Source organism: Apium graveolens, chromosome 8 (assembly GCF_009905375.1).
Source record: "Apium graveolens cultivar Ventura chromosome 8, ASM990537v1, whole genome shotgun sequence".
Classification (NCBI taxonomy): Eukaryota; Viridiplantae; Streptophyta; class Magnoliopsida; order Apiales; family Apiaceae; genus Apium; species Apium graveolens.
In genome coordinates, this window is record NC_133654.1 from 25,254,598 (window position 1) to 25,326,686 (window position 72,089).

At 34.7% G+C, this 72,089-nt stretch overlaps 3 protein-coding genes across 5 annotated transcripts; 2 read left to right on the top strand and 1 right to left on the bottom strand.

The window, feature by feature from the left end:
* The first annotated feature begins 23,505 nt into the window (after positions 1-23,505).
* Positions 23,506-38,072, top strand: LOC141677468 (uncharacterized). Its single transcript, XM_074483413.1, has 11 exons — positions 23,506-23,865; positions 24,814-24,910; positions 25,279-26,154; positions 26,239-26,342; positions 28,243-28,416; positions 28,516-29,695; positions 30,576-31,061; positions 31,142-31,470; positions 33,340-33,438; positions 33,541-33,666; positions 36,060-38,072. Exons 1-11 carry the CDS (start codon positions 23,767-23,769, stop codon positions 37,809-37,811), a joined length of 5,322 nt encoding a protein of 1,773 aa, XP_074339514.1. The 5' UTR covers positions 23,506-23,766; the 3' UTR covers positions 37,812-38,072.
* Positions 38,073-40,361: 2,289 nt separating this feature from the next.
* On the bottom strand, positions 40,362-42,272 carry LOC141678153 (putative pentatricopeptide repeat-containing protein At1g10330). The gene has a single exon (XM_074484403.1). It carries the CDS (start codon positions 42,126-42,128, stop codon positions 40,731-40,733), a length of 1,398 nt encoding a protein of 465 aa, XP_074340504.1. The 5' UTR covers positions 42,129-42,272; the 3' UTR covers positions 40,362-40,730.
* An 824-nt stretch (positions 42,273-43,096) lies between these two features.
* Positions 43,097-50,524, top strand: LOC141677067 (elongator complex protein 1). 3 transcript variants are annotated; one of them, XM_074482802.1, is made up of 6 exons: positions 43,097-43,356; positions 44,252-44,578; positions 44,915-47,952; positions 48,974-49,072; positions 49,192-49,510; positions 50,053-50,524. In XM_074482802.1, exons 1-5 carry the CDS (start codon positions 43,198-43,200, stop codon positions 49,505-49,507), a joined length of 3,939 nt encoding a protein of 1,312 aa, XP_074338903.1. In that variant the 5' UTR covers positions 43,097-43,197; the 3' UTR covers positions 49,508-49,510; positions 50,053-50,524. The 3 variants fall into 3 exon arrangements, with proteins under 3 accessions (XP_074338903.1, XP_074338906.1, XP_074338904.1); XM_074482805.1 differs by having other exon boundaries at positions 50,086-50,524; XM_074482803.1 differs by having other exon boundaries at positions 50,095-50,524.
* Positions 50,525-72,089: the final 21,565 nt, after the last annotated feature.

Genomic DNA, 72,089 nt, shown 5'->3' on the forward strand with positions numbered 1-72,089 from the left:
AGAAATTGCAGAGAATAACTTGAAGTTTTTGCAGAGAGAAAATGGTAAATGCTTGAAATTTTAAGAAAGCGTAAAGTAAAAATGAACAATCAGAAGGACTTATATGCTTTCTCAAATTAATAAACAAAAATATAAAATAAAGATTTATCAATAAATATGCGTTAGTGAATTTCAGCCGTTTAAGAATAAACTGTAAGTATTCTAAAAACTACCTTTAAGACCAATACATACAGATGTATGTATGAGTATCAACGGTTAAGAGAATAGAATCAACGGCTGTTAAACACCTGAATCGATTGATGTGACATTTCAACGGATAAGGCAAATTGTCATCCGTTGAAAGGTACTTCAGTTTTATCCGTTGACGGATAAAAATTCCAGAAATGTATTTGTCTTTCAACGGATAATGATTATCCGTTGATAGAGCAATTTTGACTTTCAACGGATAAGGAACATCCGTTGATGGAATAAACTATGTTAAAAGTCAAATTTGTTCTTAGCAACTAATATATTTCAGGCTTCAATTCAAATTGCAATAAAGACATGAATTTTAAGAGTAATTAAGCATACCTAGCTCACTTACCAATCTTGTGAATGTTGATTCATCAAGTGGCTTGGTAAATATGTCAGCAATTTGTTGTTCACTTGGAACAAAATGTAGTTCCACTGTACCATTCATGACATGCTCCCTAATGAAGTGGTACTTGATATCAATGTGCTTGGTCCTTGAGTGCTGCACAGGATTCTCTGTTATGGCTATGGCACTTGTGTTGTCACAAAAGATAGGAATTCTATCAACATGAAGTCCATAGTCAAGGAGTTGGTTCCTCATCCATAACACTTGAGAACAGCAACTTCCAGCAACAATGTATTCAGCCTCAGCTGTAGAAGTAGAGACTGAATTTTGCTTTTTGCTAAACCATGATACAAGCTTGTTTCCCAGGAATTGGCAGGAGCCTGTTGTACTTTTCCTATCTATTTTGCAACCTGCATAGTCTGCATCTGAATAACCAATTAGATCAAAGCCAGATTCTCTAGGATACCAAATACCTAAATTTGGTGTACCCTTGAGATATCTGAAAATCCTTTTGATAGCAATTAAGTGAGACTCCCTAGGATCAGCTTGGAATCTAGCACATAGACATGTAGCAAACATTATATCTGGTCTGCTAGCAGTTAAATATAAAAGTGAACCAACCATGCCTCTATAACTTGTAATATCCACAGACCTTTCAGTCTTATTTAATTCAAGTTTGGTGGCAGTGGCCATGGGAGTTTTTGCAGATGAACATTCCATTAAGTCAAACTTCTTTAAAAGATCATAAATATATTTAGTTTGACTAATGAAAATTCCATCACTAACTTGTTTAACTTGTAAACCAAGAAAATAGGTTAGTTCTCCCATTAGGCTCATTTCATAATTACTTTGCATTAGCTTAGCAAACTTTTTGCAAAGTTTATCATCTACAGAGCCAAATATTATGTCATCTACATAAATTTGAACAAGTATACTAGAGCCATTAACATCCCTAAAGAAGAGAGTTTTATCAACAGTACCTCTAGTGAAGTGATTCTCCAAAAGAAATTTTGATAAGGTTTCATACCAGGCTCTAGGTGCTTGCTTCAGTCCATAGAGTGCTTTCAACAGATAATACACATAGTCTGGAAAATTTGGATCTTCAAATCCTGGAGGTTGACTTACATAGACTTCTTCTTCTAATTTCCCATTTAGAAATGCACTCTTGACATCCATTTGATAGACTTTGAAATTGGCATGGGCTGCATGGGCTAGAAATATTCTGATGGCTTCAAGTCTTGCAACAGGAGCATATGTTTCATCAAAATCTATTCCCTCTTGCTGAGAATAGCCTTTAGCAACCAGTCTGGCTTTATTCCTTATGATAATGCCATTCTCATCCATCTTGTTTCTGAATACCCACTTTGTGTCAATAGGACTCTTGTTCTTTGGTTTGGGTACCAGCTTCCATACTTGGTTTCTCTCAAATTGGTTCAGCTCTTCCTGCATAGCTAAAATCCAATCTGGATCCAATAGAGCTTCTTCCACTTTCTTAGGTTCCTCCTGAGACAAAAAACTACTATACAGACATTCATCTTGAGTGGCTTTTCTTGTTTGCACTTTAGATGATGCATCACCAATGATCAGTTCAAAGGGATGATTCTTGGTCCATTTCCTTTGTGATGGAAGATGCTCTCTAGATGAGGTGGCCTCAGTATTGTCATGATGTGAGACAGAGTGTTGACTAGTTGAAACTCCCCCTGAGTTGTTGGTCCTTTGCAGGGAACTTGGAGTTCTATCAACTGATGATGTAAATCGATTATCCGTTGATGAACTATGATCAACGGATGCTTCATTTTGTACTTCAACGGATGATGCACTATGTCTGTCAACGGATACTGCATTGCCTCTATCAACGGATGCAGTATTTTGTGCATTATCCAAGGGCATGTTTTGAATCCCTTTTGAAGTGTCATCTCCATCAGTCTCCTCTTCACTATCATCACAATATATCTCAATGTTGTCAAATTTGAGTCTCTCATTATGTCCCTCATCTGTTAGTCCATCAATCTTTTTATCATCAAACACAACATGCACAGATTCCATAACAATGTTGGTTCTTAGATTGTAGACCCTATAAGATTTTCCAGCTGAGTAACCAACAAATATCCCTTCATCAGCCTTTGCATCAAACTTCCCTTTATGGTCAGATTGATTCCTCAGTATAAAGCATTTACATCCAAAGACATGAAGAAAGTTTAGAGTTGGTTTTCTTCTCTTGAACAACTGATAAGGAGTCATGCCTTTAGCTTGATTGATCAAAGAAATATTCTGAGTGAAGCAGGCACAATTAACAGCTTCAGCCCAGAAATATGTTGGTAACTTTGATTCTTCAAGCATTGTTCTGGCAGCTTCAATTAAAGATCTGTTCTTTCTTTCAACAACCCCATTTTGCTGAGGTGTTCTTGGAGCTGAGAACTCATGCATGATTCCATTTTCTTCACAGAACAGCCTTAATGTCAAATTCTTGAATTCAGTTCCATTGTCACTCCTGATATTTCTAACCTTCAAGTCAGGATGATTGTTGACTTGCCTGATGTGATTGATAATGATTTCATTTGCTTCATCCTTTGATCCAAGAAAATAGACCCATGAGAACTTTGAGAAATCATCTACAATCACTAAGCAATATCTTTTTCTTGCAATAGACAATACATTGACTGGTCCAAACAAATCCATATGTAGCAGCTGTAATGGTTCATCAATTGTTGTTTCAAGCTTCTTTTTGAATGATGCTTTCCTTTGTTTGCCTTTCTGACAAGCATCACACAAACCATCCCTTGAGAATTCAACTAGAGGGATTCCTCTAACTAAGTCCTTTTTGACTAGATCATTCATTGTCTTGAAATTCAAGTGAGATAGCTTCTTGTGCCATAGCCAACTTTCAACTGTGCTTGCTTTGCTGAAGAGACAAGTGATGGATTCTGCATCTGTAGAGTTGAAGTCAGCTATGTACACATTTCCTTTTCTAACTCCAGTTAGAACCACTTTGTTGTCTTTCTTACTAGTGACAACACAGGCTTCAGAATTGAAGGAAACTGTATTCCCTCTATCACATAGTTGACTGATGCTCAGTAAATTGTGCTTGAGACCATCAACTAATGCAACTTCATTAATGATGACATTCCTTGTTGAAATCAAGTCATATCCCATAGTAAACCCTTTGCTGTCATCTCCAAAGGTTATGCTAGGGCCAGCTCTCTCCTTGAACTCTGTGAGCAGGGAGAAATCTCCTGTCATGTGTCTTGAACAACCACTGTCCAAGTACCATAGATTTCTTCCATTTCCCTGCACACCATAAAATCAATCAATTTGATTTTGGTACCCAAGTTTCCTTGGGTCCATTCTTGTTAGCCTTTCTCCTAGACTTCATTCCTCCTGCATCTTTAGACTTAGGTAAGTTTGAGTCAACCTTGGTCTTAGATGTAGTTGGTTGAGGTGTAGGGTTAGTCACAGAATCATTTAGCACATTTGTAAAATTATTAGGCATTGATTGTGCAAACATGTTATTCCATATGGGCATATTGTATGGCATTTGAGGCATACTAAATGCAGCAAGATAAGGATTGTTAAAATATGGCATGTTTACAAAATGTGCATAAGGATTTTGTTGAGACATAACAGGCATAGCATGCAGAGGTGATGCAGACATATTAGGCATAGAAGAGGGTACATTTATGGGAGTCTTCTTAATGGATTTACAACTAGCAGATAGATGATTAACACTACTACAATGCACACAGCTTTTTCTAGGAGCATACCTATCAGGTGTGTAATTGTTGTGTTTATTAACTCCTACCTTCCCATTTCTGTTGGATTTTCTTTTAGATTCCTTTTTATCCTCAACCATCTTGAGCCTATTATTTAACTGTTCTAAGGTCATGTGCCCTACATTCACCTTACTGACATTTTTGGATGTGCTTGCTTCTTCTTTGACAAAGTTCTTTGAAGTTGAACCAAACTTTTTGTTGAGTTTCTTTAGATTCTCTCTTTTAGAAACATCTGCCTGTTTTGATTGAGGAACCTTCAACGGATGCTCCTTTTCTTCCTTCAACGGATAACTTTCATCATCCGTTGATTCCACATCCGTTGACAGCCCATCAATTAATTCCAGTTTCTTTTTATTTTTATCCCAGGCAGTTTCACAGAATGATTCAATTCCTTGGACCTTAGCAATTTGAGCACTTACATCCCTAGATGTCTTCCAGGCTTTAATCACCTCTTGCTCTTTCTCTAATTGATTGGAAAGTATTTCTACTTTCTTAACAGATTCAGCTAGTTCATTTTCAACAGATATACAATGCAACTTTGTTTTCTCTAGGTCAATCATCTTATCTTCTAACAAAGCATTTCTATTACTTAAAAACAGATTGTTCTCTCTAATCCTACTATTTTCTTTAGCAAGAGATTTAAGAGACACACGCAAATGATACAATTCAGTAGACATGTCATTAAAAGCATCATTGCACTCTTCTTTAGTAAGCTGTGTTAAGTCAGTAGTGATTACCTGATTGCTTGATGAACTAACTTCATTTTCTTCAGAATCAGCCATGAGAGCAAGGTTGACATACTCCACATCTTTATCCTCTTCATCTCCATTAGCTGCCCAGTCCCTTTCTTGAGTAATGAAAGCCCTCTCCTTTTGCTTGAGTAGATCAAAATATTTCTATTTGTAATCTACTTGTTCAAATTTCTTCTTTTCAGAAGTTGGCTTTCTGCACTCACCTGCAAAGTGTCCACTTATACCACAATTGAAACATTTGAACTTAGATTTGTCCACAGTGTTTTTGTGAGGTTTAGTGGCTCTAGTGTTTTTCTTGAATTTCATCTTTGCAAATCTTCTGGACAGAAATGCAAGATGCTCATCAATACCATCTGAGTCATCTTGGCTGGAGTTGTCTTCATTTTCAGCAACTTGCTCTTTCCCCTTGCTTGATTCCTGATTTCTTATACCATCTTTGGAATTTGATGTAGATCTCACAGTTTCTTGTCTGCATTTCCTCTCATCTTCAGCTACCAATGCAACTGAACTTCCTTTCTTTCTCCCCTTCTCCAATACCTCATCCTGTTCCAGCTCTAGTTCATAAGTCTTCAAGATTCCATACAATCTTTCAAGAGTGAAGTCCTTATAATCTTGAGAGTTTCTTAAGGAGACAGTCATGGGTTTCCATTCCTTTGGCAAGGATCTTAAAAATTTAAGATTTGAATCCTTCACCTGGTACACTCTTCCATACAGCTTCAGTCCATTCAACAGCTTTTGGAACCTATTGAATGTTTCATTTAAAGATTCATTTTCTTCAAAATGAAAGTATTCATACTGTTGAATGAGAAGCTGCATTTTGTTTTCTTTCACTTGTTCTGTACCTTCACACAGTAGTTGAACTGTGTCCCAAACCTCTTTGGCAGTTGTGCAATTTATCACATTATCAAACATATCCATGTTAAGACCATTAAACAAAATGTTCATAGCCTTCTTATCCTTGTGGACTTCTTCTGTGTCTTCCATTGTCCATTCTGCTCTAGGTTTTGGAATGGATTGACCAACAGCAACTGTGGCTGTAGCAACTGTTGCTACTTTGTGGGGAATGTGAGGACCATTCTCAATGCAGTTTACATAACCTTCATCTTGGGAGAGTAGATGAAGGTGCATTTTCACCTTCCAATGGTGATAACTGTCTTTGTCAAGAACTGGGATCTTTACTCCAATATCCTTCTTACTCATCTTTGTTAGATTCCAAGATCTTTAAACTCTTTGTATGTCAAGAGCCTGCTCTGATACCAATTGTTATTCCTAGTGGACTAACAATGAGATTTACAGAAGGGGGGTTGAATGTAAATCTCAAAACTTTTTCAAGTTTTGAGCAGTTTATGAAAGTTGTGTGTTCAAGAAGAACAAGTGTGTGAATTGCTTTAAGCTAATACAGACAGATATATATTCAAGCACAAATGTAAAGAACACAACAGACCTTAAAAACTTTTCTGGTGGATTTGTTGTTCCACCAGAGATGGTATTTTAGAAAATCTGTGATTAAACAATGTTGATCACAGCTGCATCCTAGTACAAACTAGATGAATTTTCTCTCAATATTTTTCTAAACAACTCTGGAAAATCTCTCATCTAATTACTAGCTTCTACTTGGTTTATATATTACCAAGTGTACAAGTGAAGAACAATATAAAATACAGTAATAAAATAAGATCTTCACTTGCTTCTTTTCCTGTTCACTCCAGTACTTTGTTGACTATTGCATCTTTGTACTAAAGAAGAACGGCTGCTTTTTCTGTTGTTCCTGAAATTCGGCTACCACATCTCAGTTGTCTCTATCAACCCATGTGCCTCTGTTTGTAGGTACAACTACCCCTTATCAACGGCTAATCATCAGAACATCCGTTGAAGCTTTTATCCGTTGATGCACTCATCCGTTGAAGGATGTTATCCGTTGAAGCTTTCATCCGTTGATGCACTCATCCGTTGAAGGATGTTATCCGTTGATGACTTTATCCGTTGAAGCTTTAGAGACATCCGTTGAAGCTTAGCTTCTCATCCGTTGAAGGTCTTTAAGTCATCCGTTGATACCACTTCACTTATACAAAATTACAAGGCATGAAGTATTTACAATTGGCCTTCCTATCTGCATATCATCTAGTAGTCAACATGACTCATAGTTTCTCTCAACTTCCAAGAATTACATTTTAAATACAGAGACTGAAATATGCTACAACACTAGACTTATTTCTAAGTAAAGCTACACCATCAACGAATAGCCAAAGTGGTCTTATCCGTTGAGGCTACAGACACTAAATTTCTACTTAAGTATTTTGTTAAACATATCATCAAACTAATGCACATACATTCCTAACAAGAAGTCTCAAAGTGACTTATCGAGATCTCTACAATGACCTATCGAGAAGTCATAATGAGACTTCTCGAGAAGTCATTCCAAGAAGTCAAGAAAATTACTTATCAAGAACTATATCGAGAAGTCTCAAAATCACTTATCGAGAAGTCAATTTGACTTATCGAGAGCTTAGTTCTCTATATACTTTTGTTGTTTTTGATTATGTCTTATGCCAACTTCACATATTGAGAATATAAATTAACAATTAAACAGTTTTCTTAGAATTTGAAAAATTCCAAGCTAAATTTTGAATTTTGACAAATAAATATACGGAGAATTATGAAATATTTATAAATCATATTTCAGTTAATTTTCAATTATATCAAATTAATTTCGATTCACTAGAAATAATTATGCTGCAACATATTAGCCGAGTTCTTGCCTTTAGAATGAAGAATTTAGCATTCCAATTTCACCAACAAGTCTAGTGAAAGTTGCTTCATCCAAAGGTTTAGTAAAAGTGTTAGCTAATTGTTTTTCTATTGGAACAAAAATAAGCTCAATAATACCATGTGCAACATGTTCTCTAATAAAATGGTACCTTACATCAATGTGCTTTGTTCTAGAATGATTTACTGGATTAGCAACAATAGATATAGCACTGATATTGTCATACATAATTGGAATTTTGTGTAACATTAGTCCATAATCCATTAGCTGATTTCTAATCCAAAGCACTTGGGTACAACAACTTCCAGCAACTATATATTCAGCCTCAGCTGTAGGGATGGCCATCGGGTCACTTCGGGGTCGAGGAGTGCTATCCCCGCCCTCGATCCCCGAACGAGAATTATTTTACTCCCCGATCCCCGCCCCAAACGTGAAATGGGGATCCCCACGGGTATTCGGGAAATTTCTTTATTTTTTTATTTAATAAAAATTAAATTTTAAATAATATTTTTGAATAAAAAATTATACAGTAAATCATATTATATAAATTTTCTTTAAATTTAGTATTAATTTTTAACTTTAATTTGAATTAATATTTATTTCTAGTATCAATAATAAACAAAAATAATATTATTATAATGAAATAATACCACGATAACTAAACTTAAATTATTTAGGAGATAAGAAATTGAAAATAAAAATATATTGTATATATTTCAATATTTATTTGAGGTATTTATATATATAATATTATTTTTATTTAAAATATGATTCGGGGTTGGGGATCGAGGCGGGGAGACACTAATACCCGATCCCGCCCCGATCCCCGAATTTTTCACACATATATCCCCAATCCCCGCCCCGTACCCGAAAAAATCCCCGATTCACCGCCCCGTTCGAGACGAGGATCAGATCGGGGTCGGGCGGGGCGGGGAAATGTCTATCCCTACTCGGCTGAGGAAGTTGACACAGATTGTTGTTTCTTTCTATACCATGATACAAGTCTTTGTCCAAGAAACTGACAGCTTCCACTAGTTCTCTTCCTATTAACCCTGTATCCATCAAAATCTGCATCCGTGTATCCAACTGCTTCAAATCCAGTTCCCTTAGGATACCATAATCCCAAGTTTGGTGTTCCCTTTAAGTATATGAAAATTTTCTTCACAACCATCAAATGTGATTCCTTTGGATTGGCTTGAAGGTATTTTTGTTGGATATCCACAATCAACAAAAGCCTTCGGAGTTTATAATCTGAGAACAAGAGTGATTATGAAATCTATTCATGTATCTTTTGATAACAAGAAGATTACAGGTCTAGAAGATAAGGATGATCATGAAGAATTGAGATTTGAAAATAAAGTACAATATGCTGAACAACTAAATCCCGATGAAATGGTAAACTCTGATAATGCAAATCTTGATATCATTCTAAACTCTGATGTGCCATTTACCAATGACAATAATACAAATACTAAAGCACATGATGAGGTGGAGCAACTTGATTCACATTAAGTGTTAAGTTCAAGTGATTCAAATCAAGAGATATCAGAAAATATTTTATCAAAGTATGATTCCTTAAATATTGATAACTCTAGAAGCACTGATTCATGGGAAGCATATGGAAATAATGATGGTACATATCAAAGTGAAAATAGAGACTTCATGAATCAAGGGGAGAATCTACATCAAGAAGTCAACTTTCTTCTGCAAGAAAATGGACTAAGTCACATAATCCTGACTTAATCATTGGAAATCCTGACAGTGGTTGAAAACCAGAAAAGCCACTCTGAATGAATGTCTCTACCATTTTTTTCTATCTCAAACTAAACCTAATAAAGTGGATGAAACTCTTCAAGATGTTGATTGGATCACAACAATGTAAGATGAGCTCAATGAAATTGAAAGGAACAAAGTTTGGACTTTAGTTCCAAGACCAAAAGATAAATCAGTAGTTGGTCCTAAGTGGGTTTTCAGAAACAAGACTGATAGTGAGGGCATTGTTATAATAAATAAAGTAAGATTGGTTGTAAAAGGTTATTCTAAAAGAGAAGGCATTGACTATGATGAGACTTTTGCTCCAGTTGCAAGACTCGAGGCCATCAGAATTTTTTTGTCCTATGATGCTCATATAAAATTCAAGGTGTTCCAGATGGATATAAAAAGTGCATGTATTAATGGTGCACTTGATGAGGAGGTTAATGTTGAACAACCTCCAAGGTTCATTGATCCAAAATATCCAAATCATGTCTACAAGTTGGATAAAGCACTCTACGGACTAAAGCAAGCTCCGAGAGCCTGGTATGAAACACTTGCACAATTTTTATTGGAAAGTGGTTTTAAAAGACTGATAAAACTTTATCTTATAAGTATCATGGTAATGACTTGTTGTTAGTTCATATTTATGTTGATGATATCATTTTTGGCTCTACTAATGATAAACTCTGTGAGAGGTTTCCCAAGTTGATGCAGTCTAGATATTAAATGAGTATGATGGGGAAATAAAGTTATTTTCTGGGATTACAAGTCAAGCAGACTGAAGAAGAGATCTTCATCAATCAAGCTAAATTTATCAGGAATTTACTTAAAGGATTTGGAATGCAAGATAGTTCAACTGTTACAACTCTCATGGTCACTGCAACCAATTTAGATTTTAATATTAGTTCATCAGTAGATATAACTAACTACAGAGGTATGATTGACCCACTTCTATATTTAACTGCTAGTATTATATATATATATATATATAATATTATGTATATATACATGTATATATTATCATAACCCGGTTCTAATATTGTATTAATTAAATTTTTACTTAACATTAGTATGATATATTGTATAATATAATACCATAAATTAATTAAGATTAATATGTAAATACTCTTAAATCATAATTTTTTAATATGTATATAATCAATTTTATCATATGTTTTGATATATACTCTTTTTTATTATTGTTGTGAACATATATTTTTATCATATTTCGTATCTATTGTTTAAGATAATATGAATTATACATTCAAAAAATAACTTTATAAAATATGTCAATTTTATTTAACGAATTCTAAAGTGACAAATCTTTGGTGATTAATGTAATATTATCATTTAACTTGATGCTATTTTTTATCCAACATATTACCAACAAAAAATTGTACAAATAAAAAATCTATAAAAAAACTCGAATAAAAACCGAAACCGATGAATGGTTAGCCGAAACTGAAAAATCGTTTTAAGCGGTTTGGTGGCGGTTAATAGCAATTAACCGAACCAAACCGCATGTATTGGTTTTGCTACGGTTAATGCTAAAAACCGCACCAAACCGCACCATGCACACCCCTAGCTAGTAGGCCTGACATCATGTATGCTACCTGTTTGTGTGCAAGGTTCCAAGATGATCAAGGGAATCACACCTATTAGCCGTGAAGAGAATTTTTAAATATCTCAAAGGCACCATGAACCTTGAATATGATATCCTAGAAAATAAGAGTTTAAGCTAATTGGATACTTAGATGTTAATTTTGCAGGATGCAAAATAGACAGGAAAAACACTTCAGGAAGCTGCTAATTTCTTGCTGGAAGATTAGTTTCTTGGTTTAGCAAGAAATAAAAGTCAAATCTCCACTTCAACTACAGAAGCTGAATACATAGCTGCAGGAAGCTGTTGTACACAAATTTTTTGGATGAAGAATCAATCATTGGATTATGTGTTAGAATATTCTAAATTTCCTATATATTGGATAATCAAAGTGCTGCAATGACAGGAAATCCAGTGCAACACTCAATGACAAAGCATATCAGCATAAAGTACCATTTTATAAGGGAACATGTAATGGAAGGTACAGTGGAATTGCACTTTGTGCCTACAAATCAGCAATTAGCAGATATATTCACCAAACCACTTTCTAAAGCTACATTTACAAGATTGGTGAACGAGTTATGAATGATCTCAGGATATTTCTCAAATAGTGATGAATAAATTATGTTTTGTAACAGGCATATTTAATCAGAGTTTGGTGTCTTTTTCTATGTATCGGTATTTCTTAAATTCTGATAACTGTGTTAGACACTAATGCCATATATTCATGCTATTTACCTTCTGAAATTTATATAGAGTGATAAATTTTGATAGATTACTCTCTACAGGAGTTGCATGAATAAACTCTGATGATATGATTAAGTATTGATATCAGTCAAATGTGTGTATTGTCTGATAAACTCTGACAGTAGTTGATTAAATACTGACAATGGTCAACCTCTAATTGATTATTAAATATTGGTGATTTTTGAATTTATTAAGAAAATATCTAAGTCAATATTTTAATTAAAAATGGTAACTTTGATTTAGTGGGTGATTTTATATAAATGATTAAAGTTATATAGTTGGTGGCGTGTATATAGGGAAATGTTTCATTAATTACAGCACATTACCTTGTATAACCATGCATGTCTTTACTATTCCTGATTATCTAATCAATGATTATTTTATGAGCTATAAAATTGTGCCACGTGTCCCACTAATGTGAACTGTTTGTACGTAAAAAGAGAACAGGGTTATACAAAAGCAATTTTTTATTTTAAAATTATCACTTTATCTTTTCACCAAACCCTTTTTACTCTCTTACTACTTCTTCTATCTCGACTATACTCTGACAACCTAATCAGTTTTTAAGCTTTTTCTCAAACTGTACACAATGACTTCTTAAGTTGCTACCAAGGCTTTCACTTACAATGGTGCCAAGTTTGTTCCAAATAACTATGCAGCAATTCTGGATAAGACAGGTGTTCAACCTGATTATCATATCTTTCAGGATTTGCTGACTACAAGTGAGGTAGGGTATGCTCTCACAAACCCTATTGTTGTTTCCGGAGACAATGTTCTTGCTCTGTGGAGAACATGTGTCTATGATGATGGTGGTGAAAGTGGTACTCCAAGTATCATTTTTGAAGACGATGGAAAGACCAAGGTTGTAACAACTCAAATAGTTAGGGACGCTCTTCATCTACCAACTCATCAGTCCTATACTACTTTCATTGGTGATGCTGAGATCAAACTTTTCTTAACTCTGATTGGTTATGACAAAGACTTGAAGAATCTTGGTCAATTGAAGCGACCGAGACTTCGAAAGGAATGAAATTTCTTCTTTGACTACATCACTAGGGTATTCAACAACAAGTGCATAAAATTTGAAGCACTTCCCATGATGTCACAACAGATTGGGTACTCTCTACTTCATACTATAATTTTGGTAGAGTAATTTGTTTTATAGGAGATAGATTAAAAGCTCATGCAAATATATTATATTATGCTAGATTCTGTCAGCTTATATTTAATCAATATTTTCCTGATGTTACCATACCTGCTAGTCAAGTTATTTCAATGTTTAAGCTCACACATGGGTTTTATCTGATTTAATTTCTAAAGATAAAGAGGGGACTGCTCTTGCATATCTAAGAATTCCAGTTTATGCTAGGGACTTGCTAATTGCAATGATCTTTGAGACCTATGCACAACAAAATGTGTAAAGAGCTAAACTACAAAAAATTACTGTTAGGAACCCACTATTGCTAACCCAAGCTCTGCAACCCAAAAAAACATCAAATACAAGCCCCCTCAAGTGTCTCTTAATAGGGATATGTTATAAAAACAAAAAAGGTAGCAAAGTCTGATTCCCCTCAATGATCAGGACTAAGGCCTTCTCAGAAACCACATGCAAAATCTACTGAAAAGAAAGGTGGAAAGCAGGACCTAATTTCTGAATTTCTTAAACCTTCTACCACTCCTAAAAGAAAATTTGTGGTTGTTATATCAAACTCTGCTGAAGAAAACAATGTTCCTCTTTCATTAAAATTTACAAACATCAAGTCTCAATCAGTAACAGCTGGTCAGGGTTCCTTTAAGAAGGCCAAGTTAATTAAAACCAGTGATCTACAAGGTACATATGCATCACAAAAACAGCCAAGAAGTCATAAGGGTGAGACAAATGTTAATGCTCCTGTCACAATTTCTGATTCACCTATCAAGCCCAAAAGAGAAGTGAGGGAGGTAACTAATCAAGAACACTTGTCCAAGAAACCCAATCTCACTCATGAACAGGTGGACAAATTGCTCAAAGATTGAAGAAATAATGCCAAATGTCAGCAAAAGAGAGGATAGCTAAATCCCTATTTGGATCAAGCACACAAGAACCTGCAACTCAAAGGGATGCAACAGCTATAAGTTGATTCATTCCCACAAGAACCTTCAACTCAAAGGGTTGAAAAAGACTTAGAAACTGATATTGGTACTGGTGAAAGTCTATTTGCATATGCCAATGAGCCAATAAAGTCTGATGTTGCACCACAATCTCCTATTGCAACACATGATGACTTTGTTATAAATCCTGAAACCATTTCAGATGAGAGCACACAAGAACCTACTACAACAAGTCAAAATATATCTTTAGTAGCAACTCTACTTATTTCTCCAAAGCTTCACAAAATCAAGCCTCTCAGGAGTGTAGCTTTTGATGCTGATATCACTGGAGTGGAAATGCTGGTTGATGAAGCTAGACATGTTCACAGTACAACAAGTATTGATGTAATTCTTGAAGTCCAACCTATATCTTCCATGCCACTGGATGCTCAATCTACAACTGCACAAGGTATAAATTCTGATTCTTTATTATCAGCATTTAATTTAAATACTGATATTCTATCAGAGTTTACTGTTACCTTAAATATTGATAGGATGACCATGAATAGTCCTTTATTTATGGATACCCTGTTCATGTGACCATATACAACTCTTCTTAGCCACCTCATATTTCTGTAGGATGAACTTTTTTGAGCTTTTTATGTGAGATTGTGAGAACAGATTTGGAGAAAAATAGAAATTTAGAGAGGCGGAATCATTACCTGGAAAAAGGAGAGGTAGTTGAGAGAAAAGATTTAGTTAATCCTAGTGAGCGGAATCTGACTCTCAAAAGTCAAGATATGAGTGGTGTGAGAAGTAGTAATACTACTTTAAAAGAACATAGAGATTTAAGTGGTTACTCATTTCCTTTTGCATGTGCTCAAAGTTTACCAAACACAGATGTTATCTTGCATTCTGTAGACCCTCAGAAACACTTTGTAGCATCAAGTGCAATTGCTGATACTTTTCCTGCAGGTATAAATCCTAACATTTTACTGCGGTCCATTCCTATCTACACTTCCTCCATCATGACAATCCCTGTTGTGATTGAGATAATTGAACAATAGATTCATGTTTTTCATTCATACACCTCTACAACCTCTGTTGTTGCTGTTGAAGAAGTTGCAGAACAGTCCACTCGTGAAGATCGAATTCCAGTGTTTAACACAATTCCTGAGTCTCCGACTCATTCTATTGGTATTAAGATTTTTGAATTAAATATTAATGTTTCTACACATATGTCTATAATTCCTGAAGGACTTGAAGTAAATGATGATGATATGAAAGTTTCTGAAGCGGTTAGTTCACATACATATCTAATTCCTGATACAATATTAAACTCTGATACTGAAGATAAAATAGCTCGGAAGTTAAATGAGCCAGTTGATGAAGATAAAGTCTCTATTCATCCGGAAGATGATGAGTCTGATGATGGGGATGATATTGATGTCTCTAAGATAAATGTAGCCGTAGATCTTGATGAAGATCTAGATGAAATAATCTTTCCTGGAGACATGCCAGAAAGAGAAAGAAAGAAGAGGTTGGCTGAGTTAGATGCTGCTAATACAAAAAAGTAATTGTATGAGGAATTGGTATCAAAATGGAAGGATCCCAATTACCCAATAATTATTAATCATGCTTTTCAGCATTTGGAGACAGCTGAAAGGCATATTCCAAATCCTGATGTGCTCACCCATCTCAAGGCTTCAGCTTTAATGGTCAAATTCATTCAGTCTACTCAGGATAAAGGTAACTCTCAAATGGATAGACTCAAGTATGCATTCATGGGGTCAAATTCAAATGAGTTCTTGATCTGCAAAAGCAACTAAAACCTCTACTGTCCATACAAGACAAATTAGAAGCCAATCAGTTAAGATTGGAAGCTACTCAAGCAAAAATATATGGTCAACTGGATGAGGTTCCGAAGTCTCTAGAACTGATAATCTCTCTATTACTTGGTGATGATGCCATAAAGGGGGAGATTATTTCAATATCTAAATGCAAGCTGCTCAAACAATTAAATACTGATGATAGAGATGATGCTCCTGATGGTGAGAATAACGGAGGCAAATCACATAGAAGTACTGGTGGAGATCTAATTGAATCTAGTGATTTCTCTAAAACCACTAGTCAATCTAGAATAGGTGGAGGTGGAGGAGATGGAAGAAGAAATGGAAAACAACAAGTCTCAAAGACTGTGCTTACAAAGGAACTGACTACAATTTTGACTACAACTACTGAAAAACAAAATCCGATAGTCACAAATGCTGATGAAGACCAAGCTAGTCTGGAGTTAGAAGATGGTGCTGAGGAAAGTCGGTTTCTACAAATATTGAAGTATAAAGGCAAACATACTACTCTTCATTACAAAGATCGAAAACTTTTAGCTTTTGATAGTGAAGTGGCAAGAAGAGTGTTTGAAAGAGAGTGTCCAGATGTTGATATTGAACAGATCCGTTAAAAGAAGATTTTAAACTGTTAAAAGCTGATACTACAAATACTGATGTTATTTCAACATTTGATGATGTTCCAAGGAGAGAAAGACCAAGAGGAGGAATTATGATCAAGGAAGTCAGCCAAACTGCAGATGTTGAAAGACCCGTTCTAAAGTCCCAAGCTATTTTAAATTCTGACAGGAGGTCTAAGGGGAAAGAGAAAGTTGATGAATCTTCAAAGCTTAAACTGGAAGACTCAAACTCTGATTCAGAAGTCTCAACCCCTGACAAAGCTCAAGTTGTAGATATTCCAATAAAAGCTGATGAAAATGTATAATTAACCTCTGACATTGCTCAAGTTAAAGAATTTGAAGCTCAACTAGTCTCAACCACTAATACTACTCATGTTGATGACATAACTACTCAAGGAACAAAAGTTGATCACTCCATTCCTGAAAAAGACTTAAATTCCAATTCAAATGGCTTAAAAGCTGATAATAGAGAACTGACTTTTGAAGAGACGAAATAGCTACTATGGGGCAGCAAGACACCAACATCAAAAAAAGATTCTTCTGATACCATGAACAAAATTCATAGTGGTAACTTACAAGCTAGAATGGCTGGCAAAAGAGGTGGTCTAGGTCTTCCAAATGCTGATAATTACACATGAAATGCTTTGATTCTTAGAGAGCCAGGAAATTTGAAAGGGATTGGTGAGAATGTGAAGTTTGAAGATTTACAGAAGATCATACCTGTTTAAATTGTGTTTGATTGGTTTGACACAAATTAATCAACAGAAAAGATGTTGTACTTCCTTGAGTCAAGCAAAAGGTTGAAGATTTCACAAGAACATATGAGGATAAATCTTGACAGGAGTTGGAATATATTGTAACTATGCTGAAAGTAATCAATTCTACAACTTCTAGGTGGTCTGCATATCCGAAGGACTTGGTATCTGGAAAGAAGAAAATAATGCTCATCAAATTCAAGTACATTCCAAAGTACATAAATGAAGATGGTTAGACTGTTGATGTGCCTACAGGAGGAGTTAGGGTAACTACTTCTATCGGGATAAAAGTTCTCACTTTTAATCGAAATGGTAAGAAGGTTGAATTTCTAGAGCTAGATGATTTATCTATCACTTGGCAGATCCAACATTCATGACCTTAGAGTAGCTATTTATCAGAATGATGAATCTATTGAAGAGCTAAAGAATGTCAAACTGATAATGGAGTTATATTTGAATGTGCTTGAAGAAAATATACTCAGAAAATTCTTTGATGATGATACTGGTTTTGCAAAAGTTCAATATTGAAGTTAAAGTCTGATACTGACAGTAAGACTATATATTTGTTAGTAGGGTTGTAATTCGAGCTAAGTCGAGCCGAGTTCGAGTTTTTTACAGTCGAGTTCGAGCTTTTTTTTATCGAGTCGAGTCGAGCCTGAAAATAATCGAGCCTGAATTGTGTGTTCGAGCTCGGCTCGGGTAATACACGAGCCGAGTTCGAGCAGTTCGCGAGTTTTCGAACTTAACGAGTTTTTTCACGAGTTTTCGAGTTTAACGAGTTTTCGACTTTATCGAGTTTTTTCATATATTTTCGAGTTATCGAGTCCTTATCGAGTTTATCGAGCCTACGAGTTTATCGAGTTTTTAACATGTTTTCGAGTTATCGGGTTCTTATCGAGTTACTCGAGTTTTATTTTTACCTTCGTAAAAATATTTTTTTTTGAAATTTTGACTTATAATTTTAAAAAAATAGTTTCACTATTAATAACAATAAATAAATGTTCAAAATAACATACATGTGTTCTGAGGTAAATCTAACAATATATTCAAATACATGTATAAGCTAGAAAACAAATAACAACACCCTTGTTAGTATAATTTTTCAAATAATCTATTCTATTAATATTGTTTAACTCTATCTTCATATTTCTTAAAAATGTACTTATTTTTCTATATTGTATATTGTATATCTTATATATATGATAAATAAAGAAAAATGATAATTTTATTATTGTCGGGACTCGGGGGAGAAAAATAATTTTATCTTTTTTAAAACAAAAGTACGCAATAGACATTAAATCATTAATAAATATCAATTATAAAAATAATAATTTTAATTCATAGCAATACATCATAATAACACATTTTTTGGTGTAGTTTATATAATAGTTGTATAATATACATATTAACTTATCACTAAATTATAAATTTAGATCTAATTAGTTGACATCTCAATTAGAATTTAGACTACTATCAAAAGTATGAATCGAATTTATAATTAAATATCAATATAGTAGTAATACATTATTACTATAAAGGACCGTTAAATTTTGAAATAAATGATAACTTTTGAGTCTAAAATAAAGGAATATTCTATAGATTCATGATTTAAACAAAAAAATAGAAACCTATATTGAATAGCTTATTTGATGTAAAATTCGTAACTGTCCTTTTTTATTTTAAAATAAAATCAAACGAAACTCGATAACAATTTTACTTGCTTCAACTCCAACTTGATTCTTTTTAGTTTTTTGTTTTACTCTTTCAAATTAATAAATTCTTATTTTTCTATAAAATATTAATTATTGATGCAATACAAATCTAATTCAGTTCAAAACAAAATTAGTTTTGAAACAAAATAAATGTTACATGAAATTTCCGGATTTATGTATCACTATTACAATGTTAAGTGTTAAGTTTATTAATCAAATATGGTAGAATCGTAATGAGGTTATGGAAGACATGATTATTATATTAAGGTTGACCAAAAAAACACCCTTGGGTAGAAAAAGGGACAATATATAGGAAGGCATCTGAACTTTGAAGCAACCGATTGAAAAAAATAAATGCAAACATTTTCAAACAAATAAAAGTATGGAAGGGGTCCCCTCAAATATACACAAAATGACAAAGGATTGCCAATATCAAAATATATATACATAACCAAAAAAAATTATCAATCATGTAAATAACAAATATAGAAAGACATAAGTCATATTAATAATATAAGTAAAATAAAATAACATTAATCATGTAAATAACAAATAAAAATAGCATCAAGTTATATTAATGGAAAAAAATAAAAATATAGAAAAACATAAGTAATATTAATAACATAAGTAATAACATATATAAAAAATAAAAATATTAATAAAATATAAAAAAATTAACCGAGTTCGAGTTCGAGTCGAGTCGAGTTCGAGTTCGAGTTTATCGAGTCGAGCTCGAGTCGAGTTCAAAAAAACTCGGCTCGACTCGAGTTTTTAATCGAGCCTAAATTCTTGTCCGAGCTCGAGCTCGATAACGAGTTCGAGTCGAGTCAAGCCGAGTTAATCGAGTCGAGTTCGAGTCGAGCTCAAAAAAGCTAGGCTCGAATTATAACCCTATTTGTTAGTATTTCTGCATTTAGATATTTTTGACATCATAAATTAGGAACTTGTACATAATTACTTAATGCACAAGTTGGGGGAGCTTGTTAGATATAACTGATGATATCGGTGTTTAGAACTATCAGAGTTTACTGACTAGAAGAGTCAAGAGATCATAGTTCATGAAGCCATCAGTATTTGACATATCAGAGTTTAATAGTAGCATATATCCCTCAGCATATGTCGAGATTTCCAAGAAGTAACTGATTCTATCTAGAAGACTTTGATTTACAGAGATATGCCGGTATACGAATTTACTTATTTGTAGCAATCAATAGTTGGATATGTATTAGAATTCCTTATTTATATATATGATATATCACATCAAATGATTGATTTTGTAACTGTGCAGTATATAAGCATAGACTAGTTTACCACTTTATGTGCCGTGCATTATTTTATTATACATATAACCTAGTAGCTCTCAAATATTTGTTCATTCTTTGAGAGAGTTTGTAATCAATTTAGATTCATTAAAATAAAAATTATTCTTCATTGTTGAGTTCTTATTTTGAATTGATTGTTATAACTGTATGCACCCCCCTCTACAGTTAAGTAAGTCCTAACATAAGTAAATTAATGATTAAATTAACGAAGTACTGTACCAACAAAATTTTCAATATTTCATCTACTATAATACTAGAACTTTACAGCCCGTGCGATTCACTAGTCTTCATTAATATTTTATAATTTTTTTATTATTTATAAGTATAATATTTTTTTTATAAAAGTGATAAAATACTAAAATTAATCAATATATTATTATAACCTTATTATGAGAATTTTAATTTGAATGCGCATGATTTTTAGTTAAAATTAAACAGTATATGATTGATGAGATTTGAAACATTAATCTTATTACTATGTTTATATATAATAACATAAATATTTACTACTGGCGAAATTTAAACTTTATAACTTGAGTAGTGTATAATTAATAATTAATAAATAATAATATAAAAATTTGTTGTTGATAAGACCCAGAAACTTGATGACATATCTAAACCGTACTCATCATTTATCATTTGATTAAGAAAATTTGATGATCATAATTGAAGATAACAAAACCAAACTATAATAAATGTACCAAATAATACCTTGCTCTTACAATGCATTTTGATATTTACCAGAAAAATACCGATGATAAATGAAAAAAAATGCATAGTCCAGTTTGATAAAGATTTAAAAATCAAGAACAAGTCTCATAAGAGCAACTCCATTAGAGGGTGCCAACTCATCTTTGATATGATACTCTTGGTTAACTTCTTAATGGAGTTATAAGGGATGCTAAGAGAAGTTGCCAACTTTTGGCACTCTCTTGACACCTCCTCTAAATGAAAAAATCTCAATATTTGCATTAAAAGTATAAATTGTTCATACTAGAGTAGAGCACGGTTCGGTTCAGGGCGATTATTTCCCGGAACCGAAACCGAAACCACAAATCCTCGGTCTTCAAAATTAAAAACCGAAACCGCAACCGAAACCCTCGATTCGGTTTCAGTTTAAAAAATCTCGGTTCAATTTCAGTCGGATCGGTTTCGGTTTTAGAACCACATCGCACAAAATTAATAAAACAAATATGACTACCAGCTGGTTGGCTGAAAACACTGAATTACTATCTGATAACCGCAATAAACAAGAAAAGGACAACCAATATGAAAACACGAGGTAACCAATATTACTATCTTCTGGAAAGCAGGTGATAGAGTCAAATTGGTGAAATTCATGCGTTTGGTTAGTTGTGCTTGGTTTAGCATCACCACTTTATCTCATTAGAATTCTTATTGTGGCAACGATCCAGGTTCAGTTAACATATATATTCGTCTGTCTTTGTTCTATGTTTTTCTACATGTATAAAATTTAGAATAATATTAATTAAGCACGTAAGAAACACTATATTTATGATTTAATTTATTGTTCAGGTGAAGCTGTTAATATATTATGTATGTTTATAATATATATGTATTAATTTTATAAATTTATATTATATATATATATATTTATTTCTTTTAATTATCGGATCAGTTTCGGGTATTTTGGTTCAGTTTCGGATCAGTTTCGGGTATTCTGGTTCAGTTTTAACGCTTCGATTTCAGTTTTTAATTTTTCAGTTTCAGTTCGGTTTTAACCGGATCGGGTTTCCTCGAATTTTAGCGGTTTCGTTTTTGGTTTCAAATTTTTTCAATTTTTTGCTCACACTTAGTTCTTACCCATTATATTACATATAGCTTTTTATATTATTTATTTGGGGACCATGTAGGCAACTTACATTAGGGGAGAGCGGGGGCCCGTTCGGCTCCGTTTTTGGTAAAACCGGAACCAGAACAAAAAATCTTTGATTTTTAAAATTGAAAACCGCAACTAAATCATCGGTTCATTTTCGATTTCAAAAATCTTGGTTCGGTTCGTAACGTTTCGGTTTCGGTTGTAAAACCGGATGAAATGAAAAAAAATCCACTTAAACTAAATAAATGTACTTAATTAAAAATGTATTTTTATGTTTTAATTTTACATACCGCAAACATTACAATATTCAAAATATTTTGTTCAAAGACAAAAGACAAGAAAAAAAATATAACCACAAGACTGTTAAATGAAAACATAAAGTGCAAACTTGATGCTCCAGGAAGCTCAAACTTAGTAGGAAGTAGAGTTTACAAAAGAAAAAACTACAATACAAGTTAAACTCAACCATGTTCTCATATCAAGATCAATTACTATTTATTAGTATAATAGACCACAACTTAACAATAATGTCTAACCTTGCTAGCCGGGAAAACAGGTTAAATGAAATGTAACAAGATACATATCATAAACATTAAAATAAGTTAAATAACTTAAAATTTCTGAAAATAACATAATTGGAGAAAAAACAAATGTAAATAGTTCATGTAAATTATATAAATCAATATTATTTATGTACTAATATTTATAATTAGTTCGGTTCAGTGTTTTCGATTCGGTGAGAACCTATAACCGAAACGAAACCTTTTAATTCGGTTAAGTTTTTTATTTTTCGATTTCAGTTTCAGATCAGTTTTACTCTGCTCGATTTATGTCTGTTTTGTCCGGTTTCAGTTTAATTTCGATTTTTTTTTGATTTTTTTTCTCACCCCCGTCTCACATGGGGTGTCAACCATTGGATTTAAAAGGTGTTAAATGTGATATAAATGAAGAATTTATATTATTTTCTGGGACCATCTAGGCAACTCATAGGATGCCAATTATTAGACCTAAAGAATGCTAAATGTGATATAAATGAAGAAATAAATAAAATATTATTATTTACAATGAATTGGATATATTGAAATTTTGGAGATGCTTTAAAAGAGAGAGTATTTGGGAACCAGTACGTATGAAGGCGAATTAAAAATGGTGAATGACAAGTTTAGCCTATTTTAATATAAAATTAACAAAAATGACCAATTTCTGAAAAGTTGGCCAATTTTAGCCGATGTGATATCCAACTGTCCGTGAAATATTCAATTTATATGAGATACTCAAGTGTGAGTGAAGTATCTTGTACAAATTGAGATACCCAACATTATTATCATAGAAGCGACAAAAACGAAGGCAAAAAAGAAAGCAGATCTTCAACAAAATCGACGACATCGAGGGCATTTCAGCACTTTAACCATCTGTACAAGACAGAGATGGTTGTTTATTTCATTGAATCACCATTAGAGCAATAACCACCCCTGTAGAGAGAGAATCTAGAGAGAGAAAGCTTATAAAATTTACTTTCCATATATAATAATAATAATATAAATACAGAGAGAGATAGCTTATATAATAGTAGTATACAAGTTGTAGACCTTTATATAATAAAATAATAATAAACATACATATACATACAGAATGGAGGAGAAGGCTGTGCAGCTCAGAAAAGCTTCCGGCGAAACATTTCCGGCAAAAAACAAAGAAGAAGGCGAGCTTTCGTCATCTTCCGACGATGACGTAATTTCCAAACCCTAGTTTATTCGTATGTATCCATGTGTGTTTTCCCCTCTGAATGTGTGTGTATATATCTGTGATCCTTGATTTGTGTTTTTCTACTACCATTAGTAATTACAGATTGATTTGTTATAAAGATTTGATCTGTTACTTTATGTGGAATTTTTTCGAAGAGAGTGATTGGTTAGGGTTTTGGTAAGTTGTTCCTGATTTTGTATTGTGTTTAGTATTTGTGCTGGTAACTCGATTCTCGATAGGTTTTTAGGCAGATAACTTGTTCTCCCTCCGTCTCCCAATGAATTCTTAACATTTGAAATAAAATGTTCAGACACGCATTCGAAAATAAGATGCTGATTTTGTTTTGTGTTAAGTATCTCTACTGGTATCTCGATTCTGATAACTTTGTAAGATTTTCTTTTGGGTTTTGCGAAATTGTGCGAGAGCGGTCGCTGATTTTGTTTTGTGTTTAGTATCTGTGTTGGTTTCTCGATTCTGAACAAGTTTTGCGCAGATAACTTGTTAGGGTTTTATCCGCTGTGTTTGTTTATCTTAGTTTAAAGCTTACAGCTGTTTGATTTCTCAGTGTATTTGGAAGTGTATCGAGGAGAGTTCTTCTTTGGGGGTTTTGTAGTATTGTTCTAAGTATGTTGCTGGTTTATATTTTTATGTTTGGTATTTTGGCGGTATTTCAATTTAAGATAGCTTTTACTGGGATTATTTATGTGTTTTATATTGGGTTTTTTTTATATGTTGGCATTAATTAACAGTGTATGAAAATCTGGTTAAATATCATGCTATTTATTTTTCGGAAGATCTGGGACATGATTATGTTTTACAGACTGTATTAAGATTTGAGGCTTGTTGTGGACTTGTGTTCCGTGCATTGGTTTCCCAAGGATTTAATTAATGTTCGTTGTTTTTTACACTGGTTTTGGTGTGTAATGCTTGCAGGAACGGCCACGTCACAGATCTTCTCAGCTCGATGATATATCTTCACGTCAAAGTGCGCAAACTGGGCCTGCTTTGGTTAGAAGAGATCTACAACATGGTAAGGCTGGTCGGTTTATGTTTATTTAGTGATGTGATGCTAGCCTCGTAGAGCACCCTAGGTGCTATGTGCAGAAGCATTGGTTCGGGATATTTCTGCTCAACTATTTAACTGGATTAGAGTCTTAATTTGTTTTATTGCTGTCAACAGGAGAGGATGATACATTTTGTTTACAAGTTAATGTTCACACGTAGAAAGGGATCTAGAAATCTTTGAAAAATCTAATGCTTGTTTATTGTAGATAATATATGAAATTTTGTTGTCTAAAGAAATATTTAAATCGTGCTGAGTAGATAATCATTGCATCTTGTTTTTACGTATTTTAATATGTTACTAAATATTTTTTCTGATCTTTCCTGCCAACATAGCATTAAAATCTGTCTCGACCAATAATCGTGAGGAGTTTGTTGGCCAAGCTTCCAGATCTTATGTTCAGCCAAATCATCAGAAGAAATTTGAGAAAAATCGAGTGCCGTTTGTTATAAGCTTTTCGGATGATGACAGTGGCAGTGATTCTGAGGACCATAGGCGGAAAAATGCATCTGAAGCAAGAAATGATACCTTTGGAGAGGCTAGAAGTAGAAGAGTACCAGCTGCTTCATCTTCTAAAATGCTCGCAGGGAATACTAGAAAAGAGGCCATCTTACCTAGAAAAGTGTCACCAGGTCACACTTCCATCTCATCAATGATGAAAACTGGTAGACTACTTTCTAAGAATGGTGGGCATAAAAATAACATCATTTCGAATAACATAAACAAAGCTGAACAGGAGCATGGACGTACCCAGAATATTCATTTAAACAGCAGTAAACTTCAAGACCTACGGCAGCTTATTGCAATTAGAGAGAATGAGTTGAAGCGTAAAGTGGATAAAAAGAAGGAATCACCTTCTGGTGCTTGTAAGAATGATAGTGCCCCAAATTTAAGCACCGGACCCACTAAGATATACAGAGAAGCTCATGATAAACTTGGACAGTATGAAGTAAATGAGCCAGAGAGGAAGCGCCTAAAGTTTGAAGAATCTCATGCATGCTCAGTGACCACAGAACGCAGGCAAAATGTTCCACATTCAGATTCAACATTAGTATCAGAGAATGTTGTTTTGGAGAAATGTGGTCAGCCGTTTATAGATAATTGTTGCTCCTCCTATGAAGAGATTGCCCTGGGAACAAGTCAACCTCAAAGAGCTAAGAATAATTGTTGCTCTGCTTCGGCAGGCGATGCTTCTAATATTGTGAAAAATGGTATTCTTTTACAGTTTTACTATATATGTTTTCTCCATCAGTACTAGTACGAGTGCACTGGTGATAGTGTTTATGACTATGCAGGTACTTCTAGCATCACTGACGTGAGTTTCTGTAACCATGCTGCTCAGTTGGAGGGTCTTATAATAGGTGTAAATAAGCCTGTGGACACTTCCGATAAGACACCAGTAAGTTGTAATGGTTCAGAAATCCATTATATATTTTCTGCCAACACTCTTAGGTATGTGGAACAACCGGTTAATATGTTGGGCCTAGCAGACGGGACATTGGTTACAATAATTGTTACACATCTATAACAGTTAAGAGAATGTTCCACGTCAAACCATTAAAGCAATAGAAGTGTTAAGAGTTTAATGCATTTACTATTCGTACACGTTCATTTTTTTTCAGTCTTTTGTTAAGATGTAGTTGGAGGCAAAAGCTTAGAAACCAGAGAAACTGGATAAAATTGTTAAATAGAAACATAGTTGAAATTAGCATGTTGAATTTTAGGAATTGACTAGAAGCTTTAAACCTGCAAATCTGACACTCCCAGCCTAAGTACAGACCTTGGGATTGGAAGCTTCTTTACTTGGCCACAATCTATACCGAGAAGTCGCGGGCTTTAATTGAGATATAACCCAATTTGCAGATGTAGTGAACCCTAGATCTATATACATAAGCCTAGTTCAGATGGGCTTTATTCTAATCAAGTATGCTTTGGATATTCAAATATCTAACCTAGAAGTCAGCGATTATGATCTAAAGTTTTAGTGAACATTGGTCAATATTTCTTGGCTCTGTAAAGCGTAAGTAATCTCCATTTCACTTGCATTTCTTGCAAATTGCCTTTTCATGCCAACTACAGATTACTGCTCTAGGCTTGGGCTTCAACGAGGTATTGCAAGTCACGTGTTGCTCGTTTGCCTTATACGTTGGTAGCTTGATACACGTTATGTGATTTATAAATCAATTTTGTTAATTGATCAAACATTATTTTATATTAATAAAAAACAAGAAAAAGTAGAAATGAAAAAACAGAAAAATGTGTACAGTGATTTTGCCTAAAATTAATTATTCATGTGCCGTGCTCCTCCGCCACGTGTCTGTATCTGTACTTATTTCTAGTTGAGGTGGTTTAAGCTTGTTTGCAGATGTTATTATGGTTACATTTTTACATATTTCTGATCTATCAGGGTTGCTCAAATGGTTTCAAGTATGCAACCCTAATCAGACACTCATTATAAAAGACTAGAAAGTTAAAACAACTCTGTTACGGTGGGCCCAACATGTAGAATACTAATAATTACTAGTACTCATGTATCTATTAGTCTAAATTGCGATTTCAGGTACATAAGAAGGCAATAAAAGATTATCATCAATTTGCTAAGGAGGCAATAAAAGATTATTCATCAATTTTGCTGAGAAGTTAATGCTGCAATTGATATGGTTAAACAATATCCACTTTTTCATATTGTTTATTTAGGAAAATTAAATGACAGACGTTCTTTAAAGGCGAAAGCCCAACCACAAAGCAGGTTTCGACGTGAAAAGATATGCAAGAAATGTAGGTGAACTGGATATTGAATGTGTTTTGAAGAGCTAAAAAATGATCACGAACATTGACTAAAACTTTAGATCATAACCATTAATTTGAAGTTAAATATCTAAACATAAAAAACATGCTTGATTAGAAGAAAGTTGATTCGAACTAGGCTTATGCATTTAGATCTAGGGTTCACTCCATCTGCGAAGTGGGTTATATATCTCAATTAGGGTCTGCAACTTCTTGATTTGAATTGTGACCGAGTAAGGAAGCTTTCAGTCGGGTGGCTTGCAACTTTTGCTTTAAGTATCAGGTTCGCAGGTTTAAACCTAGTCAATTTCTATATTGCAACTCCCTACCTTCAACTATATTTTTACTTCTTTTAATTCTTGATTAATTTTTTTAGGTGCTAATTATTCTTTGGTTTCTAAGCTTCTGGTATGCTGAATATGCTTATATAGAGTAAAAAAATGGAAGTACAAATAAATTGAATTATTCTCTTCGAGCATCTATATTTCTAAATTCATGTTGTTGCTTTGCAGTACACTGCAGATTTGGGGCATCCTGTTGGGACACATTATAAACCCCCATTCATTTCTGTTAACAAAACAATTAATGAATTCAGATCTGCTGAAAAGGCTATAGGGCCTGTACTGAAGGATGCACATCAAGTGTGCCCTGACCACATCCTAAATAAAAATGTGGTGAAATTTGATGTATGTTTTTAGAGTTTTCGTTTCAGCATTCTATTAACTTCTTGATGTTCTCTGATTTGCTTCTGGTTGCGGATGACATCATTTTTTTCTTTTATGTAGACATCTCAGAGCAATTTAAACATTTGGAATTCTTTAGGCAATCTGAACGTCTCAGGAATTACCAACACGGACCTACAGGGATTAATGGAGATGGAAGAACTGCATGACAAGGAGCTGGAGGAAGCGCAAGAGTATCGAAATAAGTGTGAAATAGAAGAAAGAATAGCCCAAAAAGCTTATCGCAGGGCACAACGAGCTACAATGGAGGCTAACAGTAGATGTGCTCATCTTTACCGTAATAGAGAACTCTTTTCAGCCCAATTGCGATCTTTAATGATGGATAATCCAAGTATGTTGTGGTCTTCAAGTCTAGGTGACCAACAGGGTGAGGGGCCTAATTCCTTCAATAAGGTGGCTGATCCTAACTTGCATGTAGTACCATCAGGCCATCGAGCGGAGTCTGAATTATTTGCTCATAATCAAGGAGAAAATGTTTCAGTTGTTAGATCTGCTAATGTAACCCAACAAAATGTGTCTGGTATTGAAGAGAATATACAAGATTTGGCTGTTGATCCCAGCAGTGAGCCTGATACTAGTATGTATTGGTCGCGAAGTCTACATGATCGCCTTGGTGAAAGGCTAGTTTCCTTCAATGACAGGCCTGAAGTTAATCTGCATGTAGAACCATCAGGCCGCGAAAAGGAGTTACAATTCTATGCTCACAATCAGTGTGAAAATGACAGAAATGGTAGGTCTGACAATGCCTTTCAACATAAAGTATCTGGTCAGCATGAGGCTGAACAAGATTTGGCTGTTGAGCCCAGAAGAGATCCTAATACTAGTACATCAGAACCTGAAGAGAACAATGCTGAGATAAATGCTGCTGGGTCTCAGTCCAGCGATTCTAACTTGTCAGCAGAGGAAGGTGATGAGGCTTTTCTATTCGATCATGAAGTGAAAGATTCCAATTTAGGACATCAGAGAAGGGAAGTTATATCTGGTGAAGATAGGAAACTCATATGTGATGAATCAAGAAATTTAGATAGTTCTCAAGATTCTTTACTTCTCGAAGCATCTCTACGATCTCAACTGTTTGCCAGGCTAGGAGTTAATAGTTCACTAAATAAGAGGGGGCTGGGACAGAAACCAAAAGATGTAACAGAAAGCAGTGATCATGAGCGGAGCACGGGAACCTTACTATCATGTGATGCAGAGAAAGATCTATCTATTGATCTTGGAGGTACGTTATCTCACTAGCAGATATTACACGTATGACCTTGACACCTTGTATTAACCCACACAAACACACGAAAGCTTTACCTGATCTAAATTTGGAGACAATTTTGTAGTAGGATAGCGAATATTATAAGAACCATATAACCTTGGACAAAATGTGTTGTATATCTCATACTAGCCTTGGTAATGCTCTGTGAGTTGGAGGTTTCGTTTTGTATTCTCTCGTTGATCTGCTTACATACTGATACTAGTGTACTTAAACATATACAGCTGCATTGTATTGTAGTTGCCATTTCGTAATAAGTGATCCAGAATGGTCTATTTTTAGATTGTGAACTGTTAATCCAGTATCAGCTGTGATCTTTAAGGTGCATGGAAAAAGAAAAAATTGTCATTTGTTCTGCTGATGATTTATAGGTCATAAGTTGCTGGGATAGGACAAGCCTTCTGTGTTCTGGTTTATATTTTATTTCTAAACTCTTATGGCCAGTATCATAATGTGGATATGCTTATAATAAGAGTCCATGGGTGGGAATACATTTCTTTAGATTGGAAGAAGAGTAAGGTATTCCACCTATCAAGTTGTATGTTTCTCCATTCACTCTCAGTTTCCAATTTCATGTAATATGTAACTTCTTTTTTACTTGTATATATGTATTTATCAATATGAGAATACATGGCTGTTTAATTTATTTTCTTTTTTTACTTAATTATAGTTAATATTCCTTTCCCCTTGCATTTTACTTTAGCCCACGGGATATACCATTAAACATAAGGCGGCCAGGTGGGGGTAGAACACATTAAATATGGAGCTCAGTCATTCTTGCAGTTATATGTACTCGTGTAATATTTTTCTGGTACATTTTTGGTATTATTGATTTCAGGCAATGAGATAGAAGGAACATTATCTGAGCTCCCTGTGCAGATCGAGGCTAATTGCAATGTTGATAATTTCTCTTCAAATTTAGGATCTACTTCTACTGCTGTTCCTTTAGACAACAAATTTGCGATTGAAGCCTTGTATCCTGTTCTGAAGAGTGCATTTGTTCACATGAAGGTTTTAGATGTGGTTAGCTTAGTTCACACACATACTGAGAATAGTAGTACTGGCCCATATTCTAATGAGAAAAACAACAGTGATGATAGTCACTGTGAAATAGAGTCGGTTGGTTCAAGTTCAACTCCCAGGGAAGATACCTCAATGGATACATGTTTTAAAGAAGTTGGCTTTTACTCCTGCAATCCTGATATAGACCCCCTCTGGCCACTTTGCATGTTTGAACTACGAGGAAAATGCAACGATGATGAGTGTCCATGGCAACATGTCAGAGATCACTCTTGCAGAAATCCGAACATAGATAATGCTATTGGTATGTTTATTCTATGACTGTTCCGGTGCACTAGAATGACAATGACCCAATTATCATCTAAAATTCTTTTTCTTGTGCAGAGGGCGAAGTTCTAGCAACAACACCTGGAATGATGACTCCTGACACAACAAAATTTTCCAAGGCCTTGGATCTTCTTGGGTTTGCTCCCCCGTCATATCTGGTCTGCTCAGACATTATGAAAGCTGATTTGCGTGCATGTAAATCTGTTCTAGGACGAAGCGAGACAAGTTGCTGGCAAAAGAATTTCAGTGCTACCTTAGTACTTTCAAGTTTGCTTCCAACAGGTTTGCCTTTAGACCAGCCATTTTTGCATGGCCCCGGTGCTCGTATTGAGTCATATGGTAGTTGGAACAGGCAATCATCATACTTCCACAGCCTACAGGGCATGGTTTGTTACCACCTCCATCTTTCTGTATATTCTCTTTTGTGTGTTATATATGTATGTGTGTGTGTGTGTGTTTTCCTCTAAAAATCAGATTGCAGTTATCAGCCTGTTTATAAAGACTATATTGTGTATATCTGGATTTGAATCTTAGTTTGCTCATTCCTTTGCTTGGTAGTTCTTTAATGTCATTGATTCTTATGATTGTTTTTTTCTTTCTTAAAGTGATCCTAAATGAAAGCTAGAGATGTTTAAATCAGACCATTCATCATATTGCGACGTGTAAAATTAATCCTCAGGGGCTAAAAAATGTTTAATTATTTCTGGAATGAGACAAACCAGAGATTGGTGGGAAATGGGTATGAGTTGTTGGCATGGTATTGAAGGACAAGAATTAAAGAAACTATGTAAAAACACTGTAGCCTAGTGCTAGTGGATACCCCTCTTCTCTTGGTAAGAAGAGTTTGAGGGTTCGCGCCTCAGGGGAGGCATAAGTACTCTGTATAGACCAAAAGAAAAGAATTAGAAAAATTAAGTGCTATAGGACCTCATAATCTATGATTTCTATTTTTCCAAGAAAAGTGTGTAAATTCCTATAAGCTAAAATCTGTAATAACTTAATCTTGTGGATTCTATGTTGGTAACGTATTAGCGTGTGACAACCTGGGTCAAATCCCGAGGGCTCAAATGCAACAACTTGGGTAATCCACAAGCCTACCACAGATCCCCAAAAGATCATGATTTGTTGGTGGATTTAGTAGTAGTACTTTGCCTTGTAAACTGAACGAATTATCGCAATCTCCTCGATGTGGGATTCGGGTGTTACATAGCGAGTTATGTAATTCCAGATATAGTAACTTAAAATTTTGAATGAGTTGTTATACATTGTACCGGCTGGACTTGCTTTCATGATTTTTTTGTACCGAATCAATGGTGTTTTCACTGTGCTTGTCCAGTTGCCCTATCTAATATGGTAGTCCATACTCCATACTATGCTACAATATTTTTGTATAATTCTTTTAGCCCCAGAACAAGTTTGGTATAGATATTATGAATATAAATTATCAGCCTTTCTTTAAGTTATAAATTTATAGGTTTGCTGTAGATAGAGAAAAACTTGAGAAGAAATATGTCATCCATTAAAATAAATATTGTCTTGAAAATTCAGATAACCTGATAAAGTGATATGATGGTGTTTCAATCTAGTAACAGTGTGACATACACATACTGACATAAAATTAGTGTCATAGGAACTTGGGAAAACCTTTACTTATTTGGGCTCAGTGCCCGAAGGTGTGGCCCAAACCAGTCAGTCTAAATGTCTAATTCATTGTGAGAAGTAATAAGATAGATTTTCTTTCCAGTTCTCAGGATGTCGAAATATGACTACTGTGACAAGGTGGATAGATGAATTGGTAGAAATGACTGCAAAGAGGATTTACTGTTACTTTCCCTTTCCAAACTTTCCTGCTTCTTTGGTTAATATCCTTTATATTTGGCTTTATATGATTTTGTACAGAGAATATCTCATAGTTAGGTGTATGCGATTCAGTTTACATAATCATTTTGAAATTTGACAATCATTGGTCCATATTTTATTATCAGTTACCATCAACCCGTTTGTTTGATTATTCAAATTGATATCTAGTCACATATTAACACGATAGTAGTAATTAGGATTATTGTGTCTAATAGCAGCTGCATGCTGGTTAGCTTTCTCAGTTCTTAGATGTGGAATTTATTTACGTATTTACTAATAATTGTTGATATTCTTCTTATATCTTTCTATCGTTTTAACTTTCAGAAGGCTTATTATCTTTCTTCCATTCATCTTTATAAATGTTCTGATCTTCTCATTTGCTGGTGTTTGCTTAGAGTCAACCAAATCACCAGTTGATCGATATTGATGAATCTCTTGATACGGCTCTAGTTATTCTTGGACAGGAGGCTAATAAGCAAAAGGGTCGGATTGAGGTATTCATATTTCTAACTATAATGAAGGTTGTTATGCGATAGCATTGTTTTAATATCAGAAACATACTTTTGTCCTAATCTGTGGTCTTTTAAACCATGTAGGCTCTTAAGGTACTTGCTCGAGCTCTTGAAGCAGATCCAAAATCTGCAGTTCTATGGATTGTTTATTTGCACATTTACTATTGCAATCAGAAGTCAATCGGAAAGGATGATATGTTTAAATATGCGGTATGTCCATTTCTTTTACCCTTGTTGCCCTGGAATAGTAGTTTGATAACCAATTCTTGGTACTTAGGAACATATTTTAACTTCTGCGCAGCAGAAAGCTGCTGCCTTGATATCACTTGATGAACAAAGTCTAGGGTTGGTGATTTGGAGACTCTTATGACTTATCAGATAATACTCCCAAAATAGACAAATTTTGAAGAATAAAATACATAATTTTAGCAATTCAAATTCTGATTAATATAGAAATTCCAACTGGGACTGGGAATACAAGTAAAATGCTAGATGAAAGGAAACATCTCCCAGCGAAAACCTACATCTTAATGTTAAACTTATTTCATATCTAACTAATCAAGTATATTTCTAATAATATAATATAGTAATAGCTTATAATTATTACCCTTTAGCTAAAAAACAATTTTAACAGAGTCAACTAATAGCGATTTTATTTGGCTTCTCTGCATCAGGTGACAATATTGTATATACAAACAATATATTGTATGGTGTCAACTATAGAGAATTGTTGACACTTGATTTTAACTATTTGAGTACTCACCCAGTCAGGTCTGATGACTTTTATACCCTATTCTATTGGTATTTGAAAGAGAGTAAAATACATTACACATTGCTTCACAGTTCACAGTAACTTTATCTCTCTTCTACCTAGAGAGTCGTACTCTTTGGGGCTGAGAGATTCACTCTCTTAAGGGCCTAAGGGGCCACTTACACAGAATACTTTGACCATGTAACAAAAAGAGTTGGTTTGAATCTTAAGTAAAATGAGAGATGGCATACAGTAGTGTGATATGGCGGGGCTTAGGCTAATTCAGTACGATAAATTTAATGAATATGAATATGATAGACCACCATTTATCAATGCAACAAAGCTGTAAAATTGGTAATGTGACCGTGTACTACAGTGTTGCATCCCTTGTTCAAATTAGTTGGTAGAATTCATATATAGCATTTTGGAATGATCTTTCAGTATGGTAAGCACTAGAAGCTGAGTGGATTGGGTACACCCTTTGTAATGATTTTTCATCAACTTCATCAAGCTATCAGTCCTAAGAACACCTTAAAGGCTGAGAGCCTATAAGTTTTCCAATTGAATATGCCATCACGCGTGCCTCCATATGCTTGCTATTATGAGCCCCTGAAGCAATGCTATTTTTAAAATTTTGAACCTAGTTATCATTTAGAAAAATGAACGTACAAGGCTTTGAATTTTGAAGTTCTTTGAACCTTCGATCATGTATTTTTCTTGCGCAACACCAACGGAAAGCTTAATTTCAAGTAGTCACCTTTCCGCAACGTATAACAATATCATTTGCATTTATAATCTTAATTTCCATAAAGATAATTATTTTTCCTGGGCAAACACTGACAGGAAGGTTCATTTTAGCTATTTAACTCGCCTTTCTGCAAATTAAATAAATTGTCCTTATCTACAGTCTCTATTCCCACCAGATAAGTGACATTCATTAAGATTACCTTCAGACCCCAAAAGGTGGCAGTGGGGATTAGTGTAGAAACAAGTTCACTACATGTTGTATAAGTTTTTCGAGCAGTCCACAGATTCATAGCAAGTAGTTCCAAGCTTCTGGGCTTATGCATGAACATAATAGATAAGCAGAACCGAATAGAATGTTGTGCGCTGTCTAGGTCTTGTGGAAAGATAAGTGAATTAGAAACACCTTTATGTGTCGTACACGTTGAACTGTTAGTGATATATATTCGGCTTATGGCCCATATTGGCACAAATTTGAATAGAAGTGACCAAAATAGCATTCCGTGTAAACATGGCCCATGAATGGCACTTCAGTAACGCATGTACTACATGTGTCACACAGAAACGGAATTTAAGCATGCGTTCCTGTTGCAGAAAGCTTAGACTTCATTATTGTTAACCCATATATATAATGCGTTTGTAGCTTCAACGCATAACCAGACTATGTTTACAGTCTGACGCATTAAATGCATATGTTAGCTGGTGTTCTCTCACAAACCAAATCATAGTAAAGAGGCCCTACCACGTGCCATTCTGTTTGTTGGACCTGCTGCACTCTTGTGGCATGGTGTTTTCTATAACATCCCTAACACAGGCCAAACAATTATAAGGTGCTATTTTGGACAGTCATACATATTTTTGTGCCATTTTCGGCATTTTCTCTATATATTTATAAGAATCTTATGTACTGTACATTTCTTAAATTAATTCTTATCAATTTTAAGAGCTTCAAGTTTGTTTCCTGTTCGCTTCCCCAATTAAAGTTGTAATGCCTGTTTAGAGCTGCTCTTATCGTAATTAAAGTTTATGTTGATTATCTTATAATCTGATCCATGTTTCTTTAATCTGAAAATGTGAATGTTTAATATGCGAGCACTCTGTGTATCAGGTTGAAAACAACAGAGGATCATATGAACTTTGGCTTATGTACATTAATAGTCGTGAACAGCTCGAGGATAGATTGATTGCATACGATACCAGTTTAACAGCACTCTCTCACAATGAATCTCCTGTTAAAGATGCAGTACATTCTAGCGAATGCATCCTGGATATTTTTCTGCAGATGATGAATACATTATGTATCTCCGGAAAAGTTGTCAAAGCTCTTGAGAAATTATATGAACTCTTTCCTTCTAGAATGAATTCTTGTGAACCTTATGGACTTTCTGACGTTGTTGCATGCTTAAGTATTTCAGATAAATGTATTTTCTGGGTCTGTTGTGTGTACCTGAACTTGTACAAAAAACTGCCTGATGCTGTGGTGTCACAGTTCGAATGCCAGAAAGAACTATCAGCACTGGAATGGGTGTCAACTCAGTTAACATCGGATGAGAAGCAGCAGGCAGTCAGCTTGTTGGAAATGGCAGTGAAATCTCTAGAACTGGACAAAGATTGTGAATCACATGGAAGTGAAACTGAAACTGCTTGTAAAGCAGAACAACTGTTTGCCATTAATCATGTCAGGTGTGTAGCTGTGCTCCAAGGCTTCGATTGTAGTAAGACTTTGTTGGACAGATACATTAAACTTTACCCGTCTTGTGCGGAACTTGCTTTAATGGCGGCACGAGCACATGAAGTAGAGTCGCAAAATGCGTGTTTTGCTGGGTTTGAAAGCGCTCTTAGTAACTGGTTGGAAGAAGTCCCAGGTTTTCAGTGTATCTGGAATCAGTATGCGGAATGCGCCCTCCAAAGTGGGAGAGAGAGTTATGCACAAACATTAATGGATCGATGGTTTCATTCTGTTTGGAAAGTAAAGTGTTCTCAAAATAAAATATTAGATACTCTGGATGGTGAAAAGTCCCCTGGGTCGCAAAATCCTGATGCTTACGCTAGTAGCTCCAGGGATGCTGATCTTTCATTCGGGCTGCTTAATTTCTCCATCTATAAGCTATTGCAGAATGATTGGACTGCAGCACGCTCTGCCATTGACAGGGCCTTAGAGTGTGCTTCTGCCGAGAATTTCAAGTACTGTGTGAGAGAGCATGCCATGTTCTGGCTGACGGAGGATTCACAATTAAAAAATACTCCAGCTAGTGGAATGTTAAATATCCTGAAAGGTTATCTAGCTAATTCCAATGCTTTTCCCACCACAGAACTGTTGTCGAGAAAGTTCATTCAGAGTATTCAGAAAGCACGAGTGCAGCAGTTAGTTAACAACGTGTTTTATCCAGCGTCTTCCGATATTTCTCTGGTGAATTTGGTGCTTCAAGTGTGCTATGGCCCACTGCTATTACCACGAGCATTTGATAAACTGACAGATCTTGCTGATTTGGTTGAATCTGTAATGGAGATCCTTCCTGCTAATTATCAGCTAGCTATATCTGTTTGCAAGTTGCTAAGCAGAACCTCCAGCTCTGCTGTTGTCACATCTTCTGTGTCGTATTGGGCAAGTTCTGTTTTGGTTAATGCACTCTTTAGGACTGTTCCAGTGGCACCAGAGTATGTGTGGGTAGAGGCAGCCAGTGTTTTGCATGATCTCGATAATATACATCCCATTTCTCTTAGTTTCCACCAGAGAGCTTTAACAGTATATCCATTCTCCTTAAAATTGTGGAACTCGTATCTCTCTCAATGCAAGATTACAGGAGATGAAAATGCAGTCAAAAGCGAGGCAGCAAGAAGGGGAATAGAAATAGATTGACATAGTATGTTTTAAATATGGTTTAAATTTTTTTTGGCAGCAAATGTATTTTTTAGCAGTTTGAGATCAGATTGAAAGAGAGTTTCCGGAGGAGTTGCTTGGGATATTTTCCCCTTTAGTAAAATAGACACACAAACCCTTCCTTATGATGGGTTTTCCGGTAATTAATCGAACCGGTTTCTTGCTACATATATAGTTGGATGTATGCATTACTGGCAGTGATCTACATTTTGAAATCTTAAGAAGCTGAACTTTTGAAAAGGTTACATTTTCGTATCAAATTATTCAAACTCAAATGAACCCAAAATAAGTTGTCACATAGTTTGATGTCTTCTCTTAAACCGATGCAAAATTTACGTTACGATTTGGGTATGCATATAGTCCGTTTCAAAAAAGAACAAAAATGAAATCATGTATTGATTCAGCAAAAGACAGTGATGGTATAAAGTTTAAAGTCTGGATTTAAAACAGTAGTATAATATTTATTTAAAATATATCTCTTTTCCTGTCAACAGATATTTCTTCTGAGAAATTGATACTCCATAAATATTAGAGCAATGAAATACCACACAACCAAGGCAGTGTTTGTGTTCCAGTATTGTACTCCAATTTAGAGAATGATTGTTCCTGATTAATTGAATTTCCGCGTACTGAAAAAAGTAGTTTTATTCAAGAATTCTGAATATATATTATCTATTATATATATAATAGAGCAAATAGGGAGTTAGGTGAGACAATTTATTCCAAATGACTACTTTACCCCTCAATAATAAATACAAATAATTGTCAAATTTAATACCATATATTAATTACATTTAGGTCATTATTACCACTTATTTATAAATATAAATAATTGTCATATTTAATAACATATATTAATTACACCTAACTCATTACAATTAATAATTTTATATATGTTACTATTTATAATTGAATACTAACAACCTATAATTAGATATCTAAAATTTAATAATATTTGCATGTATATATACTAAATTCTTATTTTTTTGAAGACTTTATATAAAATAAATTTATTTTCAGTAAATAAATTTAATATGTTAACTAATTTGAAAATGAAAATGTTAGTGTATCAAGTATTAAACCCAAAAAATATAATAGATATTCTTTTTGTATATGAATATAATAGTGGGTTATGAGAGGGTTTATAATAAAGTTGAGATTCTTATTATATGGCCAAATCGAATATAAACTAAGACTGGTTTGAAGATTTTGAATATATATAATAAAATATTAAAATATCAAGTTCATTAGGGTTACATTAATATTTTACAATGGTAAGGTGAATCATTTTTCTTACACTAACCAATTTAAAGTTTTTCAGATGTATAAGTAAAAGAGTTATAAGATTATTGCAGCGTTATAGAAATCGACAATTTCGCCGATAAATTGCTAGAAGGCAACCAAAAAATATTATAGAGCAAAATCGGAGCATACAACATTTTTGCCATTTTCGATCAAAATCGGCAATTTTCCGGTCAAAATTTGACGAATCAAACACACGGTTTGAGGCTACGAAGAGAAGAAAAGGAAGAAGAAATATACTCAGCATCGAGTTGGTGAAGATGACGATTTTAAATGAAGAAATCAGACGGCTGCCGAATAAAAACTGAAAGATAAGGGAAGAAGAAGATAGATGCGTAAAGATGATTAAAACTCTTATTATTTCAATAAATAATCCACACAAAATAATGTTATAACTTGGTATGGATGTACAAATGTAATTTTACATATCTCAAATATAATTATTTTATTTATATATTTTAAAAAGAATATAAAAGTATGTTCAACATTATTTCGATCGAGCATTTCGATAAATTCTCGATTTTTGACGGTAGTTCAACCGATGAAGTCCATTTTTCAATTTTCATAACCAATGATTATCGACCTATCTATTAATATATTTATCATAAAAAATGATGTATATTGCAAAATATATTTATATTATAAGTTTTACAATATTATATTTAATATGTCGGCTTTCATATCCAATCATTACATTTTCTAATATGGAAAGTAAAAATTACCTAATATTCATTATATCATATCCAATCATTACATTTTCTAATATGGAAAGTAAGAATTACATCATATTGAATTACATCATATTGATTATATTTTGTATCACTAACTGTACCATGTAAACAAATATAGTAACTCTTTAATTAACTTCACAATATTTCATTCATTATAATTATTTTCATGAGATATGTGTGCTGTCATTTGAATAATATTTTGATCGTATATTTCGATTTCATTGCCGCATATTCAATTCATTTTGAGAAAAAACACGTTAAATACGACATCGATCTCAATTTCATAAAGAAAGATATTTAGTTAATCGATCCATCATGAAACAACATGAATATATCGTCGATAATTACAATCACAATAACGTCAAATCACGCATTAGAGAACATGCCCGTGCATTGCACGGACTAAAGAGCTAGTTATTACTAATACTAGAACTTTGAATGTTATTATGCGTATGTTAGATTTTTCTGAAAGTGTAATTGTCAGGAGAGGGAAACAAAACAACAATCCATTCAAAATCTTGGTGAATTAACAATGAGGGGTATGATATCCTCGTAGATGAATTTATGCCAAAGTTTAGTTTACAAACACCAACTTCACACTAAGAACAACTCTGTTGTGAAGAATCAACAATTTCGTGACTTTCTTTTGTTGATATCGTGGACAATCAACGACTTCCAGTTACACAAAAAACTCCACGAAGAGAGACATCAAAGCTGAAGCCCGTCAAGGCTGAAAAAATTGGAATATGAATGACATCTGGATAAAACTTGACCATTTTAAGATATATATATATATATGTGTGTATCACAAAGTTAAAAAGAGCATATTGCTTGTGCGTTGATGAGAAATTTGAAGTTATAATCTCTAGATTGACTCTATCATGCTAATAGCCGGGACTTTTTGTATTCCTGCATCCACCATGGCTTTCCGTAATTGAGCAGCATTGTCCCACCTATCAGCTTCAGCATATATACTCGACAAAAGTACATATCGTCCGCAATGCAGGGGTTGCAGTTCAATAATTCTTTTTGCAACTTCATTCCCCAACTCAATGGCGCCATGCACTTTGCAAGCACCCATTAGAGCTCCAAGAACAGATGCATCGGGCTCAAAAGGCATTCTTCTTATAAAGTCTTGTGCTTCTGTCAAGAGCCCAGCTCTGCCAAGAAGATCTACCACACATCCATAGTGCTCCATTCTTGGAACGATTCTAGACACACGCGACATTGACTCAAATAATTCTAGACCTAGCTCCACAAGATTGGCACGAGCACAAGCAACCAGGACAGCAACAAAAGTAACCTCATTTGGCATCACCCCTCTACTTTTCATCTTCTCAAACATGTCCAACGCCTGGTTCTCCATACTATTCAGAGCCAAAGACGAAATCAGTGCATTCCATGTACACACTTGTTTATCTACCATATTGTCAAAAACTCTTATAGCATATACCAAGTAACCCAATTTTCCATAAAGGGCTATCATTGCCGTCCCCATAAACACAGTTAATTCACTTTCATTCTTGATCATGTACGTGTGAATTTGCTTTCCTTGATACAAACCACCTATACCTAACAAACTTGTGCACGAAGATAGCACACTAACAAATGTAGCTTCATTTGGTTTTACATTAAAATCCCTCAAATCTCCATGCACCATCATAATTCTAAAAAACTCAATCGCTTCGCGAAAACACTTATTTCTTCCATACCCATTTATAATACTTGTCCAAGAAACAATATCTCTAACAGGCATGCTTTGAAACACCAAAACAGCCGACCCCATTTCCCCATTCTTGCAAAAAGCATCAAGCATAGCATTGTAAGAAACAATACACGGTTCAGACATTTCATCAAACACCTTACGTGCATGACCAAGATTGCCCATTTGCGCATACAAACACAGAAAAGACGTCTGAACAAATGGATCTTTTAATATCCCACGTTTAAGCACTTGAGTATAAAGTGATTCAGGGAACATGAAATGTAATGCTGCTTTGATTAGAGAAGGGAAAGTGTGACTATTTGGTGGAACTTGATGAACAAGCATGTGTTTGTATAAAACTAATGAGTTGCGAGATTTATGAAGGTTAAGATAAGCTCTAATAAGAGTGTTGTACAAAAGCGTGGTCATCCATTTAAAGGTTGGATTAAAGAGTAGGAGATTGTTAGTGATTAGAAAAGCATGTATTTGATTGATTTGCTTAGAATGTTTGATGTATTTTTGGAGGAGTTGTAGTGACAATTCAGCTAAGTCTGGCATGTTCTATATCAAGAAACTTACGTAATTCTTAAGATTATGTACTTCTCCAAGCATCTCGACGTATATTATGTTTGCCAGGCTAGGAGTTAATATAAAACAGAAAGCAGTGCTTATGACGGCAATGAGGATAGTGCATAGCCGAGCATGAGAATGTTATTATTGTCCAATGCACAGAAAGATATAACATGTGTGACCTTAACGCCTTGTATTAGTATACCTGATTTAAATTTGGAGAGAATTTAAGAATTAAATATGTCTTAATCTCACGATTAAGTATGTCCAATGCACAGAAAGATATAACGTATGACTGTTTAAGAATTAAATATGTCTTAAGAATTAGTATAAGCAGTAATGTAAGAATTAAGATCGATGTAACCTTTGGAAAAAATATGTCTTAATCTCATACTACTATACAGTCTTGGTAAATGGTAATGCTATGTGTCTATGTGAGTTGGAATTTGGTTGTGTACTCTCGTATATCAGCCAATGTATGTTAGTTTCCACTAGAGAGCTTTAGCCATTATATCCAATCTCCATGAAGTTACGGAACTCGTATCTTGCTTTCTGCAAGATTACAAGAGACAGAAAATGCAGTCAAATCTATTGTGCAGCTGTTGTTTAGTATGCAGTTTGAGATCAGTTCAACATTGTTCCCAGAGGTTGAGGTTGTGCCAGAGAAGTCTCAATCCCTGTTGCAACTTAAACTTGCTTCAAGTATGTTTGGCAGCATATTTAATCATATTTAACAGTTAACTCACATTGTCATATTTAAATAATTCAAAAGTTATTAAACAGAACGTATAGCTCAAAAAAATTAAATCTAATAATTAACTTATTAGATTAATTAAATGAAATATAAAGTTAAAAACAATTATTTTGAGGAAACAGAACAGGGAATGTTAAATGAGCAGAGTATTTAAGTGAAAGAAAAAAGCCAAACAGACCCTTATGACTCTAGGTTAAACCGTTAAAAGCCTCTTTCTTTAAACCCCCACTAAAACTAAAAACCCCAAAAACACCAAATCTGTTATTTCTAGGGTTTTTGTTGGGTTCATCCACCTGACTCTCAATGAGAAATCTAAAGCTGTCAACTGAGCTCATCTCCAATCTCCAGCTGCAATTAGAAAATGAAACCTTACAATTTGCTGCATTCGACATCGAAAAGAATCGTTTGTTCTTCGCTTCTTCCGCTAATCTTATTTACACCACTCAACTCCCTTCTATCCATGTAGGTTTACTTTTTCTCCCTAATTCTAATGTAGTATGTATTAGTACTCTCGAGACCAGCGAATTTTATTAATTTATCAGATTATCAGTTCATCGATGTTAAAATACATTGTCTCTGTTATGTTATGTTCCTTTCTTTAGAATACCTATGAGTAGACCGGAGACCAGAGAGTTATATTAATTTATCGAGATTATTAGTGTAATTGAAGTTAAAAATATGCCAGTCTCTATTATGTTAATTATGGAGGTTCTACTATATGTACAATTACAACTTCATTCGCAATATATGTAGTGCTGCTGCGTGATATGATTTGATTGTAAGTGTGAACCGGGAATGTTTGATCTCGTATGAATTGTAGGAAATTTACAAGCTAGAGATTTGCTTGTATGACAGTGAGGTGAAGGTTGATGTTTTAGCTAGCTTTTTATCAGTTTGTGTGTATAGTCATTTGTCAGAAACCTAATTTATTGTAAGTAGATGTGAAATGGAATCGAAACTGTTATATGTAAGTATAGGGTGTATAGTCCTTTATTGTAAATTGTGCTAAAAACTGAAGCAAGGTGCTAGTTTACGCGAGTGGAGTTTTTTCTTGTATTACACGTGGTATATATGCTGTAAGCATGATATATGGAGGAGATTTTGTACTTGTTGATGATTTCAATTTTCAAGTACATGATGGATTTGGTGGAAGGAAATTATGTAGTGTTTTGCTTTAAAGAAATTATGTCTATATGACATACACAGAAATGCTTTTTGTTCATTTGAGCAAAATATTTGATTTAAACTTAGGGTTGCTAAGATAATTCAGCTTATTTTTTTTAGTCATGCACAGTATGCTATTTTTTCTTTTCCACCTGTCCGCCAAGGCACTTATGGGAATTGTTAAATGTGGCAGGATGTAGGGCGGAGCAAGACATCTTTACCTGTGGTGGTTGAGCCAATTGATTTAGAACATGGAGACTTCATTACTTCCATGGATTTTGTCATGGAAAAAGAAGCACTTGTGGCAGGCACTTCGAATGGACATTTGTTGCTATATAATGTTGACGACAATGCAACAGAGATTGTTGGTCGTGTAGAGGGTGGTGTCAAGTGCATCTCACCCAGTCCAGATGGATATTTGCTTGCGGTGGTTACTGGTTTTGGCCAGATACTAGTAATGACTCATGATTGGGATTTGTTGTATGAGATTTCAATTGAGGACCCTATCGAAGAAATTGATGTAAGTAAGAAACTCTTTTTTTTTTTTTTTTTATCAATTTGGGGTACCTCCTTTGAACTATAACGTTCTTATTTTGATGCTAATCTATGCTACATGTTCATTTTAGAAACAACATCACTTAATGGTCGAGGTGAATGAACTAACTTTTGTGCATAGTTTGTAGTGACTGTAATAGTATGTGTTTAATTCACATATTTTCTGCATTAATGTTATTATTATATCTTTTAATCCATCTACAAGTAACAGGTCATGCACGCAGCCCCTTTTCTGGAGAACTTATATTATGTTTTATGTTTATTTTCTTTGAATATGATTTGGTCGATTTATTTGTTGAAGGCTGGCCAGTTGGGAACCTCCATTTCTTGGAGAGGTGACGGGAAGTACTTTGCTACAATAAGCAAGGCACATGATTCCGCTACCATAAATAAGAAAATCAAAATTTGGGAACGAGATACGGGGGCGCTTCATGCTCTTTCAGAAGCAAAGTCTTTTATGGGAGTAATTTTAGAATGGATGCCCAGTGGAGCTAAAATTGCAGCTGTTTATGACAACAAGGATAAAAATAACTGCCCTTCAATAGTTTTTTTTGAGAGGAATGGTTTAGAAAGGAGTTCATTTAGCGTAAATGAAAGATTGGATGCAACCATAGAGAATATCAAATGGAATTGTAATTCTGAACTCCTTGCAGCTATTGTCAGATCTGAAAATCATGACTCCCTCAAGATTTGGTTTTTTAATAACAATCACTGGTACTTAAAACAAGAAATTAGGTACTTGAGACAGGATGGACTGAAGTTCTCATGGGATCCAACAAATCCACTTCAGCTGATTTGCTGGACTCTTCGTGGCCTCGTCACAACCTACAACTTTGTGTGGATTACTGCTGTCATGGATAATTCAACGGCATTGGTCATTGATGACTCTAAGATATTAGTTACTCCCCTTTCCATGTCGCTGATTCCACCTCCTATGTTTTTGTTTGAATTAAGATTTCCTTGTGCAATTAGAGAAATGGCTTTTTGGTCCAAGAGTTCTAAGACTCTGTTGGCTGTATCTTTGTCTGACAGTGCTCTATGTGTTGTTGAGCTTCCTGTAGTGGACTTTTGGGAAGAACTAGATGGTAAAGAATTCAATGTTGAGCCTGCCTCCGGCGAAGCACTAGGATCTTCTGTGCATCTCTTATGGTTGGATTCACATGTTCTGCTCAATGTTTTGCATTCTGGCTTTAATCTGAGCAGTGACCTTGTAAAATCCTCTTCAAGCCGGGATAGTTTGGCTTGCATACAGGAAATCGAGATCATGTGTTTGGAAAATCATATCCCTGGCACAGTGACATGCTCAGGTTGGAATGCTAAGATTTCTAGTCAGATCTCACTCGAAGGGTTGGTTATTGGCCTTGCACGAAATCCTGTATTTAATGGAACCGCGTTTGTTCAGTTTATTGATGGAAATATATTTGAGTATAAAAAGCAGTCAGGAACTGGAGTACCTATTATTGGAAACCGTACTGATATGAGTTTTTCATCATCTTGTCCATGGATGAGTGTGGTTCCTGTTGGAGGTTATGATCCATCAAATCCTTTTTTGCTATTTGGGCTTGATAATTTTGGTAGATTGCATGGAGGTGGAAGGACACTATGCAATAACTGCAGCAGTTTCTCATTTTATTCCAATTCCCCTGATCACATGATCACACATCTGATTCTTACTACTAAACAGGATTTGCTCTTCGTAATTGAAGTAAGTGATATTTTGTTCGGACAGCTAGATGCTAAATATGACAACTTTTTACCTGTTATTAAGAAAAGACGCGGAGAAGAAGAAAGTAAGAGTATAATTTTATGGGAGAAAGGTGCCAAAGTTATAGGTGTCCTGCATGGAGATGAATCTGCTGTTATTATACAAACAATTAGAGGAAACCTGGAGTGCATCTATCCAAGAAAATTGGTTGTAGCGTCGATTGTCAATGCGTTGGGCCAAAGGCGTTTTAAAGATGCGCTACACATGGTAAGGCGACATAGAATAGATTTCAATATAATTCTTGACGATTGCGGTTGGAAGAACTTTCTTCAATCAGCTGCAGAGTTTATAAGACAGGTTGATAATCTGAGCTATATAACGGAGTTTGTCTGTTCTATAAAGAATGAAAATGTGATGGAGACATTGTACAAAGAGTTCACATCCTTACACAAAGAAGAGGCTAAATCCTTAGAAGTTGGAGATTTCAAGGGTTCACTTGATAATAATAAGGTATCTTCTGTACTGATGGCTGTGAGAAAGGCACTTGAGGAGCAAATAGTGGAAAGCCCTGCAAGAGAACTTTGCATTTTGACTACCTTAGCTCGAAATGAACCCCCAGCCCTTGAAGAAGCTTTGAAGAGAATAAAAGTAATCAGGGATATGGAGCTTTCAGGTTCTGATGACCCAAGGAAAGTTTCTTACCCTTCTGCTGAGGAATCTTTGAAACATCTCTTGTGGCTATCTGAATCTGATGCTGTATATGAAGCTGCATTGGGGCTTTACGATCTGAACCTTGCTGCTATAGTTGCGTTGAATTCACAAAAAGACCCAAAAGAATTTCTTCCTTTCCTTCAGGAATTGGAACAGTTGCCAACTTTATTAATGAAATATAATATTGACCTGAAACTGAAAAGGTATGAAAATGCACTCCGACACATTATTTCAGCAGGAGATGCTTATTCAGAAGATTGTATGAACCTCATAAAGAACAATCCACAGCTTTTTCCTCTAGGACTTCAGCTGACAACGGATACAGTCAGGAGAAGGCTCGTTACCGAGGCCTGGGCAGATCATCTTAGTGACATCAAATGCTATGAAGATGCTGCTACAACTTACTTGAGCTGTTTAAATTTAGAGAAAGCTTTAAAGGCATTTCGTGCCTGTGGTAATTGGGCTGGGGTACTGACAGTTGCAGGTCTCATCAAGCTGGGAAAAGAGGAGATCATTCAACTAGCTCATGAACTGTGTGAGGAACTTCAGGCACTTGGTAAACCGGGGGAAGCTGCTAAGATTGCTGTAGAGTACTGTGGAGATGTAAATATTGGGATCAGTCTCTTAATCAGTGCAAGGGACTGGGAGGAGGCTCTAAGGATTGCTTATTTGTACAGAAGAGATGATTTAGTTTCAGAAGTCAAGGATGCATCTCTTGAGTGTGCCAGCATGCTGATTGGAGAGTATGAAGAAGGTTTGGAGAAAGTGGGAAAATACTTAGCGCGCTACTTGGCAGTGAGGCAACGAAGATTATTACTCGCTGCCAAACTCAAGGAAGATGAGCAATCAGTAAACGATCTTGACGATGATACTGCTTCAGAAACTAGCAGCAATCTTAGCGGAATGAGCGCGTACACCTTGGGGTATGCTATTTATCTTTACATCTATTGTTATGATCTCTGTTTACATGTTACATTAGATGCGTAATTAGGCCCTCTTTCTATAGACCTTTCCCTTTTCTACATCTTTCATTTTTTTTTCTGTGACATGTAGAGGCGTGTCCCATCGCCAGCAAAGAAACTATACACATGTCACATAAAATTAATGTCAGTTCGGCGTCTTTATCGACCGAACCGCTTGCATATGCTGTTAGCATGTAAATAGTGGTTCAGTAGTTTCATCTTTTGAAAGAGGCTTCACGGAAAGAATCATTTTTATATTTGATCTATGAAATTGTAGACACATAGTTCTTTAAATTAGGCATCAGTAATTATGATGCATATTTTTCAAAATTTGTCGTAGTTGTCGATAACCCTACGAGTATGCCCGAAATAGACATTACTGAAAATACCAGCTAAGTTCAGTACCTTGCAATCAAGTATTTTAGAATTATATATTATAAATAATAAAGGCGCGTGCAACTTGCACAAATAAGTATAGTTAACGCACAAACTGATGCACACAATCAACTGAGCTCCCTATGTTAAACATCCTTGATTTCATAATTTTTGTATACTGTAAAGACAAGAAAATATTATAATTCGAAAGGAAGTACCACAATTTAAAATGATAAGAAGACGACAAGTAGACCTAGGACTACTCATTAAAGTAGATCTAGAACTACTCATTAAATGTCGGAAGTATTATACATTTAGGCAGCAAGGACTAAGGCTCACCATATATGAGATAGAATGTCATGGGTAAGTTTAAGAAGAATTTGTTGATATGTTCACGCTATTGAATGAGGTTGATTAGTTGACAGATTGTTATGAAGAGCTAACTGTAAATACAAATTGGAGGAAAAGAGGAATATTGCAGATATAGGTAGTCATGTGGATAACCATTTTGACATATGGGTTCATATCTTTCCTGTACAAGTTTTGACCTTGAAAAACTAAACGGTTGACAATTTGGATTGCCTCTGATAAACTGCTTTCATCATAGAACAAGGAAAGGCTCCGCAGCTTCTGTTACTTCGAGTACCACTAGCAAGGCCAGAGGGATTAGGCGTCAACGGAACAGAGGAAAAATCCGTGCCGGCAGGTATGTTGTTTATTTTATGTACTGCCTACTACTTATATGGGTTTTAAGTATTCAAAGTTTTAGACTTTTAGTCGATCACATTCCCGCACCGCAATTGTTAATTGAAAATTGTCATTCAGCCCTGATGAAGAGATGGCCTTGGTGGAGCATCTGAAGGGCATGTCTCTGGCGGCTGGTGCAAAGAGAGAGCTTAAATCTTTGTTAGTTACTCTTGTAATGCTTAACAAGGAAGACATTGCAAGAAAATTGCAGCGAGTAGGAGAAAACTTTCAACTGTCTCAAATGGCAGCAGTAGGTCTAGCTGCTGATGCAACGTTGAGTGAGATTATAGATGAACATGCTTTCTCTCAGGAGCTTTACATGAAGAAAGTAAGAAAAGAGTTGCTAAACTCAGAGGCCTTCTCCTGGCAAATCAAGATGTTTCTTTCGCCTTAATAGGTAAGCCATTTCATTGCTCTTTTATTTAGTGCACCATGTTCCGAAGTTGTACTCTGTTTCTGTTCAATTAGTTTATATTAGGAGACAGAGATACCTTTCTCATTCAATTAGTGTTATTCAAACATAAAATCTAGAGTGGTACTGAATTCACCTCCACGCCAGCTTTATGCTACGCACACCTGATTTCTAATCCATATGTTTTTTTTCCTAATTTTTAAAGGCTGAAAATAAGTTCTGTAGTTGTTTTGATTATATGGTAGCAGGTCGATTCAATTTTGCCTGGCATACCATAGTATTGTAACTTCAAATGAGATGCATAAGTGTTAAAGCTTTTTCTAATTTAGCCTGGACATAGAAGACTTTATTGCAATTGTATAATGGTCCCATGGAGCAGTTTGTTGTGTTCTCTGCATGCGCCTCTCTAATTCATGCCTGGGACCATAAAAAATAAATAACTGATGCAGGACTTTTATTTCTCAAGGCTTATCTCATGTGATTAAAGTGTATTAATATTAATTCCCTATATATAATTTGCAAAACAGAACAGTGAAGATCGTTCCCTGACCTGACTTTAGTTTCCGCAGCCACCATTTGCTATCGAAGGAGTAAGGAGGTGGCGGGTGTATGTTAGTGTTAGTGGAAGAGTGGAGTTTGTAGGAGTAAAATTACAAGGTTATGGAGTATTTTCCAGGCCGTGTTGTTCCTTCTTATGTTTGGCTTGGTGGGTACATTGGTCCATGTACGAAGTATCACTTTCCCACTCCTGTGAAGAAAGAAGCTGGAAGAAAGAAAGAACGATCATATTAATCAGTTCCATAGATTCATTTACTAGTAACACAATATATGTACCTTATGGGTTGGGAGTAGTACGCCACATGAATTTTTTTTTTCTCCATATTTTAAAGGGAATGCGCTACAAGCTTCAGTCATTATTATGTCTGAACATGTTCCAAAAATTGGTCATAATTGCCTTACCTTGTAAATTCTTAGTAATAAATAAATCATTATTATAAATTCTTACAGATCTTCATTTCCGGATATAATATCCTAAAATTCTAGCAAGGAGTAATAAACTAATCCAAAATATAGATGGAAAAATAAAATTATTGGGCATAAATACTTATAACAATTGTTAGGAGAGGAATTTAGACATGCATAATCTTTACAATTATTGTTGATAGTTTCATAAATTGTTTATTAATCAAACATAATATTTTGGAAAAATCTACAAGAAGTTTGAAATTAAGGCTCTGTTTGGGATTGCTGTTAAAAATTGCCGTGCCGTTAGAAAAAGTGCTGTTGAAAAAAGTGCTATTGTAAAAAATAATTTTTTTACAATAGCACTTTTTTCAGATGACTGTCAGATGACTGTTTGGTAATTTTTTTGATAAGTATATGTTTTGATGCAAAAAATTAAAAATAATAATGCTTTTGGTAAGATTTGATGGTGAAATCAGTATCTGCTCCCCGCAACAGCTAAAAACAGCTTTTTCTAAAAGCATGAGGGCACTTACTTTCGGTAACAGAGCTTTTAGGCCAAAAGCACTTTTCCGAAAAACAGCTTTTAAATTTTACCAAACAATATTTTAACTTCTTTTCAGCGAAAAGCTGCTGTTGCCGTCTGAACAGTGTAATACCAAACACATCCTAAATCATGTTGGGTATTGTTTCCCCTTTGGACATATTGAGATAATAAAGGGATGAACCGTACCGAAAATTCATTTATAAAATATACTATGAATGAAGAAATGTATAGAAAAGTAGTAAACGAAAACAGAGTAATTTTTTTATGAAATAATTAAGAAAAAGTGAAGTTATCCTTCCTAAATTAGTCTGTTAGACTTCTAGTTTAAATTATAAGAAAATAATCTAAATCTATGAGTAAAACTTATTAAAATGTTCCCGATCTAAGCACAATTTTAGTTTGTGTAATGAAACGGAGGAGAGAAATGATAAAATATATGAAAATAATACATAAATCAGAAAATAGTGATATATAAATTGAAGAGGATATTTTTCCTTCCATTATTTATGATAAAAACATTATTAATAAAACAATATATTATTTAAAATAAATTAATATAAATTATTAAAAACTGAAACATATGGTATAAATTAATCTCTTACTCTAATTTGCTGGACTAATTAGTAGCCTCCAGAGATGCATGATACAGTGTTTTCTATGATGGTTGTAAGAATAAGCAAGTTATGAGCGGAGACTAGTCGGTAATATAACTCTTAATAATAAAGTTAAGAAAAAGTAAAAAATTAAAAACTGGCTGTTCGCTATAGATAAGGTATCCTGACTAGGATTGTGCTATATCAATCAAATGTTGCAACAGGTATTATTTGTCAGAGAAAAGCTTGATTGAAACTGCATATATTTCATATCTTTGGATGACAAGACCTGATGTTTATGCAATTATGTACCTGAAACATGAATTTGTTATCTATATAGTGGGCATCAATAAGTGTATTATGTGCAACAAAGCATATCCGGAAATTGGAATCAAAGTTGCTCCCATAATCAAACAGTATGAAATCCTAAAGAATATTGTTACGTAGAAGCTCTCTTGTGTTTTGTCTGTAGAATCAAACAACACATCTGTTTTGAGTAGTGGAAAATGGTTCACTACTCAATGCAGATAGTGTCACTTATGTTGCTTTTAGTTATATGATATTCATGGAAGCAACCTTGATCAATTAAAAATATATATGATATTTGAGGGATAAGAGAGTTTGACGCATTTGTTACGTGGATGGATACTTTGAGCAAGTCCAATGATATATGCAAAATGATTATAATTATTATTATAATTTAACATCAAAAAGTGTTTTTTGATCCTATAACAGAACTTCAATTCCAATACTAGTTACATTTTGAAACCAAATAATTCCAAGTTTAACTCATTTTTGTCTTTTACTCCTATAACTTAATTAAAATTTACAAATATGCATGTCATTTATGATTACTTGATGATATGACATGGATACATAAATGTATTCTTGATTTCAAATTTAAAACAAATGATGCATATATACATATTTGTATTTAATGATAGAACTATTTTAGAGTTGACATTTTTAACATTTGATTTCAAATTATGGAAATGACACCACTTATATCATTGAATTAGACTTGCTCTTTGAAGAATAGACAGTTAGAAGAACAGGCAGTGACATGTGGGGATAAATAAAACATAAGGTAGAAGCAGACAAGAGGAAGTTTGGACTAATTAAAACAGAGATAGGCTTCCATTTTATAATTTTTGGATGTTTCAAATAAGTGTGTTTAGTTTTCAGTTTTGTGTAATTTTAGTCGGTAGAGGCGGTAGAATTTAAATTTTTGCGCAAATAAATGTTGTCCCATTTGCATTTCATCTTTTCGTAGCTAAAGCATAACTTATAATATTCTATTTTTCGAATCTTAGCAAACAAACCTCTAATCAGTATACAGTAATTGCTGGCTAGTGCAAAAAATCTTATCAAACTGAAAAGATTATTAAACAGTACTGTACATATATATATTAGTAAAAGTTTTCAACTAGTAACTTCTATTTATAGTTGTGTTCTTTCTATAGCCACAATGCAGGCATATTTAGGTTGATTCTCAGGAATATGTTGTATGAGATTAAGAGAATAGAAACTTAGAATCTACCTTACGAGTACACACACCATACATGTTTGACTTTGTATGTTTTTGGAGGATGTTTCCATTTTTATGCATGATCAATTGACATTTATCATTAATTTGTCACGTATGATCTTAAGAATATTTAAGAAACTAAATGAGTTTTTTAAGTAAATGATCTTTACACATATAGCTTACGATTCAATAAAATCTTATCGGATATATTTGGCATTGCTGTCACATACAACAATAATAGTTTTTGCCTAAAAATCAGCTAAAAAACTGTTTTGTAAATTCAAAATCAACTTTTTTGAAAAGTGTTTTTGGCGTAAAAGCGGCCGTTGGAAAAATAATGCCCCCATACTTTTCGAAAAAGCTACTTTTCAGCTTTGGCGGGAAGCGGATGTGTGACGCCCTCAATCTCGGGGTTAGGAAATGAGGATCCACATGCCTTTAATCTAATAATTAAATAAGCATAAACCCTGATTAACTACTAACACGATCAAACATGATAAAGTATGAGACAAGATTACAACTACCAATCATAAAATATAACTTACAACCCCAAAATATTATAAAATATACAAAATCGATTCCGGCTTGGAACCGACAGATAACCCATTGTATCTTTACAACCTTCTGGCTAAACGCTTTCTCACTCAAAAACACCACTACCTGCTCTGGCAATCGGAAGCTCTCAACACGGTAGGGACCACCAGGTACGCTCTTACGAGCAGTGCGCCTAAACCTGACCATCTTCTTGCTTAACTGCCATAGTTAGATTAAAACAAAACATATGAGTATAAAACTCAGCAAGTAACTATAAAGCAGTTCTATGATATGAAATCCACAATTTACTTTACCAAACTCAGGGCATTCTACTTTTTTTGTTCTAGGTGGCAGATTTCCATCTTTCGGGTTAAGAAAGAGTTATGAAGGAAAAATGTGGGGCTTTCAAGGAATAAGGCTCAAAGTAGGGTGAAAGCCGACATTCATCACAAATCACTAAAGGATCAAAATAGATCTTTCAGAAAGGAAAGCGACAATATTTTCATTATATGGAATCAAATATATGATCAACAAATTAGAATCAGGGTTCACGAGCTTTAAACTTCACAATATCACAATCAACTCTTTTCACAACAATATAAACCATTTTTCATTTTCAAAGAATCAATTACTGAACATGAAGTTTCAGTTCCATTTTAAATAATCAATATAGAACCCTTGATTGGATCACTTTATCTTTCATTTCATTATAATACGGGTGATCATCCCGTACCGACCTCCATCTGGTCTTTATAGTACCAATCGGCATAATTTCAGCCTTAAATTGGACTAGCCCCGCTAGCCTCTTACAATGCCTGGACTAGCCCTACTAGCCTCTTACGTCCCATCCAATCCATCAGGAATTCATTTGGAAAATCTTGAGTTGGAAAAAGTAGGTTTTCTAAATTCATTTTATCATTACGAAGAATATGAAATCATTCGGACTCTTTCGAGTCGAAACTCATTCTTAAATCAAATTTCAAGAAATCAAAGTTAAGGAGATGAATCAAGGACAAACAAGGAGCAATTCTAGGGATTTTGAATCAATGATATCAAGGTACTTAAGTTAGTAGAATCAATATCTGTTTCAAGGATCAGTAGGAAATAAGGTGATCAAGGAATATGGTATCATTACAAGGGGTTCGTAAAGGTAATTATAGGGTTTATAACAGTTCATGGCTTAACAAATAACTTGAACATAAAAGACAGGTTACCAAAGGGTTGAATCAATAAGCTTATCAATAACAGTTCAACAAGATCAAGGACGGGGTATCTCAAATCATTAACATGGGTTCATTATTTAAACAGTTCCATAGTCTACATGGTATGAACAATAACCTCTCTATAACCATTTTCACAAGTAATGAAAGTTACTTGCCTGAATTCGCTTTCCTGAAGGTTGAACTACTGCCACCTAGTATACCCCTTCCTTTCCTAGCCTGAATGCCCTCACGCTCCGAATCTACAATAAAAACCAAAACCTTAATCAGTTTCTCAACTCTCGTTCCCGGAACGATCACTCAATACGATAGCTCGATTATACTCTTGACTCAAATATACGAGTATAGCTTATACACATAAGCACATAACACATTCCTTTCTCGAAGCCTTTACATCTTTATATTCTCATCGATCGACTCATACTAGTTTAACTATTCTTCAAATCACACTAGTATAGCTCTTACGAGTACATGATTTATTCTCAACTAAATCTTTTGCGACTATAACCGTCACTTATAGTTCTTTAATAACAAACAACTTAATTTCCTTTTCTTTTATTCCTTAATTCGAACCACAACAACCACAAATAAATCACATATCTCCTAGAATTTCACACACAATCACTTAGCAAGGTATTGGAACCAAATCATTCGCTTTTCTACTTATATTCAATTCGGCTATACACATAAAACACAACCACGTATACTCAATTTTAATCTCATATAATCAAACACAATAAACCTCTTTGGTATGCATATTATAAGGGTCTTTTTCATAATTACGCTTCATTCTTTTAGTCCAAAAACCGAATCATATTCTTTTTAAGAATCGAAATTCAACACCCTTTTTTAATTATCAAATTCAAACACAAGCATAATCCAATCAAAGTCATGCAACCAAGTTCTTATTAGTAACTAAGATAATTAGCATATATTCTCACAAAAATCCACTTAATTCTTTTTTTAACCATATGACCCATTCGGGTTTTTCAATAAATCACACATGCAAGGATCAATTTTGACATGCAAAGTTTTATATCACATTTCCAACTTGTTTTAAACCATAACTTAGTCATTCTACTCAATTTCATCACAATTTTCGAATCACAAAACAAAACATCACCTAATAACTCAAGCTTTAATCAAATTATCCAATCAATATGAATGCATTCACTTAATCATCAAATCAATCTCTTCTAGACCCATTTTTCATTCGGCTAAGTCATGATTCACAATCTCAAGGACCAAACAATAACATGCATTACTTGTTCTTCTTTAAAACTAACATGCAATAACATTTTTCACTAATTAAGCTTAGTTTACTCTAAGATCAAGCCACCAAATCTAATTCCCCTTTTTATTAGTACAATGACGAACCAAAACCTCAACATGCAATCCTCAAATTTGATTTTCTAAGCATCAAATCATTTACACACATCCAAATTCTTTTAAAACAATCAAAGCAATCCATTTATCAATCACATACTCAAATTTCAAAGGAAGTACCAAAACCCTTTTTGAACTTTCAAGAAACCAAAACATGCAAGACTCAAAATCACATTATCACATCATTAAAATTCCACCGGCTCTCCTTGGATCATGGCCGGTGGTGGTCAAACTTAAGAGTGCCCATAACGGGTCTCCTCTTGAGTTTTAAACCACAAAATCTTCTTGAATCTACTCTTATGATCATGTATCAAGAAATTGATTTCCTTGAACACAACCATAGAGATGGTCACCATAAACACTTACATAAACACTTACATGCAAGTGGAATTTGAGAAGTATACCGAAAATAGAAGCTATAGGTGGTAATATCTTTGAGTTTGGGTGAATATTTGATGTTGCATGCAAGAGAGAGAAGATAGATGAGAGAGAGCCGAGAGAGAGAGAGATAGAGAGAGAGAGAGAGATAGAGAGAGAGAGAGAGTGTGTGTGTGTTCGAGAGAGAGGAAAAGAAAGTGAAGGAGAGGGGGAGGATGTTCACGGGAAAGAAAGAAAGAAAAGGGGGGGGAGAAAGAGTGTTTATATTGTATTAGGGCCAAGGGTATTTTAGTAATCTACTAAATCCCTTTTTGTGTTTGATTAATCCTTTCTTTTTACTCAAATAAGATAAAAATCAAATATAAAGTATATCTCTCTCGGAAAGTCGAAAATTATTGCAAATGACAATTTTAATACGTAGATCTCGAAATTAGCTTTCCAATCATTACTCATAATAACCTTTTGAGCGAACGGTTGATTTTATATGATTTTCACAAGTTTGCTTTAATAATAGCATTTTAGCACACAAAAATCAATTTAAAATGCAACGATCACCAATTAAATCCGCCCATAATTTTTAGAAAGTCTCTAGGACTAATACGAAGATAACAGAACAAATCTCATGCCTTTATCTTATTCAGATAATTTTATAAAAATGTGCGAAGGTTAAATAAATTTTATTTAAATCAAATAATTTCCTTAAATCCAGAAAAATGTCAACAGATCACGTAATCATGCACATGGACAAGAAAACACACATACGAACACATCACAACTCATGTCTGATCATAAAAATTGTCCTTCTTTAATCTTTATTCTTTTCTACGCGTACCGGGTCATGTTCAGCCTGACGGCCCGACGCTTAGCGTTTCAATTACGCTTCTCATTATCGATCGACTCGTCACTAGGACGCAATACTTCACTTAAACATTTCATTTTACATAATAACACATAGTTCACATTTTAAATATCTTAACCCCTTTTTAGGATGGGTTCCGTTCTACCTGACGGCCCGACAACACAGCTTAACTCCTAAGCTGACTCTTTAAATTGGAATGCTTCTATTTACGCTTCTAGATTCTAATATACAGTAAAGACAATTAATCAACACTTAATCACATAATTATAATCACTTCACATAAATCTCACTTTATTCACTTAATTACGTCACAAAATTCTCAGTCGTCACAATCTACCCTCCTTAAAAGGATTCTGTCCCCAGAATCTAGTCTAAGCAAATAGATGGGGATACTCTTCTTGCATTTCACTCTCTAATTCCCAAGTTGATTCTTCTACTAGTGGATTTCTCCACAACACTCTAACTAGAGGTACAACTTTATTTCTAAGTGTCCTCTCTTTACGGTCCAAGATTCGAGCTGGTTGTTCCACATAAGACAAATCCGGTTGAATTTCCACTGGTTCCAATTCGATCACATGGCTCGCATCAGCATTATACTTCTTCAGAAGAGATACATGGAATATATTGTGTAAATGTTGCATTTGCGGAGGTAGCGCTAATTCATATGCCACTTTCCCAACTCGTTGCAGTAATTCAAATGGTCCAATATACCTAGGACTCAACTTCCCTTTCTTCCCGAATCGGGTTAAACCCTTCCAAGGAGATATCTTTAATAAGACTTTATCTCCAGATTCGGATTGCACATCTTTTCGTTCTTGATTTGCGTTCTTTGCTTGTCGATCTTGAGCTACAATTAATCTTCTTCGAATCATTTCTACCTTTTCCTTTGTTTGTTGAACTAGCTCTGGGCCAATTAATTTGCGCTCACCAACCTCGTCCCAATATGTAGGGGACCTACATTTTCTTCCATACAACGCTTCATAAGGCGGCATGCCAATACTCGCGTGATAACTGTTGTTGTGGGAAAACTCAATTAACGGCAAATGATCGTCCCAATTTCCTTTGAAATCTATGGCGCAGGTTCGCAACATATCTTCAATTATCCTTTCACTTTGTCCGTCCATCTGCGGGATGATATGCCACACTCATTCTCATCTTAGTTCCCAAATGATCATGGAATTGTCTCCAAAATCTCGAGTTAAACCTTGGATCTCTATCAGACACGATAGATACAGGGACTCCGTGACGCATCACAATCTCATCCAAATACAATTTGACCAACTTTTCTAACGAAAATCTTTCAATTATCGGCAAGAAATGTGCTGACTTCGTCAACCGGTCGATTACCACCCAAATCACATCATGATTAGACTTGGTTTTAGGTAATCCTACCACGAAATCCATCGCTATATGTTCCCATTTCCATTCTGGTATATCCAGTGGCTGAAGCAATCTGCTTGGCTTCTGATGTTCCGCTTTGACTCTTTGACACGTATAATACTTACTTATCCATTCCGCAATTTCCTTCTTCATGTTTGGCCACCAATAACTTTCTTTTAAATCCTGGTACATTTTCGTACTTCCAGGGTGAATTGAAAATCTCGAGTTATGCGCTTCTTGCAAAATCTCGTGCTTTAGTTCCACGACATTAGGTATCCAAATACGTGAGTTAACGCGGTATATTCCTTTTCCATCCTTTTGAGCTTTAATTTCTTCTTCTGTCAACTTATCCTTTTCGCGATTCATCATTTGCTCTTGACAGCATCGAATCTTTTCCAAAATTTCGGGTTGAAATGACATCGCATATATAGCTTCACCTCCAAATTCTGGAGTCTGTACTTCTATTTCCATCTTTTCAAAATCCTTGACCAAATCTTCCGACGACGTTAACATATTCAACCTTTCCTTGCGACTTAGAGCGTCTGCTACCACATTTGCCTTTCCAGGATGATAGTCTATCGCACAATCATAATCTTTGATCAACTCTAACCATCTTCTCTGTCTCATATTCAATTCCTTTTGAGTGAAAATATATTTTAAGCTCCTATGATCTGTATAAATCTCGCACTTTTCTCCGTATAAATAGTTACTCCAAATCTTAAGGGCAAACACAATTGCTGCCAATTCCAAATCATGCGTTGGATACTTTTGCTCGTGTGGCTTGAGTTGCCTTGCCGCATATGCTATTACCTTCCCGTGTTGCATTAACACACATCCTAGTCCTTTATACGAAGCATCACTGAATATCACAAATTCTTCTTTTTCATCCGGTAACACCAACACTGGGGCGGTTACCAGCCTCTTCTTTAATTGTTGAAAGCTTTCCTCGCACTTTTCCGTCCACACAAACTTCTCGTTCTTTCTTGTCAACTTCGTTAATGGGACAACAATCTTAGAGAAATCTTACACAAACCTTCTGTAGTATCCGGCTAAATTCACATAAATCTCACTTCACATAAATCTCACTTTATTCACTTAATTACGTCGTAAAATTCTCAGTCGTCATAGGATGCACCATCAAACCTCATCAAAATCATATTTTTTAATTCTTTTTAGGTCAAAACATATATATATATATACACATATATAGGGGAATGATCAAATACAAACTAAAATTAAAATAGAAACTAAGAACCAATCTAAGCCATTAGATCTACCTAATCTAATGGTCTCCCCTAAATCACCCCACCCAACTACTCTGCACCCTCCCACACCCAATTTCAGCTTTTCCCCTGCATTTTTAATTTGATTTTTCCCGTCAAACCGTAAGTTTTTCTAAAAATCCGATTTCACTATATTTTTCTACATCTCTCAACGATCGATTTGCATACCATATGTGTTATATTTCGAATTAGTTTTTTTTTTAAAAATTATTTAATTTCTAGTTTCTATTCTAAATTGGTTCTATTGGAGTAGCCCTCTCTCTCTCTCTCTCTCTCTCTCTCTCTCTCTCTCTCTCTCTCTCTCTCTCTCTCTCTTTCTATATATATATATAATCAAACAATCATCTTATTTTTCCAAGAACACTTTTTTCACCGGCACTTTTTCTAACAACATAACAATTTTTAACAGTAATCTCAAACAGAGCCTAAACGAGAAACTTAAGTAACAATCTGATTATTACACTCTCCGTTTCCATTTATTTATTGACACTTTTTAAGACATTCTATTTATTTTGTAACATTTCTCTAAATACTATATCTTTCTATACAAATTTCAGTAAATTCCACAGCTTTTTGCACCAATTTTCTTTCTTTTTTTCTTCTAAAACTTGTTAAGAATCAAGTGGGACAGGGAGAAATAAAACTTAGTATTTATCACAAATGTTAAGAATCAAGTGAAGATGAGAGAATAATATTTTACGTGTTATATATTTTATTGTTTGAGGTATCTTGATCAAATGTAATCTCTCAATTATCAATAAAAATGCATCTACTTGTAACTAGCACAAAAATAGATTGAAGAAGATGAAATTTTACATTTCACTATTAGAAAATGAATTGAGTTACAGTGGAGATCTGTATGGTGAATATATACAACTTGTTCTCTAACAGATTCTATTATGATAAGAGCACCAACATATAACTAGAATGAGTCCATGCACTACTTATCAATTAAGAGTCATCACACCTATTTGATAAGAACTATATTACTGCAATATTCCTCCCTGATTTTTAAGTCTTCAAATTGAATGTGCATGCTTGGCATTTAGCCGTGAAAGAATACTCCAATGAAACTGACATGGTAAACCTTTGTTAAGAATATCAGCAAGTTGTAGATTGCTAGGCACATAAACAGGATGAATTAGACCAGGCTAAACTTGCTCGCGCACAAAATGGCAATCGAGAGCAAAATGTTTTATTTTCGGATGAAAAACTGGATCTGCAGAAATATCCAGAGCTGCTTGATTGTTACAAAAGATTGTAGTCGGTTGAGATTGAGAAATTTGTAATTCTGAAAGTAAGAGATGAAACCAGGAAAGATCACAAGCTGTGTCAGCTAAGGCCGGAGTTCAGCTTCTGCAGTAGAACGTGATACAACAGGTTGTTTCTTGGAAGACCATGAAACTAAGGAAGAACCAAACATGAGACAAATGCCACTAACGCTATTGGAAAAATGAAAACAAGACCCCCATTCACTGTTACAATACGCCTTAAGGTCTAGAGAAGAATCGGCAACATAGAATAGTCCTTGAAAAGGTGCATCATTAAGATATCTCAAAACTCGTTACACAACATGAAGACGAGGCACACGAGGAGCCTGAAAAAACTGAATCAAATGGGGGACGAATAATGAGATATCTGGACTTGGGAACTGTTAAATATAAAAATTTGCCAACAAACTTCCTGTAAATAGAAGGATCATCAAGCAAATCACCATCACCAGGGGTAGGCTTGACTGCAGAGTCAAGTGGGAGTGATAAAGGTATATAATTTTTTTAATCCAGCCTCAACAAGCAAGTCATGAAAAAATTATGTTGATGCATGAACAAACCACCAAGGGTTCTATGAACTTCTAAGCCTAGATAATACTTGACCATCCCTAAATCCTTGATGGTGAAAGAGGAGTGTAGAACATATTTGATGTGAATAATCAACTCAGTGTTGGTGCCAGTTGTTGGATATTGTGAATATTTCTAAAAAATATATTATTATAATAATATAAAATATTTTATTCTTTGAGATTGTGTAACGTTTGAGTAAATGAAATCATAATTATTATGTTTTGAATTTGGTTGATTTGGTGTCCAGGTTCATTTGTAACTGGTGCATTAATTTATTTAGCAAGCATGGTGGGTGCCTTGTCTTGTGCTTTTTATTTAATATTATGGCTTCTCTTTAACCTATATAAGGAGCTTGTTGCATACAAGTTTGATACACCAAAAAAAACAAGCATTCACATCTTTTCTCTTTCACATGCTTATACAAATATCTCACATACACTCTTTTTAGTATTAATATAATTGGTGAATTTACCATCTCTTGTACACTTACATGTTATATTATCCGTGCCAACATTACTATCACTACGCCATAAGTGGGCTATTGTAATGTCTAAATGGTGTTACAATAGGCCCTAAAGCGTTGCAATAGGTCTATTGTAACACTAGGGGGCGTTACGTATACGAGCATTACAATAGACACCCTAATATAACACTTCACTGATCTATTGTAACATAGAGGAAAATGTTACAATAGGCACCTACTGTAACACTAACATGCCCAAATGTAACGTAAAATGAGTGATACAATAGCTTGATCAAGATTGCATAAGTGGGACCGCCCCTGGGCCCCATATAACTTATTGTAACAGTCTGTTCTATCAATTGTAACACCAAGCTTTTTAATTAAGTAATAGTAGCATTTGTAATCTAATACTAAATTAAAACATACATTACACTATAATAGGCATATATAACATTTAATTTTAAAATTTAAAATACATGTTCTGTTTAAAATCTACAATACATATCCAAAATATTACAAACACCACATAAAATTATAACAATATGATCGATAAATTAACCATACTCCAAGCATATCCAAACTACGACGAAGGTTATTAATACTTTGCAGCTATGTTGATCCCCTTCTTCCCATAATAAATTCTTGGATTTTGCTTCTCCCAATAATCACTTTTCTCTACTTCACCACCTTTTCTTATAAATATCTATCCTCGGGAGAAATATGATTTATAACAAAAATATATCAAAGTAGGTTAGGGAGTAATCAGACTAATTGCACATATTTTGTAGGTTAGGGAGTAATCAGACTATTTGCGCATACTTGGTAGTATCAAGAACCTGAAGGAGATTGGGGTGGCTCTCTGGTATTGTGCAAAACTGCAACACCTAAAAGCACAATTCCAAATCCGCAGGGCACTGAAATAATCAAATATATAAAGCATGCAAACTTTAACTGTTCACAGGAGATCTGTATCTCCATCATGCATACATGTGAATCATCAATTAATTGTATAGCTATTTGCAAAAAGGAGAACATGATATATTTATATGTATCTCACCTGTTCAGTGAAAGCTAATAAAAATGGAGAATATATCTCCTGCCCATAAGTTCGACGCCACTTAGATCCCTCACCAAGGGGATCAATTCTAAGATAATACTTACCTTGTATCTGCAATTATGGATGTGAACTTATAAAAAACACTGTAAATGAAATCAATTACAGCCAAATTGAAAGAAAAGCATATATAGTAGAAGACTACTTATAGCAGACCAAATGACATAAGTAGAAAACCCGACATACACGGCTGGAAAAATGTATTGCCCGGTCATCAAAAAATTAGAAAGAAAACATCAACCAGAAAGTGACTTACAGTTAACCCAGCGCACTTGTCAGAAACATAAACTGTCTCATTTAGTGCCTCTGCAACACCTCTACCATCATCTTTAAGTAATCTCCTATAATTTGAGATTGCCACTTCTCCGATTACATAAAGGTATTGCATGAAGATAGCTTAGAGAACAGATACATTAAAGGTTAGAAAGCTAAGTTGAGTTGTTGTTCTCACCAATTCTTCATGAAGTTTATTACCCCGCTGAAGTGCAACGAATTTTTCTTCAGTCAATTTCGAGATAAGGGCCCGTACCTATACCGATATAATAAATATAATACCAAAAGTAATCAAATAAGATGAAAAAATAACCAAAAATAAAGAAATGTGAACTTAATTGGACTACTTGGCAACAAAAAAAGTGCCAACAGCAGCATATTACTACACATTTTCAAGTCTCTAGCTAGAATATCAAATAAAGCTATATCTTATAACCAAGGGTAAATCCAGTACAACTAGATTGCATCAGATCCTTAGACAAGAAATGTATTAGGATTTGGGAACGATCCATCACTAAAAGATTGCAATTAAATCTATAATGACCAAATGTGCACCAAAATGAGGACTGGACTTAGTAGCTACTGGTGTCAAATAGTTGTATTTATCCATCCAAATAAAGAACCAATAAAGCATAGCTAAGAAGACAGGGTACACGAATTACCCCAGTTCTAAGAACAAAAAAGAAATAACTTGAGTAACTCTTTCTGTTCTGATCCGCTTAAATTTCTATTTTTTGGTAAAGGTCAAAAGGTTTTTTTAGGATAGTCAAAAGGCTATTTAGGACAAAGTGCAGTTAAATATTACTAACTTGCTGTATATAATAACTACTTACATCTTGTTGAACAGTATATTACTAAATGAGAAAATAAACATACATGTTTTGAGTGATTCGAGCAACATACCTGTTAGGTCACACATACTGTAGAAGGGGGTTGAATACAGTATATACTACAATCAAATCGAATTAAGAACACAAGTATATAACACAGAATAATCTTATTAATAAAACAGTATTGCAATGGAACCGTTCTCTCTCAGTGAGGAACAAATATCACGAGAGCTTCTAGGGTTACAATGAATAATATTCTCGATAATAATAACACATCTAGTGTAAACCCTATGCTGTGTTTATATACCACACAGTTACAAGATAATCTTCAAATTGATATCGAATATGATTCTGTATCCAAAAATATATCAATTAGTTATCTTTTCCTCCAAGTCTTCTATTCCTCATAGAATTCTTCTCCATGCATTTCTCTTCTTATTTTAGTCTTGATCTTCTTTCCTTTCAATCAACCGCCTTCCTTATCTGAAAGTCTTCTTAAGTCCTGATATTATCTCCTGATGAATATCTTCTGATATCTTAAGTTCTGATAACTTAAGTTCTGATATCTTAAGTTCTGACTTCAGTATAAGTACTGATTTCCAGTTAAGTCCTGATTTGTCCTGTCAGTCAAGATCTGAAAACTAAACACAAATCATTATTAGACATGACATCACAAATATATCTAACAATCTCCCCCAACTTATAAATTAGCATAATATACAAGTTTAATAGATATTTGATGATGTCAAAAACATTAAGTACAAATATATATGAGAATTTGACTAGATAACTACAACTCACAGTCCTTGTAGCTTTACCATCCTTAAAGTCTGATATCAGCTTTAGCCTGTATATCCTTCAAAATTTAACAGTTATAGTCCTTGACCTGACTTCAGTGTTTGATCTCTTGAATGTCAGGAGTTGTTATGAGATAGTTCTTCAAAAGAGTTCTCTCAGCATATTCAAGTTCATTTATCATCCTCCTTTTAGCATCTTTAAGTTTAACTGTATCTTCTCCTGTCTGAAAGATAGCAGCCCTGAGATCATTAATCTTTGCTTTCCTTATTTCCTGATCCAGTTTGATCATATAAGCTTTGTCAGACTCCAGATTAAATTCAACACCCTTAATACCCAGAAATGTAGTGATCTTGGCGGTATTAGGCCTCATCTCAACTAATTCACCATTGTGAGCTCTGTACTTTGGATAATATGGTCTGTCAGACTTTACAGAGTAAAGTTTCTTCTGCCTTTGAATATCAGATTTTAAGTAACTGGCAGCACCATCTGTTGACCTGTTCTTCACTTGAAGTAGAAATAAAACATGTTGCAGTTCTTCATAATACTTCAACCGAATTGCATCCTTTCTTATCTGGAATACTCTCCCATCTGTCATAAAATAAAGCATTATGTCTTCTTTCAACTTGGAGTTGTAGACCATCTGTACAGATTCCAATTGATTTAGTCTTTCTGGAGTTGTCCCTACTCCTGGTTCAGAAAGAGATGTAGGATCTAAGGTAGAGTTGTTTACTCTCTTCTCATCAGCATTACCCAGTCCTGTTTTATCTCTAGCTTCCTTCCCTTGGAGCAATCTTCCCTTAAAAACATTTGTTGAAGTCTTCATAGGTTGAGCAGATTGTTGAGCTTTAGTAAATCCAGGTAGTAGAATTTTTGAAGGTATAACATGAGCAATGTCAGAGGTTTCATTTTCTTCTGATGTCAAGACAACTTGAGCTATGTCAAGGTTGCTTGAATATTTCTTTTCTTCTTCAAAATCAGACTTGTATCTTCATCAAATTTTGCTTCCAGATCCATAGTTGGCATATATATCTTTACAGGTTCATCAACTTTTGCCTTACCCTTGAATCTAGGATCAACTTCCACCTGTGATTTGGACATGACCTTAGATGCCTCAGTATCTATCCTCTCTTTGATCACAATGCCCTTAGGCTTAGGTGGTTTCTTTGTAATGACTTGAGCTTTAGACTTTGACTTAGATTTGTCATTTTCAGCTTTCATTCTAATCTCTTCTTCCTTCAGGCTTTCAAAATCCATGCCTGGATTATCCTTTAGGAACAACCTTTTGGAAATCTCTTCATCAAGTTTCAGAGTTTGTTCATTAGAACTTATCCTTTTACCAGTATCGGAACTTGTTCTTCTCCCAGCATCAGAACTTGTTCTTCTCCCAGCATCAGAACTTGTTCTTTGACCTATAGTTCTGGCTTTGCTTGATAAAGAACCCCTGCCTTGACTTAGACCTCTACTCCTTTCAGAGTTTCCATGGTCTTCATTATCATCATCCTTACCCCTTCAGTGGTTGATCAGTTGTGCATTTGGACTTAATTACTTTCTCCCCCGTTTTGGCATCATCTGGTAGAAGCAGGGAGACAAGAAATTCCACAGAGTTTTGGATTTCATTGAGTTGGTTTTGTTGAGCAGCTTGATTGTTTAAAATATCAGAAAGTTGAGCTTGCTGCTTTTCTTGAGTCTTTTCTATATACTCAATGCGGTCAAAGGCTGGCTTAAAAAACCTTTTCTTGTCCAATTTGACATTCATGTCTTGCTGAATCAGTGTTTCTTGAATTTTTTTCACCTTGGCTTGAGTTATTGAGTGTTGACCTTGAAGGTTCCTGGTACTCAATACAGTAACTCTGAGCTGTGCTTTGAAGTCATCATTCATCAGCATCTCATCAGCTTTAGCCAGGTGCTCAGCAAGAATATTTGCAGTAGGAACAAAATCAACTTTGTTCCACTCCTTGATCCATTCTCTTCCTCTGGAGGTTTCAATCCAAGATACTGGTGCATCCTCTCTCATAAACTTTTTAATCAAAACAGCTTTATCAACCGTTTGTAGAGGTGCATGTCCTGAAGGACCAGCTGCATCAGCATTTTCATTTGTAGCAGTTTCACCAGTATTTTCAGCATTTATTTCAACAGAACTTGTAGAATCTTCAATATCAGCATCTTGTGATAGAATAATTATATGTGAAGCAATAGAAGATTCATCTACATTGACATCAACATCTAGCAGTGGAGTTGTTGGTGGAGTTTGCTGAGGAATGGTTGGAGCTTCCAAGTATAGAACCTCAGGCATATTCAAGTTGTGAATATCTATTTCAGCACTTGTACCTGGATTATCAGCATGTATTTGATCAATGATAGGAGACACAGGAGGTGTAGGAATATGTTCTTGAGTATTCTCTGGCTCTTGAATAGGAGATTTGTGAGCTTCCGTAAAGTCTGGTTCAGTAGTGGGAAGAGATTCAATCACAAATGGGTCTTTTGAGATCAGAGATTCCTGACCTCCTTCCTCAGCTGCTGCTTCCATTCCTTCTTCAGAGATTGATGATTCTATAGCTCTCCTTACTCTTTGCTTTTTAAGTCTCTTAGCTGATGGAGAGACTCTGAGAGCTTGATCATCAGAGTTTAGCTTTCTAAGCCTTTTTAGGGGCCTAGAACTCCCAGTTTCTTGAGTTGTCTGATAAGAGACTTTCTCAGCTACTTTAGCAACAGGTTCTAATGGTTGAATCTGTACCTCATCATCAGACTCATCTCTTAAAATCATCTTCCTTCTTTTCTGCTGTGACTGAGGTACTGTCTTAGTCCTCTTTGCTATAGAAGGAGAAGGCTTCACTTGATTATTTGCTGATGGCTGTGGTTGCTGTGTTTGATGAATGGTTGGTTCTGATGGCTGTTGTGTGTTGGTGGGTTGGACATCAGGATATAGCAATGAATAGGTATCATAATCAGCATTTAGCAGAGCTTGCTTTAATGATAAAGGAATTCTAAGGGGTCTCAAAACTCCCTTCTTGTTGTCAGCAGTTAAGAGATCAGTAAAAGCCCTCTTAGCTAATCTAAACGGTTCTATGTGATTACTTGCTAGTTGTGGTTCATCTGATGTACAGTAACTGTAGATTAACTGACAGAAACTAGCAAAGTAAACTACATTCCTGTCCTCATGCATCCTATCTCCTATAAAACATAACACAGTCTTTGCATAATCAAAATGAGACTGGTTTAGGAGTGCATACCCAATTTGTTGTGTCAGAATAGGAATGACATCAAAATTTGAGCACTTGTTGGAAAACGTCTTCGTGATGCAATCGAAGAAAAAGCTCCATTCTCTTCGAATATGTGGGCGTATAAGTTGGCCCAACTTTTCCAAACTCTCCTCATACCCTAAATTAACCATCATTTGCTGTAGCAAGGGCTCCTCCACAGCAGAATTGAATTGACAGTTTTCAGGTAGGTGTAGAGCTTTTCGAACTGTTGCCGGAGTAACAACATACTCAACCTCCTTTGCTGTAAACACGATGCTTGGAGTCCCATTCTTACCACCATCATCATAAAGTCCCGTACGCCAGAACGTCAGTACTTGAGTTCCAGATAAACTGGATGGCTGCGTCAAAGCGAACCCAATTTCACTATGAGATAAGAAATCCTGAATAAAATGAAGTTCCGAAGGAGCTTCACTCTTAGTTAGAATGGCAGCGTAGTTGTTTGGGACGAACTTTGCTCCATTAAAGATTATATGCTTGGGTGCCATTGAAAATGAGTGAGAATTTAGAGTGCCTGAAAGGTGTTTGATAAAATGTCTGTATAGAAAACCGCCAGAGAATATGAGAAAATAAGAAAGAGAGAGAGAGAGTATAGAAAGAAATGTACGTAAAAGATTTTAAAATCTTTTATCTCTTTTACTTATACGCTCCACTTGACCGCAGTTATTGAGAAGTGGAACAGACTATACACCTGTCAGCCATGCAGTAATTAAGACAAAAGTTAATGGGCACGGGAAATAAGTAATGATTACTATGCACTTGCAGTTTTTTAAAAAAAACTGTTCCCAGTAAACAAATGATTATTACTGTCTTTATCTCACTTAAACCAATATTCTGATAAAATATAACCGTTCACGTATTGACCCAAAAATAAATCAAGGAAATAAATACTGCCATGTAAGCATCAGAACTTGATTATTATCAGAATTTAAAAGTCATCAGAATATGGCTTCTTTACTCAAAAAGTGAATGTTTATTTCTGTAATTCTTCACACAAATACTGATATGGTTTCTGCAGAACTTAATCATTAGAACTTCCACTGTAAGTGTGTGCATTAAGCTAAATATCAGACAAAGAGTAAAGTCTGATTCACTTCAGTACATCTTAGAAATAAGGCATAACTAAGAACTTTGTTCAAAATATGTCATTAGTCTGAAGTCTACTATAGAATGAGTTCATGCATGAGTCCACCTCAACTGTTTTGTGCTCATTTTATGCATCTTTTGAATTTCCTATTTACAGTGGCTTCTCAGTGTAAGTGAGTCACGACTGCTTATCAGAATTTATGCTGTTATCAGAGTATTTCTCTAGTAATCAGAGAATGTAAAAAGTCACCAAGCAAATTTTATTTTGCTTTTCTAATGCATATTACTTAATACCAGCAATGCACTTGGGTCTTCCCTTCCACATATATTTTTCTCTAGATCTCAAAGGAGTACCTGATATTTATGTCTTTTCTTTACCTTTTCTTTTGATAAGTGAGGCTTATCAGCACTTAGTACATCCATAAGATTTACCAACATCAGAACTTAACAGATAAGAAGCACTATTCTAGTTTTTGACTTAGTAATAAGATACACAAAGTAAACTTAACCAGGCTCAATATCAGAATTTTCTTGTGCTAAAAGATTTCCACATAAACAATTACTTCAAACATGGGATCTCTAGTATGTTAGAGACTACTAGGTCAGCATCTAGCACAGTTATCCTCATTGGATTGAATAGTCACAGAAACATTCATATCACTATCAGAGTTTAGAAATTCACATCAGACAACAATCAGCACTTAGGTAAATTTCAATTTAAGCACATATTACATAAAGATAGTAATATCTGTAAATACTGATCATAAAGTCTGATGTATCAGAACATAAACTAAGCAGATGTAGAGAAAGAACCTGAAACCATTCCAAATTCATATACCAATCTTGTAAAAGTAGCTTCACATAGTGGTTTTGTGAAGAGATCTGCTAGTTGTTGATCTGTTGGAACAAAATGCAATTTCATTGTACCTTCCATCACATGTTCCCTTATGAAGTGATACCTAATGCCGATGTGCTTTGTCATTGAGTGCTGAACTGGATTACCTGTCATAGCAGTAGCACTTTGATTATCACAGTAAATAGGGATTTTAGAAAATTCTAACCCATAATCCAGTAACTGATTCTTCATCCAAAAAATCCGTGCACAACAGCTTCCTGCAGCAATGTACTCTGCCTCTGCAGTTGATGTGAAAATTGACTTTTGTTTCTTGTTAAACCAAGAAACCAATCTGCCTCCAAGAAATTGGCAGCTTCCACTTGTGCTTTTCCTGTCAATTTTGCATCCTGCAAAATCTGCATCTGAGTAACCTATTAGTTTAAAATCTGATTCTCTAGGATACCACAATCCCAGATCAGCTGTACCCTTAAGGTACTTGAAAATTCTTTTCACAGTTGTTAAGTGAGGTTCTCTTGGATCTGCTTGAAATTTTGCACAAAGACATGTAGCATACATGATATCAGGTCTACTTGCAGTTAGATAGAGTAGTGAGCCAATCATACCTCTGTAATCAGTAATATCTACTGATGTACCAGTATCCTTATCCAATTTTGTTGCAATGGCCATAGGAGTGGATGCATTTGAACAGTCTTGCATTCCAAATTTCTTCAACAAATTTCTGGTGTACTTAGATTGACAAATAAAAGTTTCTTCTTAATTCTGCTTGACTTGAAGACCCAGAAAAGAGCTAAGTTCTCCCATCATACTCATTTGATATCTTGACTGCATTAGCTTGGCAAACCATTTACAAAGTCTGTTATTTGTAGAACCAAAAATGATATCATCAACATATATCTGCACCAAAAGTAAGTCCTTTCCATGGTTGAGATATAATAAAGTTTTGTCAATAGTTCCTCTGTTAAATCCACTTTCCAGAAGAAACTAAGCTAATGTCTCATACCATGTTCTTGGAGCTTGCTTAAGGCCATAAAGCGCTTTATCAAGTCTGTAGACATGATTAGGAAATTTTGAATCTACAAAACCTGGAGGTTGTTCAACATATACTTCTTCTTCCAATTCTCCATTAAGAAAAACACTTTTTACATCCATTTGAAAGACTTTAAACTTTTTTTGAGCAACATAAGCCAAAAATATCCTTATGGCTTCCAATCTAGCAATTGGTGCAAATATTTCATCATAATCAATCCCCTCCTGTTGAGAATATCCTTTTGCAACCAGCCTTGCTTTATTTCTTGTAATTATGCCATCACTATCAGTTTTATTTCTGAACACCCACTTTGTACCAACAACTGATCTGTTCTTTGGTCTTGGCACT

Excerpts from the sequence above, each read along its gene's own strand:
- LOC141677468 (XM_074483413.1), top strand. The coding sequence starts at position 23,767 with ATGGAGGAGAAGGCTGTGCAGCTCAGAAAAGCTTCCGGCGAAACATTT. Across the intron at positions 26,155-26,238 it reads TTCTAATATTGTGAAAAATG|GTACTTCTAGCATCACTGAC; the intron begins GTATTCTTTTAC and ends ATGACTATGCAG. Across the intron at positions 29,696-30,575 it reads TCTATCTATTGATCTTGGAG|GCAATGAGATAGAAGGAACA; the intron begins GTACGTTATCTC and ends TATTGATTTCAG.
- LOC141678153 (XM_074484403.1), bottom strand. The coding sequence starts at position 42,128 with ATGCCAGACTTAGCTGAATTGTCACTACAACTCCTCCAAAAATACATC.
- LOC141677067 (XM_074482802.1), top strand. The coding sequence starts at position 43,198 with ATGAGAAATCTAAAGCTGTCAACTGAGCTCATCTCCAATCTCCAGCTG. Across the intron at positions 43,357-44,251 it reads CTCAACTCCCTTCTATCCAT|GATGTAGGGCGGAGCAAGAC; the intron begins GTAGGTTTACTT and ends TAAATGTGGCAG. Across the intron at positions 49,073-49,191 it reads GGAAAAATCCGTGCCGGCAG|CCCTGATGAAGAGATGGCCT; the intron begins GTATGTTGTTTA and ends ATTGTCATTCAG.